We start from the raw sequence: 72,089 nt of genomic DNA, 5'->3' as shown, positions 1-72,089 counted from the left end.
CAATGCACGAAAGAGTTTAGTCTTAGATCGTAAAACTCGTTGGAATTCAACTTACTTAATGTTTTCTACTACATTGATTTATAAAGATGTTTTCCCGCGTTTGGCTAAACGTAAAACATCTTATACTTCTTTGCCACATGATTATGATTAGGAGTTAGCCATAGATATTTGTGGGAGGTTGGAGTTGTTTCATAGTGTGACTGAGTTTTTCTCTGGCCATAAGTACCCCACAAGTAATATGTATTTTACTTTGGTGTGTGAGTTGAAAATTGCATTGAATAAATGGAGTTTGTCTTCAAATGAGATGATAAGAACAATGGCAAAAAACATGCTTGCTAAATTCAATTCTTATTGGGCTAATGTTAGTGTTGTTATGGCTGTTGCTACTATCTTAGGTCCAAGATATAAGATGAAGTTATTGTAGTTTTATTATCCTAACATTTATGGTGATAATTCTGATTTGGAGATTTTAAAAATTAAGAATCTTTGTTATGATTTGCTTGATGAGTATGAAGATATAGATGAGTCCCCTACAAGTACTTCAAGCCCTACAACACAAATGAAGTTTAAATTGAGTAGGGGTAATGTCATCTTTTGATTTGTTTGTGAACAATAGTTCAAGTAGTTCAAAGAAACATGGGAGTGCTAAAATAGAATTTGATCATTTCATTGATGAGGGTGTGTTGAAGAGAAGTGAAGTTTTTGATATTTTGGGATGGTGCAAGAGATATTTTAGCCATTCTTATCACAACTGTTGCTTCAGAATCTGTCTTTAGCACTAATGGGAGACTTTTAAGTCCACACCTTAGTAGGCTACATCCCAAGACTATAGAGGCAATGATGTATGCTCAGAATTGGTTATGGAGTGAAATCAACGGTTAGCAATTGTCTAATTTCTATTTATAAAATCATAATTGTATTTTTATATTTGCTAGTTACAATTTGATGAAGTTTATTCTATTTTTTAATTCATTGTTGTTGTAGGTTCTTCAACTATTTCTAGAGATTGCACACTTCAAAGAATTCTTGATGATGAGGAGCCTAATGAAGAGGACGGGAGTTGTGTCACAGTTGTGGAGGATTAGACATTTTGTATTAATTTAGTAGCCTTTTTAATTTCTTAGACTTGTTGTATTAATTTGTTGGTTTGTAATTATTCTAAACTTGTGGGATTTATTTTGTAGCTTTTTAATTTCATGGACTTGTGATACTTATTTCTTGGACTTGTTGGATTTATTTTATTTTTATGTTTAGGTGGTGATTTTAGCTATGATTTTGTTGATTAATGATTAAATGGTTATCTTAGCTAGGTGATTTATTGATTTAAAATCTTGGTTATGATTTATTGATTTATAGACGTATAATTAACAGGTGATTTATTGTTTTATGATTAACCTATGATTTGGAATTTTTGATTGATTTGGCTGCCATATAACGTGGCCTAAATGCCAAATTTATGGCATTTGGGCCACGTTATATGGCTTGAATGGGCTTGAATGCCAAATTTTGGCATTTGGGCCACATTTTACCATTCTAGGCTTCAATTCTTTTTTTCTTTTTTTTTTTGGTTGGGCCACTATTTGGGCCGCCGCTTGGGCCCAAACTAAATGGGTCCTGCAGGGCCTGGCGTGGCAGGTCTGGGCCCTAGGAAAAAAATCTGTTTAATAATCGGGTCGGGTCCGGGTCATGGGTCCGGGCTTGGGATTGGGTCTGGGTATGCAAAAACTCGGCCCGAATCCGGCTCGTTACCATTCCTAGTGAAGTGTAGAGTAGAGCAAGAAAAATGAGACAAAAGATTTGGACTCATGAAAAGGTCCTTATTACTTACTTCCTTGATCCATGTTACAAGCATTATTAAGTGATTCTTGTTATGATTATTTTTTTTTAAATATTTTTTTTTTCATAAAATTAAAAATTAAAAAAAAAAACAACAACGACGATGATGACGACGACGACGATGGGATTCTAACCTTTAATAATAAAAAATTGAGAAAATAAGATTTTGTACTATGTTTCTTCTCATAAAAAAATTTTTAAAAAAAAACTAAAATTAAAAATTTTTTACTAAAAATACTATAGATAAAAGTAAAAGTTAATTGAAATAGTACAATGAAACCTATGAATAGTATCAAAAAGTGCAATGAGACCCATAAATAGTAACAAAAGTAAGTTAAATAGTAAAATAGGTTAACAAAAATAATTAATGTCAAAAGCACACTATGACACTGAAACTATTGAATTACGAGACTCAACAATCTTAATTGTAATCTTGGTTGTTGCTAACTAATAATGATAAGCTGTCTTTGTGAATTGAAAGAAACAATGGCTCTTCCATTTCATAGCTCATTGCTTGGGGAAAAAGAAGAAACCAACAAAATAAAAATAATTAGTTTGTCTTAATGGGTCCTCAGTTTCCGTCTTTACGCCTCATAACTCATGCTTGTAAGGGGAAGGGTTCAAATATATAAACTTCATTTTCTTTGTAAAGAATCTAAACGAATCGTGGTGTTTAGGGTTAGGACAAATGGTGATTTGTCGCTAGTACTGGTCACATTTTGTTGTTTCTAGTACATATGTTGAATGGTTCTCTAGTTCTCATTATTTTTGCAAAGCCGTTACATCTGACAAATTAAAGTTAAAAATGTGATTGGTTTGCATAGATGCATAATTGATCATCATGATGTCTGAAAATCATAAAGATACAAGATGTACGATTGATGTGGACAATACCTTTGTGGATGTGATAGCATCAACTCTGGGAAATCATTCAGATACGAAGTTTTGTGACACTCACAACTCTGGGTGTTTGATAGGGACCCGAATATGAAGTGGCATTGTCATTTTCATCAGTTTCCTTGTTCATCTGCATTGCTTTAGGCCATTGTGAAAGAGAAAGACTCCAAAATTTTATAGTTTCACATTATCACATTGGAGGCCGAAGAGGAATCTCTTTGGGCCAAAGGCAACTACAAACCACACATCCATGCTAATACACTCAGAGAATTTTGCATAATTAGCTGAGAGTTCTTTATTGGTATTTTGACACCTTTATAGCCAGAAAATCTGCCTCTAATATCAAAGGTTATAGCCTCTAAAGGTTCATCCTGTAATCTAATTTACTCTGCACAAGAATTAACAAAAAAACATGCAGGACCTTATTTCACACCATCTATGTTTGGATTGCCCAAATTCCAAAATCTCTCGAAAGATACCTCTTAGCTTTTTTAACTGAAAATTATATCAATCATTTTCTTTCTCTTTTTTTAATTCAATGGCCACAACAATATGGGAAGGGAGATATGTATTAACCACGAATCTCCTCGTAAAGGAAAGTAATACTACTTAATTACAACACTCTTTTAACGATAAATCCTTTACTATTGTAATTAATAAATTATCAATTATATTTTAAATAATCAATTACAGGCTATGAACTTATTTCAAAATTACCCTCATTTTTGGGAGGAGAAGATCTTGAGACAAGTGGGGTAAGTATTTTTCAACAATCGACATCTAAGAAGTTATTTAAAATATAAATAATGATAATAAAATTTTAAAAGTAGAAGGTATTTTTCACAGTCCAAATTGTGGGAAACAGCTTTAATAAAAGCCTTCCCACCTCAAAACAGCAAAGTGCTTTGTTACTGCAGTCAAATCAGAGTTGCTTGTTAACAAGATGCAGAATTCAAACCCAACAGGTAGGATCTTTGGTAATAAAAATGGCTAATGGCCCCATTTGGATATATAGGAATAGGAGTATATCCTCCTAGTGACCAAAACCTATCACAATCATATTCTAGTCAAAGTGTCTAACATGAGCTTTTGAAGGTGCCCCATGTATTTTGTAGGTGGACATTTTGACTATTTGATCCCATCACACTTTCAATTTCTATCCATAACAAGACCAAGCTATGCACAAGCCACGAGTCTTGATGTCATTTGTGTAAAGTTTACTTGTGGACAGTCCAGATTGATGAAATGGATCATACACTTATCAATCATTCTTTTCTTAGCCTTTCAAGTCGTATGAGATTGATTTGCAACTTGCAAATGCCACGCCTTTGAATTGGAATCAGTAGGCTGTTTCTTTCTTTCTTAGAAGAATCGGTTTGGATACAATAAATAAGAGCATTGGCGCTTCTCAATTTTTTAATTTTTTTAATTTTAAATTTCTGGACTTATAAGTCAAGGCAATCTACCTACTCTATCTATATCTTTTAAGAATTTTACTAATGTGTGCTCTAAAGCCACACAATAATATACCATTTTTGAAAAAAAATTATTAAGAATTAAAAAAAATTTACAGTTTTTTCAATTTTCAATAAAATGTTTCCAAAAATAGATGATTTAATGTGTGCCCTTAAGGCACGCATTAACCGAACTCATCTTTTTAAAAACCAATAATTGATTAACCTATATATCTGGAAGAAGAATTTTTTGGTAAAATATCACACCAACCTATCTTAAGATTTCATGAAATAACATTTTCCCCCAAACCATGTAGTATAATACTCTCCATTGAAAATTGTATAAATGAAGGATGAATATTTAAACCCACATCACATAATAAACAAGGTGGGAATAGGGTTTAACTAGACTTGGCAAATAAATTGAGTTAATCGGGATTACTAATTATATTTGGGTTTGGTAAAAAATGGGTCATCTTAAACAAGTTGCAAGTTGAGCCTTTTTGCCCAAGGACCCTCTCACTTGCTGAAAGTAGAAGGCTTTTAGAAGAACATGGAGTGGGTTTCTTTGAAGAGTAATTTGGTAATTTTTTTGGGGTTGATTTATGCACATGTTTATGTGTTGAGAATCTGTTTATTATGTTAGTGTGAAAGTTTCAGCTGTATTAGGACTTTGGGATTGTGAATTTGTGTTTGTGACAAATTTTGTTTATTTGTGTGAGGTTTGATTAAGTGTGATTGTAATTTACATCATTGATAATGGATCTTGGTTGGCATTTCCAGCGAATGTAGACATGGAGTTTATCAAACCATGTTAAATATTGTTATCTCGTTTACATGTTTATTTTTCTTATTCGTGTAAATGCAATTCACTAGCTCCAAATCACAACAATTGATATTAGAACTTCTTGTTGCATAAGATTATTATATTTAGTATAGTTTGAATAATTGTTTTTTAATATTTACTTTCTTATTTAATGATAAAAATATTTGTAAAATAAAATTATAGAAGTGTAAAAAAAAATTTATTCTTAAATCTTTCATGTTCTCAATGATTAAAGTCATCATATATATAAATCTTATAAAATTTTGTTATATAAATCTTATAAAATTAACGTGTCACTTGTAGAGATAGAGGACCCAGATATAGGTATTGGGTCGTGGACCATACCCGAGGACATCAGATAACCCAAGGACAAGTAAACACTAATGAAACCATATAGGTTAATGGACCATGGAAGAAGTCTAGTCATAAGGAGCTAAAAATGTTGTCTAAGGAGAAGTACCTCCTCGGCTAAACAGAGTAGAAGTCAAAGGTCCGACCTTTCATCATGAACAAGGCAACAGGCAATCGTGCTGGCAAGGATAAACATCAAATAGGGATAAGACAAAAGAGAGTTGGGAAATATCTGAGAAGAAAACTGCTACCACCGCATTGAATGCATTATAGCTAACCCCCTAGCCGCATTAATGTAGAGGTAATACCTGAATAGTAATATTCAACTTTACAGCTACCTACAAAGACTTCAGAAAGATGCTGATGGAACAAGTATCAAAGTCTACAATTTGATCTACACATGGAGGGCTAAGATGAGGGAAGGAAGGGGAATATAAAGGAGAAAAACCCCATTACATAGAGGAGGATGAGAAAATCTAAGAAAGGGAGGACTATAGACTCAAGAACTATAATTTTGTATAAGTTTAAGAGAAATATATAAGAACAAATCATCATCAGACTTAGCCGAGGAGAACTTTTCTTGCTCAAAACTGTTTGTTTTATTCTTTCTAACAATAATTAACTTATTGTGATTACTAACTACTTAACTCATTAACAGTTCATCTTTAAGCCCACTCTTTAACAAATTCATTATTTTAGGCTCTTTGGGCCATTGACCCTTCATTTGGGCTTCAGGAGCAAATCATGCCCTTACATCACTAATATCAAAATATTTATTTATTTTGTATTCAAATGACACTAACCACATTCAATACCATGTTCATAATATTTTGTAAAAAAAAATATTTTGCTTTTTCCTTTTAAGATATTTTCTACCTACATAACTTCTTCTTTTTATGAGAAACTTGTAACTTTATTAAGAAGAAGATAAATGCAGTACATCATGAGCAATAGCTGACTCAATTAGCGATGGATTTTTCTTTATCCATGTTACATAATTATCAATATTATCTATTTCTTTTGCAAACTTTGCTAGAAGATGTGTATGTTTATTACCTTGGTACTTCACATGAGACATTTAAACTGATCTAAAATCCTGAAGTTTGTATGCAATACTAATGAGAACATTTGAAACAACCATAAGGGGAGTATATAATCCCAGTGGAGAGTCAGCTACAATCTTGAAATCACTTTCAACTACCACATTCCTTATTCCGGTATCCCACGCAAATGACACTCCAATTTCATAGCTTTTGTCTCAATCTCGAGCAAACCCAAAGGTTGAAGACGTTTCTTACTTATTGCTGCTGCAACCCTTCCTTCACGATCACAGATCACTACCCCAACCCCAGACCTCCAAATATGACTAAAAACAACACCATCCGCATTTACCTTGTAATTTGGGGCCGTTGGTAATGTCCATGAATCATTCGTCTCCATCGTCAATGAAGCAATAACATGGTTTGCTCCTTGAAATTCAACAAGCAAAGTCCAAGCTTTCTGCACCACCACTGTTGCTGATTGACGAACACTCCCATATCGCACTGCATTCCTATTGAACCACATGCACCAAGCTATGATAAAAATCATCTCCAAAATGTCATCTCCGCATGTTGGACGAAAATCAAATACCATGCCAAGGCATTAACTTGTTATTGTTAATGTGTTGGAATGTGACTGACAAGGAAGCACTTATTATTTATATATTTTTCAATTTAAAATTGTGACAAAAAATCAAGTTTGTAAAAGTTTTATGATGCTATTGCTGTGATACATAGGTAGCGACATATTGGTATTTGGACGGACCCACAAAGACTATGACGTGTGAAGACAAAGGACAAGGCAGTAGTGTAGTAGTACTCGTACTGAGACCAGATTTATAATAATACAACAAATCCAATTTTAGAAGAAATTTCTTCGCAATCGAACAAGTTGTTAATTCTTGATAAATTTTTTTAAAAAATAATATATTATTGTGTGTCTTAAGATATTTATTTTTGAAAATATTTTTTTAAGAATTAAAAAAATTGTCAATATTTTTTTAATTCTAAAAAAATATTTTCAAAAATAATTAATTATTATGTGCCTCGGACATATATTAACAAAATCCTTCGTGTGTGTATATATATATATATATATTATTGGGGATTGTGGAGAGTGATCGAACACGGTTATTACATTGCACTGCATGCAGTAAAAGTAAGTAGTAATTGGGAGGGAGCGGGTGGCAATGGCAGGAGAGGAGCTACGAATTACGAAACCGTAGCAATAGCGTAGCTGATTTAAATTAGTAGGTGTACGAGCGTCGAGCGAGCGAGTGTATAAGCTTAAGCAATTGCACCAGTTTAGTTCAGTTCAGTTCAAGGCACTGCCCACTATGCAAATATGAAAGAAATTGCAAAATCAAATTGGCCTATCAATTCAAAATCCAATAAAGACGAAGCGCACCACAAGGCGCCGTAGATGGAGGGCGGCGGGGCTAATGCTGATGCTGATCTAATATTGTCGTCTCGCGCGATCCGCATTTGCAAACGCTATCTCTCTCGATTCACTCTCCTTTCTGTCTTTCCCCTTTGCTTTTTCGTTTTTCCCTTCTATTTTTTATGTGCGTACATATACATTACTAATTCTATTTAAAATAATAAAAGGTTTATTTATGGGGAAAATAAAAAAAGGAATATATATATATATATATATATAATAGAATAAAAGTTGTTTTTGAATTTATTTTTTGGGCTTTAAAGTCAACTGCTTCCTGGTTGCGTGCATTTACAAACTAGTTACAACTTTAGTTGGATTTAGGACTGAACCGCCCCGCTTCAACTGCTCCCTTCTGGACACTATTCATAAAATATTCCATTTTTAGTGATGCTACTGCATACTAATAATACAGTGGTCATTCTACAAATATCTACTTGTGAGGTGTGGGAGTAAAGTTAGAGATTCAAATTTTTAGTAGAAAACTTTATACATATATAAACTTATTAGATTATCATAAGCGGTTAGAGACAAGTCAAATCAATTGTATTGCGGATTAGGTTGGTTTTTTCACATTATTATTTTTTTTATTTGTATTTGTTACTTTGTAAGTTATGTAATCAATTTTCTTGTGTGAAATAAATTACTTTGAATTCACCACCCATATCAAGAAACACTTAATTTTACAAATTAATACTTGTTCTGTAATTATAAAATTATACAAATTTCAACATTGCTTAATCAAAATAAAATAACACAAACACAAAGGAGTCTAATCTATCATTTGAAAGTCTAATTAAAACAAATACACAAGTTTATTTTGGCAATAAATTGTTAAAAAATAGGTCAAAACATCCATAATTTCTGTCAGTTTCATATATATACTTTGACTTCACTCTATTCACACTTATGAGTACTTCTAATACATGTCTATCATTGAAATATATGTTTTTAACTCCACTGCAATCAGATTATCTTGACATATATTTTGTAATTTAATATCTAAAAATCTTTAGTTATCACGTTATTCAAGTTAAAAGAATGTTTTAATCATTTATTTTTCAATGCGTTTGAATGCAACTATATAAATGTCTCAATTGTTTTTTTGAGACTGTGATATTTGAATGACATTATACAAAAATGTCTTAAATATTTATGTTTTTTTTTAATAATAATTACGTGCATTATATTTGTTCATTGAGTTTGAGTTGTGCACTGTGAAGCCCACGACAAACAAAAAAACCAACTATGCCTTAATTTTATTATTTTTTACCCAAAAATGTATTTAAAGGTCGGGCCGGTTTGACCAACAAAAAAAGAGTCGAGTTAGGGGTCAACTCATTTTTGCATCAAGTCAAAAAGATTCGAGTTTTTTTTTTTTTTAGGAGGAAAAAAAAAAAGATTCGAGTTTAGACTAGGTATTTTCCTTCAGGTTCAGGTTGGGTCAATGAATTCCGACCTGTTCTGCCACTTCTGTGGTTTAATATTTAGTTAACATTTATTTATTTTTTTAGTTTTTTCTTATTTGCTAGATTTTTTTTTTTTTATAGACATCTTAAGGTAAAATTATGTTATTTGATTTCAAAAAAATATGTATGTATTTTTATTTTTACAAAACTTATTTTTAAAACAAAATAAAAATTAATCCAAAAACACCCTTAATTTTTTTTTTTTTTATATATAATTAGAGGAGAAAAAAGCTTCTTTCTATCGGTTACAAATATATGCTTCTTTTGTTTTTGGTAACCATCCATCCACTTGCTAATAGGACTAGCATTTTCCTGTTATATAAAAGTGAGTATATATATATATATATATATATATAACCGAAACCTCTGAAATTCTCACAATTTTTTACGTTAGCACAATATTTAAATAAAATTATCATTTTATTTAAATAAAATATTTTTTGTTTAATTATTTTTATTTAATCCAAACTTAATAAGAAGTGAAACTCTATTTCTCTAACAAGTCCAACTTAAACTCAAACTCATCATTTTTTAAACAAAATTATTTTTGTTTAGTGAAATTCTATCTCTTTGACAAGTCCAACTTAAACTCAAGCTCATCATTTTTTTAAATAAAATTATTTTTGTTTAATCCAAACTTAATAAAGAGTGAAACTCTATCTCTCTAATAAGTTCAACTTCAACTCAAACTCAAACTCAAACATTGATATTATTATTATTATTATCTCTCTATTTCACTAACGTGATTTTTTATGATAAAATGCAAACTTATAGTCATGAATTATTCTTTTGAATGTAAACTAATCTTTTTCTTATATTATTCTATTTCTTAGTCGTATATATTTTGTTTTGTTTTGTTTCAATAATTTCTAAACCATGAATCATTTGATTCTTTAATATTTTTTGGTCTTTCAGAAGTTTTAATATCTAAATTTTTAAGTTGTTTTTTTCAGTATCTGAAATTGTCTGACAAATTTTTTGTAAGCCATTTCACGTTCAAGCAATAACTCTTTATCAAATTGTAACACAAATTGAAGTCATACAAGAGCAAATCAAGTAATGGTGTAATTTCTTAATCAATTTAAGATTTTATAAAATTATTTTAGTCTATCTCACAAAAAGATAGGTTCCGGTGTATAGCACGGGATAGCGACTAGTAATAAATAAATAAATAAATAATCCTTAACATGATATGTTATCCAATTATCCGTATAACAATTATTAGCTATATATCATAAAATTTATCATTGTTGTTTATAATGCGGGTTTTTTTTTTTTTTTTTTTTCGAATTGGAGAAATCATTTGATTCTCAAACCAAAAAAAGAATTTGGAGAAATAATTTTTAATTATTCAAACTTTACACTCACGTTAATTAAGTTAAATTGTTGCCCTCCAAAGGTTTAAAGTTTTATAATAAATTAGTCGAAAACCCATGCAATGTACAAAAAAACTTTGCCTAAAAATATGTTGGTATCAAGTTTTGCATAAAAAATATAATTAAATTATATTGGTCTCAAATTGAAACAATAAATACTGTAAGTGCACAATTGCACCTGGACCCAAAGACAATCACGGGCTCAGGCCCAATGAGCCTTAAACAATAAGATTTGTAGAGTGTAGGCTTGAAACCTAGGTTAGAAATGCTGGGAGCTTGATAACAGGCTTTTATAAGCAAACACAAGTAAATAACGAACGATAATGACAAATGGATCTCCTCGGACTCGAGCCGAGGACTACTTCTTTATTATTTCTCTTTCTTCCTTCAAAATTACAAGTTCTTAATTTCTTTCTTAGTTTCCCCATCCCCTATTTCTTTGGCCTTTACCCCCCCTTTTATACTTCCTTCCCTAATACTTTTTGAACAGTGACTAGAAGTTTCCACCTCACTGTTCAGGGGTCACCTCCCCATTAATGCGGCCAGGGAGGTAGGTGCAGAGCCTTTAATGCGGAGGTGGCAGCCTTTATTCTTGATATTTTCTTTAATACTGGTGCATCTAGAAGATTCAGGATGTCCCCTTTTAACCACTGGTCTCTCCAGAGTTGTGCTTTGACCTTCATAATGAAATTTTGAATTCTCTAGGGCTTTTCCGAGGAGAAACTCGTCCTCGGCTGTATCCTTGGACCCTCGGCGTATGGGCCAACTCATAGAGTTTTAACCCTGGAGCAGGTCGGCCCTACATGTTACAGCCCAAAGGCCCATATGCCCACTTGGGTCCTTTTACCCCCCACAATAGCCCCTCAAAACTCTATTTTTCATCATCCGAGGAGAAAAAATAGGGTTTTGATCCAACGAACACCTCCTTCACACTTTCTGCAAATAACCACACGTGTGAAAACCGTTTCGCGTTCCGGAGGGTGACACTTGGCGGTTTTGATTTTCAAAAACGTGCGCATTTATTACCATAAGTTACGCCTTGTCCCCCACGTTCAACGGTGAGATGAAGATCCAACGATCCTTATCATTCCATGAAAATTTGGGCGGGACAAATATAATTTTGAGGCCGCTTCTCGCGCGTCGTGACGCTTCGGGAACCTGCGCCTTCATTTATTTCTCCAGAGACTAATCCCATCAAAACATCAGCAATCACCTTTTGTCAACACAACTCCGTGGAAACTCGCACAACTTCAAGTCTGTAAGTTCTTATTCCTTTTTTCTCTTAACCCTTTCTCCTCGGACCCTGTCCTCGGCTCTCCTTATAATCATTCCCCCTTTTAGAATTTAACCTTTCATTCACATTTGATGGGAAAGTTCAAGTGTCTAGTTGATACCGCCGCTGGAATGGAAGGCTTCAGAGCCAAGTATCACATTCCCGGCGATGTAGGTTTAAAATATTGCCCGGCAGAAGCCGTGGCTGGCTCTAGAAAGGAAGGAGAGGTTATCATCCCAATGGTAGCCTTTGTAGATGATGGGATGACCCTCCCAATGAAGCCTGTAACTAGGGAGTACCTTCGCAACCACCGGTTGTGTCCCGATCAGTGCCTCCCAAACGTTTTTAGAGTTTTGGGTAGCGTCGATGCTCTAAACGAGCAAATGGGTCTAAACCTCACCTGGCACGATGTCGTCTTTCTGTACGAGTCCCATAAACTTACCAATTTAGGTTACTACATTAAATCTCGCTCCAGTGTCGTTAGGCTAATCTCCTGTCTGCCCAAATCCAACAAAGGCATGAAGGACGACTACCTGATCGTCTCTGGGAACTGGCACGACGGCCTCCACTGCCCAGTTGAGTGGGGAGATCCAGGTGCGACACCTTAGGATTAAACTCCCCACCGCATAACTTCCTCTAACATTCACAAAAATGCGTATTCACATATATTCATATCTATTTAAGTTTATTATACATTGTGTGAATCTGACCAGGTTCGTTTGCTTTGATGTCTTTCTTTGCAAATAAGCAACACGTGCGCCCACGCTTGAGCCACTGCAACGTTGCAGATCTAAACCGGGTACTGTGCTCCGAGGTGTTTGTCAGCGAGGACCTACAACTCAGGGCTGCTCACTTGATTCTAGGGTACGACCCCGTATCCTCGGACTTCCAGGCAATAGAGAACGCCATTATTGCAGGTGACCGGCGGCGTAGGAAGATCAACGTAGCCAGACCTCGCTTCCTGGACGATCGCGACCTCCCTGACAGTCCTAACACCATACTGTATTTACAACCGATTGCTGCGGTCCCTCTAGCTACACACTCCCAGGCAACTATTGTCCCAAAGGAGCAAGTGTCTTCTTCAAACACGCTAGACGAGGAGATAGAACAGTTCCAACTTGAAGACACCGAAAGACCTCGAGGGAACCAGTTCGTTGTACTTTCTGACGAGGAAGAAGAAGCCACTGAGGCCTTTGGGATTGCAGGGTTAGTCGTTGCCCAACCAGAGGACGAATCCGAGGAGGACATGGACAGGATGAAGGGTCTCCTAACCACGAGGGCTACAAAGGTTGCTGAGAGAAAGACGGGGGGGTCCCAAGCTCTTTCGTCTTTGCCACCTCCCCCTCCTCTAGCTGAGCCAAAACTTCCAGCCGAGGATCCCAAAAAGAAAAGAAAGGGGGAGGCCGAGGAGACAGGCAGCAAGGAACCAAAGAAATCGCGACAACAACCGCCACCCGTTCAGCAGCAGAAGCTAGATAAAGGCAAAGGCAGGGCCCGCTCAGTTGAAAGCGGGGAGATCAGGAACGTGGCCGAAGTGCGCCGAGCACCGGTCATCTGGTCCCCTGATTTAAGACTGGACGGCGCACCTATCTCCTGCCAGTCCAGTATCAGGGCGGCCCAGCAAGGTCATGCCCATCACTTGGCAGAAGTGTTGGAACGCCCTCTTCTGCTGCCGAAAGATATGGAGACCTTGAAGAGGATGAGCCAACCTCAATTATTCCTGTCTCTAAAAAGGGATCTAGCCCTGGTAAGTTTAACTTTTTAGGAAGATTACATTTTTAACAACATTGGATTATTCATGAGTGTCCTGCTATACCTAATTTCCTCATACTTTATTGCAGGCCGTTCAGGAAGTCTTCATGGCTGAGAAGTTTATAGAAGATACTAGGAAAAAGGCCAGAACAGAGCTTGAAATTCGGATGGAGACTGACAAGTCCTTAGGCACGGCCATTGCTGAAAATGAGAAGCTTATCTCTGAGGTGGCTGAGCTAAAAAGAGAGAGAAATGGGGCCGAGGCAAGCCTGAAGACCATGAAGACCCAGATAGAAGGGCAGCGCAAGCTCCTTCATGAAAAAGATGATGAGCTCTCCCGAGTCCAAAGGGAACGCTCGGATTTGGAAAAGGAACTTGCGCTGATGAAGAAAGAAGCCGGCGCATTTCAACGCTCTTTAGAAGCTACCAAGCAGGCGAGTTACGAGGAAGGGGTAGCTGCCACCGAGGAGCAGCTGACAGAGGCTTTCGCGGCCTTGTGCCGGGAATGCGTCGAGAAAGTACGGGGAAGCTCTAAACATAGCAGGAGTTCCTCTAGCCTCGGAGCTGAGGAAAGCCGAGAATGTTTGGCTTCCCCTGGAGATACAGGAGATTGAAGAGGCTCCTGTTGCTGTTCCTTCCCCTGAAACAACTCTTCCTGCTCTTCCTCCTATGGTCCCAAAGCTAATTCCAGATCCTACAGAACCTTCAGGTTCCAATAAAGAAAAGGAAGGAGGCGGGGGTGCCGAGAAGGGCCTGAGCCAAACCATAGAATCCAATGTCCCTCCAACGAAGGCAGCAGACAAAGGAAAGCAAGTTCTGTCTCCTTTTGAGTTGGAGCTGAAAGAGACCGAGGCAACCAGCACTTCTCAGCAAGATCCTCCTCCAAAAGCTTAGGACCTAGCTTAGGACTTCTCTTTCTCTATACTCAGACTTAATATGTAATTTATATCTAAATGATTAATGAAGAACAATTTTGTTTAATTTTCCTTCGTGTTGTATCTGTTTTTACTTTATTCTTTTTGTACTTGTCGCAAAAGTTTCCCATTAGTACATAGCTAAAAAAAAAAAAAGTCAGAGTAAACAAATCTAACTCCAAGGATTGCACAATCATAACCTCCACGCAGTCATGCGCATGTTTTAGTATTAAAAACTTTACAGCAGATGACATGGTTGAGATATTTTAAACAATGCCTTGGTTAAAAAAGAGAAGACCTCATATAACGATTAAACCCTTATAATGTGTGGTATTGTTTTCAGTAGGATGTAAGATCCGAGGACCATTCCTTATATAAATTTGCTTAACGCTTAAAGATATAGAACTTAAGATCCGAGTTAATGACCAGTAAGGCACTGATTTCCAGACGCAATAAGAAATTAACTTTAATCAAGTTTGTGGTCCGAGGACAAGACTTAACCAATTTCCTATTTGATTCTTAAGATCAGTAACTTTAAATGTTAATTTTCCCAAAGTAGGAGGTCCGAGGACCCGGCATAACTAAGGTTCTGTTTAACAAATGAAAAGATATCAATTTTCACAAGGTTTGTGGCCCGAGGACGACACTTAACCAAGTTTCTGTTTGATTCTTAAGATCAGCAGTTTCAAATGTTAATTTCCCCAAAGTAGGAGGTCCGAGGACCCGGCATAACTAAGGTTCTGTTTAACAAATGACAAGACATCAATTTCCACAAGGTTTGTGGTCCGAGGACGACACTTAACCAAGTTTATGTTTGATTCTTAAGATCAGTAACTTTAAATGTTAATTTTCCCAAAGTAGGAGGTCCGAGGACCCGGCATAACTAAGGTTCTGTTTAACAAATGAAAAGATATCAATTTCCACAAGGTTTGTGGTCCGAGGACGACACTTAACCAAGTTTCTGTTTGATTCTTAAGATCAGCAACTTCAAATGTTAATTTTCCCAAAGTAGGAGGTCCGAGGACCCGGCATAACTAAGGTTCTGTTTAACAAATGAAAAGATATCAATTTCCACAAGGTTTGTGGTCCGAGGACGACACTTAACCAAGTTTCTGTTTGATTCTTAAGATCAGCAACTTCAAATGTTAATTTTCCCAAAGTAGGAGGTCCGAGGACCCGGCATAACTAAGGTTCTGTTTAACAAATGAAAAGATATCAATTTCCACAAGGTTTGTGGTCCGAGGACGACACTTAACCAAGTTTCTGTTTGATTCTTAAGATCAGTAACTTTAAATGTTAATTTTCCCAAAGTAGGAGGTCCGAGGACCCGGCATAACTAAGGTTCTGTTTAACAAATGAAAAGATATCAATTTCCACAAGGTTTGTGGTCCGAGGACGACACTTAACCAAGTTTCTGTTTGATTCTTAAGATCAGCAGTTTCAAATGTTAATTTCCCCAAAGTAGGAGGTCCGAGGACCCGGCATAACTAAGGTTCTGTTTAACAAATGACAAGACATCAATTTCCACAAGGTTTGTGGTCCAAGGACGACACTCAACCAAGTTTCTGTTTGATTCTTAAGATCAGTAACTTTAAATGTTAATTTTTCCAAAGTAGGAGGTCCGAGAACCCGGCATAACTAAGGTTCTATTTAACAAATGAAAAGATATCAATTTTCACAAGGTTTGTGGTCCGAGGACGACACTTAACCAAGTTTCTGTTTGATTCTTAAGATCAGCAACTTCAAATGTTAATTTTCCCAAAGTAGGAGGTCCGAGGACCCGGCATAACTAAGGTTCTGTTTAACAAATGACAAGACATCAATTTCCACAAGGTTTGTGGTCCGAGGACTACACTTAACCAAGTTTCTGTTTGATTCTTAAGAACAGTAGCCTCAAATGTTAATTTCCCCAAAGTAGGAGGTCCGAGGACCCGGCATAACTAAGGTTCTGTTTAACAAATGACAAGACATCAATTTTCACACGGTTTGTGGTCCGAGGACTACACTTAACCAAGTTTCTGTTTGATTCTTAAGAACAGTAGCTGCAGGTGTCAGAGGTACTCATAACTTTGAAATATTAACTGACAAAAACCCATTTTATTAATAATAATACCTTCTAAGATTATTTACATTCCACGGACGTGGTACAATTCTTTCGTCTAGGTCAGCTAGCCGATATGACCCTATGCCTGCTACTGAAACAATGCGATAGGGGCCTTCCCAGTTGGGTCCCAGCTTACCCCAAGCTGGGTTCTTAGAAGTGCCTATACCTTTCCTTAGTACAAGATCACCAGGTGCAAGTGGTCTTAGCTTCACGTGGGCGTCATATCCCCGTTTTAGCTTCTGTTGATAATAAGCCATTTGGATCATAGCTGCCTCGCGTCGTTCCTCAAGTAAATCAAGACCTTTCTCCAAGAGTCCATTGTTATTCTCCGGGCTAAAGGAGCTCGTCTTTAGGGTGGAAAAACCAGATTCCAGAGGTATCACCGCCTCGGCTCCATAAGTCATAGAGAATGGCGTTTCTCCCGTGGACCTGCGCGGTGTGGTCCGATACGTCCATAGAACATGAGGGAGCTCTTCTACCCATCTGCCCTTCGCATCGTCCAACCTTTTCTTAAGCCCACTGACTATGACCTTGTTAACGGCCTCGGCTTGCCCATTTCCCTGAGGATAAGCTGGGGTGGAGTATCTGTTTATGATACCCATGTCACCACAATATTGCCTAAAGGCCTTGCTGTCAAATTGAACGCCATTGTCGGAGATAAGTGTGTGTGGTATACCGAATCTAGTGACAATATTTTTCCAGACAAACTTCTTGGAATCAATATCTCTGATATTTGCTAAGGGCTCGGCCTCAACCCATTTGGTGAAATAGTCTGTTCCCACAAGAAGCCATCTTTTATTTCCTGCTGCTCTCGAAAATGGCCCCACTATGTCCAATCCCCATTGCGCAAAAGGCCAAGAACTGGAGAGAGGGTTAAGAACCCCACCAGGTTGATGAATATTAGGGGCGAACCTCTAGCATTGATCACATTTTCTGGCATAGTCCTGGGCCTCTCTCTGCATGTTGGGCCACCAATAACCCTGAGTTAGAGCTCTATGGGCTAAGGACCTTCCCCCAGTGTGGCTCCCACAAATTCCCTCATGCAGTTCCTCCAGTAACGCTTCCGTTGATTCAGGGTGCACACACAACAAGTACGATCCTGAAAAGGATCGTTTATACAGCTTCTGATCTTCGGATAGCCAAAAACGTGGCACCTTTCGACGCACCTTCTCTGCTTCAGACTTGTCCTCAGGGAGGATGTCGTTCTTAAGAAAAGATACGACTGGGTCCATCCAACTAGGTCCAAACCTTATTAGATGGACGCGAGCCGCCCTGGCGGGGATAAGAGTTGGCTCTAGCAGGTCCTCCACAAGGATAATCCTTGGCAAGTCCTGAGCCGAGGACGTTGCTAACGTAGCCAAGGAATCGGCATGAGTGTTCCCACTCCTAGAGATGTGAGCTAAGACAAAGGAGTCAAACTCTGCTTGCTGACGCTTGACCTGGGCCAGATATTCTTGCATTCTTGTGTCCCTGGCCTCCATGGTCCCCATGACCTGGCCGACCACTAACTGAGAGTCCGAGAATGCATGGACTTCCTTTCCACCCATCTTATGTAACATGTTCATGCCTACCAGAACTGCTTTGTATTCGGCTTCATTATTAGTAGCCGAGAATGATAACCTTAGAGATTTTTCAAAGATAATTCCCTCCGGGGATATCAGAATAAGTCCCACACCAGACCCTCTTTGATTAGCTGCCCCATCCACATACATTTTCCAAGGCGAAGGCCCTGCGGCCGTGATCACACCAACTGATTTTCCATCCATGCGTGCTTCTTTTAGAGTCTCTTCTGGCAATGGTTCAGTAAACTCTGCCACCAAGTCAGCGAGGACCTGGCCCTTCACCGAGGTGCGAGGTTTGTATTTAACATCAAAAGCTCCTAATATGGTTCCCCACTTTGCTACCCTACCAGTGTAGTCGGCGCTGCGTAACACTGCCTTGAGAGGCAATTGGGTCAGAACCACCACAGTATGAGACTGAAAATAATGAGGGAGCTTCCGCGTGGCATGAACTATGGCCAGAAGCGCTTTCTCCAAGAGCAAGTAGCGCACCTCGGCCTCATTTAAAGACTTACTAACGTAGTAGACCGATCTTTGCATCCCATTTTCATTCCTGATAAGGACCAGGCTGACCGCGTGTACGGCCACTGCCAGATAAGCAAACAAGACCTCGTCCGCCTCGGTGCGAGACAAAATGGGTGGCCGAGAAAGATATTGTTTAAGCTGCTGGAAAGCTAACACGCAGTCCTCGGTCCATTGAAACCCTTTCCACTTATTCAACAATTGGAAGAAGGGACGGCATCGGTCAGCTGACCGAGAGATAAACCTATTCAATGCGGCAATCATCCCGGTCAATTTCTGGATTTCCTTTGGGTTGCGAGGAGGCTGCAAGTCCTGAATAGCCTTCACCTGTGCTGAGTTTACCTCTATGCCTCTATGAGTGATCATGTACCCCAAAAACTTTCCAGACCCAACGCCGAAAGAGCATTTTGAGGCATTAAGGCGCAGCTTGTACTTTCTTAACACCTGAAAGGTGTCAGCCAGGTCTCTCACGTGTGAAGGTATCATTTTGCTCTTTACCACTATATCGTCTACATTCTTTGGTAAGTAGCCCCAGCATTTTTCAAACCAAATGGCATGACCTTATAATGATAATTCCCCGTCGGAGTAATGAAGGCAGTCTTCTCTTGGTCCTCCAATGCCAAGGGAATCTGGTGGTAACCTTGGAAAGCGTCCAAAAAACTCATCCGAGGATGTCCGACAGTGGCATCCACCAGTTGGTCAATACGCAACATTGGGAATGAATCTTTGGGACAGGCCTTGTTCAGATCAGTAAAGTCCACACATACCCTCCACGTTCCATTCTTCTTTTTAACAACAACTGTATGGGCCAACCACTCGGGGTAGAAAACTTCTTTGATAGCCCCAGCCCTCTTGAGTTTAAGCACCTCTTCCTTCACAGCCTCGGAATGTTCTCTGGAAGAACGCCGAGGTGGCTGCCTTCTCGAAACAACAGCTGGGTTGACATTTAAATGATGACAAATGAAGCTCGGATCGACGCCTGGAGCTTCGTAAGGATCCCACGCAAAAACATCAATATTGTCCTTCAGAAATTCTAACAATTCGATCTTCTCTTGGTGTGGCAAAAGTATGCCGACTTTGAAGAACCTCTCTGAGCCATTGGCTACTGGAAATTTCTCTAACTCCTCACAATGTGTCTCCTCTCCTGTCACCATTCCAGATGAATCAGGAGCTATTAACTGCTATAAGTCTTTGGTGATTAAAGCCGAAGACTCGGCTTCTGTCTGATGCAATACTGCAGCCGATATGCACTGCCTGGCTACCGATTGGCTGCCGAGGATTTCCTCAACACATTCCCCCGAGGGGAATTTAACTTTAACATGTAAGGTAGAGGAGACGGCTCCAAGCATGTGCAGCCAAGGCCTGGCAAGGATGGCTGTATATGGAGAGTACGCGTCAACCACAATGAAATCCACCTCAACCGTTTCTGAGCCGGATTGAACGGGCAAACGGATCTGTCCCTTCGGCACAACGGCTCTCCCTTCAAAGCTTATAAGCGGCGAATCATAAGGAAAAAGATCTTCCAACTTCGACCTTAACCCCTTAAATAGATCAGGGTACATGATATCTGCACCGCTGCCCTGATCTATCATCACCCTCCTCACATCATAATTCCCTATCCTAAGCGTAGCTACAAGGGCATCATCATGGGGCTGGATAGTCCCTACCTTATTCTCGTCGGAGAATCCTAAAACGGGCAAAGTGCCCTTCAACCTCTTCGGCCTGCTGCCCGCATCCTCGGCCTAAGAATGGGAAACCGCCATTACCCTAGTGGGACCTGAGCCGATCCTACCAGGTGCAGCGAAGATAACATTGATTGTTCCCAATGCCGGCCGAGACGAATTATTCCTCTGATTGTTTGAGCCGGACTGGCTGCCCTGCCCAGTAGGTTGACACAAGTGCTGCTTCAGTTTTCCTTCACTGACAAGCTGCTCCAAATGGTTCCAAAGGGTCCGACAGTTCTCGGTAGTGTGGCCCACATCCTGATGGTACTGACAAAAGAGGTTCTGATTCCTCTTCGCAGGGTCCCCTGACATCTTACCAGGCCATTTGAAGAAGGGTTCCTTACGAACTTTCTCCAGCAGCTGATGTACTGGTTCTCGGAATACAGTGTTCACGGCCTGAGGTGCCGCCGAGGCAGGCTGTCCAACGTAATCCTTCCTCGGCCTGTTATTGTGGTATCTGTCCGACCTGAAATCCCTTCTCTCCTGCGGGATAACCTTTTCCTTACCCTTTCCTTGCTGTTGGTCTTCCTCCACTCTCTTATACTCGTCAATACAGTCCATGAGGCGACGTACACTGCGGACAGGCTTTTTAGTCAAAGACTTTCTCAGGTCGTGATCAGTAGGAAGGCCTACCTTAAAGGTATTAAGCGCCACCTCATCAAAGTCGCCATCTATTTCATTAAACATCTCCCAATAACGGTCGGAGTATGCTTTCAACGTCTCCCCCTCCCTCATAGTCATGGATAACAGCGAGTCCAATGGCCGAGGGACTCTGCTACACGTAATGAATCGCGAGGTGAATGCTCTAGTAAGCTCCCCAAACGAACCTATAGACCCCGACTTAAGGCCGTTGAACCACCTCATAGCAACAGGTCCCAGGCTAGAGGGGAAAACTTTACACATCAGGGTCTCGTTGTGAGAGTGCACCGCCATCCTCTGGTTAAAGTGACTCACATGCTCCACCGGATCAGTCCGGCCATTATAGATGGTGAAAGTGGGCTGGGTAAACCTTCTGGGAAGCCTTCCTTTCTCAATCCTCCGTGTAAATGGAGATTTGGAGAGTTGGTGCAACGCCCTACTCATAGCATCGTTGCCTAAGCCCCTAGAATGAAGCTTCTTACGTCTGCGAGTTGGCTGGTCGTCCTCCTCACCGGAGGATGTTGCACTGGTGGGAGAGCGTGACCTTGAGCTGTAGCCACCTCCCCTATCCTCCTCTGAGGAAGAATTAGACGAGGACGGTGAAAACCTACGCTTAGCACGGCGTAACCTTCTCTTCAAACGATTGATTTCCTTCTGCATGGATTTAGAACCCTCATCGTGGGTGGTGCTACCCCCCTCATGAATATGGCTAGCGCCTGGGTATTCTGTATGAACACTTCCCTCACGATCCCTTCGACGTTCAAGACGTTCGAAATGATCTTCCGGCTGTGATCCCTGTGACTCTGCATGGTGAGCACCTAAGCCTGCCATAGTATCCCTACCTCTTCTAGACTAGATTTCCCACAGACGGCGCCAATTGTAAGTGCACAATTGCACCTGGACCCAAAGACAATCACGGGCTCAGGCCCAATGAGCCTTAAACAATAAGATTTGTAGAGTGTGGGTTTGAAACCTAGGTTAGAAATGCTGGGAGCTTGATAACAGGCTTTTATAAGCAAACACAAGTAAATAACGAACGATAATGACAAATGGATCTCCTCGGACTCGAGCCGAAGACTACTTCTTTATTATTTCTCTTTCTTCCTTCAAAATTACAAGTTCTTAATTTCTTTCTTAGTTTCCCCATCCCCTATTTCTTTGGCCTTTACCCTCCTTTTATACTTCCTTCCCTAATACTTTTTGAACAGTGACTAGAAGTTTCCACCTCACTGTTCAGGGGTCACCTCCCCATTAATGCGGCCAGGGAGGTAGGTGCAGAGCCTTTAATGCGGAGGTAGCAGCCTTTATTCTTGATATTTTCTTTAATATTGGTGCATCTAGAAGATTCAGGATGTCCCCTTTTAACCACTGGTCTCTCCAGAGTTGTGCTTTGACCTTCATAATGAAATTTTGAATTCTCTAGGGCTTTTCCGAGGAGAAACTCGTCCTCGGCTGTATCCTCGGACCCTCGGCGTATGGGCTAACTTATAGAGTTTTAACCCTGGAGCAGGTTGGCCCTCCATGTTACAGCCCAAAGGCCCATATGCCCACTTGGGTCCTTTTACCCCCCACAAATACCACAAAAAAAACTATAAAAAAAAAAAAAAAAAAAAAAAGTATACATCTAACAAAGAGTTTTTATAGTCCTCTCTGGTTTCTACCTTATGGGATACCAAAATTATTTTTGCATCATAAATTATATGCCAGATATTTGTGGCTAGAATCCGATAAAAATTGTCTAGATTTTAAGAACAAACAATTGCTTTCAGAATCTATGATCGCAGTATCTCAATTGTTTATCAATATCTGAACTTATGATCATCTTTATGCTAAAAACGAATCTAGTACCATAACATCGCAGACAACTCAAAACTTAATATTAATATAGTTAAATGCAATATGACTATTGGTGACTATGCCATATAGCATATCATTTGACATTTTCTTTAACGCAATAAGAGAGACACCTTATTATTTTAGAAGACAATCCTTCCAATGTGTAATCCATTGGTAAGATTGAATATTGTCTTCGATTTGGAGAATCCTAATGTACCACTCGAAATGAGAGAGAGAGAGAAAGAGAGTAGAATGGTAGGATTATTGAGGTTAGACAGTACATTTTTTTTAATAAATGTTTTAGAATGATTGTATATTTTCCTTGACCGTACATCTCCATTAGTTTACACAGAAGGACTAAATTAAATTTGAAAAATGAGTAGAAACGTTGGTTTGGTCAGATGGAATCATTGAATTTGGATTGCAAACCATTATTTACAAAAAAGTTGAAGAATGTGTGTAATCTGAAGGGAAGCTTGTATGGAGGAAGATATACAATCATTCTAAAATTCATAAACCTCATATGAGACTTTTTTTAACTAACCAAAATAAATTGCAAATTAAAGATCATAATAATTTTACGAACCAAAATTCATAAACCTCTCATAAATTGATCTCTTATCCTTATTCTTGATACAATAAATTTAACAGCTATTAATTTATAACGAAAAAATATGATCTTTTCAGCAAGTTTGTGAAAATAATATTATTGAATTTTGTTTTGTACAATTATTCTAAATTTCCTTAATTTGATGCATCATTTGGTTTTGAATCAATCAATTTTCAATACAAATATGTTGACAAAATTAATAAGTTAACATGATTTACAAATTAGTTGACAAATTGAATAAGTTAACAAGATTGGGCCCAGATATAGAATTAGTCTTTCTTAGAATTTTTATTCTTTCATGGTTTCGCCTTGGTCTCACAGAAGAAATCACTAATTGAAGGTAGACTTTGTGATCTTAAAAAATAAATAAATAAATAAAATTGGGAATGCAGAGGGTCAGTGGCCCAGCAGTGGGTGACATACATACATGACTCATATAGGCTATAGCATTGCCTACCAAAGAAATAGGAAGTTGGTAAAATAATTATCAAATAAAAATAATAATAAAAAGCAGAGGAAAGAAGAAACCTTGACCCTTAGGCCTTAGGGGTGCAGAAAACATATGGGACTAATGTTAGGTTGTGGTACATTAAGGAAAAAAATAAAAGTTTTTATTATTAGGCCCTGGTAGTGGTACATCATGTAGCATAACAAATATAGGTAAAAAAAATCACAAGCTAAGAAGAAGAAGTAGGAAGAAGCCCACAAAGCTAAATAAACAGAGAGGTAACCGAAACAGGAGAAGATCGTGGGGGGGATTTTTTGGCTTATTTGGGTAACTACTGTTAGGAAAAGAGAAGAGATGAAATGGGGGCCACAAAGAAAAAGAATTCCAATCAGAGGGAGGAGCTTGCGGAGATCGAAGAAAAAATAATATATTATATACATATATATGATTTGATGTAAAGCCTGAGTGTGGAGCTGTGTTCTCAAAATCCGAGCATGATGTGTCAAAATCTCATTGCATCAATCCCTCTTAACTCCACTCATTGATTGTGATGGATGGAATAGATTGGATTGGATGGATGGGATTGCTGAATAGAAACATGCATGCTTCTTTTTTCTTTTTTTATTAATCATTTCCTCACTTGAAACCGCACTGATCTGATACACCCTCACATTTGGAAAAATCATAATCATAATGATTTGAAGTTGCTCTGAGTTAGAAAAATTCTCACCTATTTCATGCGTCACTTTGGATGTAAAATCAACAAATCAATATCAGAGTACTACTCTCACTGAGCCTTCCCCAGCTTTCCTCCTCTTCTCTTTTTATTACCAGACTTTTGATTGGAATAGCCCATTTCCATTTTCCCATAGCACATACTTTCTCAAGAAACAAAAATACATTTTCCCATAACACGTACTTTCTCAAGAAATAAAAAATATGGAGAAATTATGGGCTATTTGGTAAAATACATGTTTTCTGTTTTTAAACAAGGGTCTGGTTAATGTGCGCCTTAAAGCACACATTAACTTATCTATTTTTAAAAAAAGTTGTCAAAATTTTTTCAATTCTCGAGAAATTTTTTTTAAAAATGATAAATTATTGTGTGCCCTAAGGGCACACATTAGCAAAAGCCTTTAAACAATATTACCTATATTTTTTCCTATATCTTTCTCATTTGTAATTTGGCCAATTTATTTTTATTTGTGATTTAAAATTTGATATTTTATCCACCTAAAATTAGCTCAGTTAGATTTATTTAACCCACCTTTATTTAAAACATAACTAAATATATAATTTTACTCTACTTTTATGTCTCTTTCCTCCAAAAACACCAAAAACATAAAAATACAAAATCAAATAAGATAAAAAAAATAATCCAACGAAACACTTATATCATGAGATTTCAAATCATACGTAAAAAACTTATATTTCAGTCAAATTTCATGTGGGTCAAATCACAGATGGGTAGGCTGTAATTTGCCCTAAAAATAAAAATTCGGCTCACATTTTTTGTTTTTTTGGTTAAATTCCACTAACATACTTGCATACCTTGAGGTTTGGTTTAATGTCAACCAGGTCCAAGATTTTTCAAAACTAGCCAATTTAGTCTTTAAAGCCAACTTAGTCCCCAAATAGTTAGTTATTTTTTTCAACTGTTTTAGAAACTAAATTGACTTTAGAGAACAAATTAATTAGTTTTGAAAAGTTTTGGACCTAATTGGAATTAGTGTAAACCTCAAGGAGTGTGAATGAAATTTACCATTTTTTTTAATCTTTTGAAGTTTTACAACGCAAATCTTAAATCCTAATCAATTTCATGGGTGATGGTCATTAAAAAATCTCATTCATTTATTTTGTTCAAAAATAGATATGATGTAAGAGTATGATCAATTTCATGGGTGATGGTCATTAAAAATCCTCATTCATTTATTTTGTTCAAAAATAGATACGATGTAAGTATGATTACACTTCAAAAAGTAAAGTTTCAAATTTTTCTTAATAATTCAATAGAAGTAGAAAAATTTGAACTATAGATATCTTTATTAAAAACACCATGAAGTGTTACTGAGCATCAAAATTCTTGACAATAAATTATTAACATTTTCAAATTCAAAAAAATAGATTTTGGTGAATTTTGTATGAGCGGGTTTAGGAGTTGTTGAGGGCCTCAAGGGTGGTAAATAAAATAACACTAATATGATCACATTGTCTTTATCTTCCTTCAAAAAAAAAAAAAAAAACTCAAAAAAATTCAAAAAAAAAATCAAGTAATACATAAATTATTAAGTTTACTTAATCCATAGTACACTAATGATATCATCACCATAAACAAAGAAAAACAAAACTAAATCTCATAGACTATAAATTGTTTTTAAATACAGTATATCATCTCCGTAAATACTAATGTTGTGGAACAATGCTAAAAGACGATTTTAAAAGCAACTATTGTTACAGAAATGCTTAATAGATCAAGTGCCGTTTAAAGAAAGTTCAAAAAACCGATTATAATTGTCTTTCTACCAAGAGAGAACAGAGCATGTTGGATTTTTGTTTATTAAGATTTTAAAAGATGAGAGCATGTTTTGTCAACAACCATGAGATGCAATGAGGTGAATTTTAGTCTGAGTTGTATGTGTGTGTGTGTGTTTATTTGCAAAGAAAGCCACAGAGGAAATGAAAGGTGAAAAACATGAAGAAAAAAAATCTCAAATAGATAACCAAAAAAATTAAAAATATGATATAAATTGTTAGTTTTTTTAGATACTAATGTGGACAAAATGACATCATTCAAAACACATTAAACTTATGTCGATTTGAGCTAATTTGGCATTTGGCGACCATCTCATTAACGAATGTGGATGGAATGAAGAAAATCCAAACAATATCATCAAAGGAATGGATTTTTTAATTTTAGGGATGTAATTTGTAATTTGTAATTTCATCTTAAAATTTTGTTTGGGTAGAGATTAATGGAGTAGGAATATATATTTGTGTGTGTGAATGTTTTGATAATATTTCAAGATTAAGGTTTACGTTGTAATGAGGGTTCCAGTTAGCTCAACTGGTAAAGTCTCTGATGATTGTATAAAATATCTGGGGTTCAATCCCCGTCTACACAAAAAACTGATTGATGTCTTGATTTGATGATAGAGAGTCATCATTAGAAGCGGACGTCATAAGTTGAAACTCTCTCAAAAAAATAAAAAAAAGGTTTCCGTTGTAATGATTACGCGATCCAACTCAAGATTATATTCAAGCTGCCTTTTAAAGCAAAATTTTCCACCCTGTTTGTCCAAGCAAAAAAAGGCACAATTCTCCACTTTGATTGTCCAAGCAAAGATTCTAAAAATATTATACTCAATACACAAAACTTTCATTTTTGTAGAATTTATGAGAGTTTATCTCAATAGCCTTATCCTCAAATTTTTTTTGGATAGATTAATTCCTGAACTAAAACTCACAATCTACTACTTTTCATGAAAGACACTTATCATTGCACAAAGACTTAACCTCTATAATAGAATGAGGGAATTTAGACCAAGTGTTAAAAGTCACCTTAGGTGCCAAATTCATGGTGATGACTCATATGGGAGAGGTGTAACAACCCATGGAAAACACTTGCCACACGTGTTACATCCTAAAAGAACTAATCTAATTATAATTAAGACTCATTTAAGTTGTTAATAAATCCAGGATAAACCTAGTATATGCTTAATGTGAGACTCTAAACACACCCATATAACACACACACTCAATCAATATTTAATCAATATGCATCAAAATCTCCCTCACTTAAATCATTGACGTCTTCTTCACAGCGTATTTTGTGGGGTTGTGTCTCCTAATCCACACGGGGTTAACAGGTTGGCTTTGATGCCATTTGTAATAACCCAAGAAAAAGTGCTAGCCACAATTGCACTATACCTCAGAATGACTAGTTACAATTGAGATTCTTTGTTAATAAAGCTCAAATCAACCTAGTGTATGCCTAATGTGAGACCCAACACACACCCAAACAACATGCTCTCAATTAATGTCTAATCAATCTAAAGTCAAACCCAAACTTGAATCTGTGACATATTGCTTTTGATTCATAGGGTTTAATCAAGGTATCCTCTTAGGGCTTCTCTTGTATGGAATATCATTTACTTTATAATCCCTTAATACCAAATCAGTCATCCCTTCAAGGGCCATGCTTTGTGTTTAGGTATCTTGATCCTTGCCCAAGAGGCTAGGAACCACATGCATGGATATGGGTATAGATATGGTACGCCGCCATGGCAATTTTTTAAAAAGTAGGACATAAGTGCTGCGAGTATATATATATAAATTAATTATTAATTAAATATATTTTATATAGAGTTAAACATTTAGGTTCTTTTTGGTAATGTTGTTCTAGTAACGTTGTTTAAGAATTGTGGAAATACACGTGAGTGAAAAAGTATTGTGGAAATACGTGTTGTCATTTCTATATATTATTAATCATTTTTTTTTTATCAAATTATGAGTAATAATGGATAATAAAACAAATTCATTACTATTAAAGGATATTTAGAAATCAAAATACAAATCAATGATAAATATATTTATTAATTTTAAAATGCAAAATTATTATTCAAAGAATGAATATTCTTTTTGTTTTGTGAAATGGTATTTGATTCCTTTTGTTTTCATGTCCTAGTTATGTCTTGCATTTTTAATTTTTTCTTTATTAAAAAGACACAGCTAGAACATCTATGCAGAAGTATTTGAGGAGTGTCAAGTGTCTGACAGGGATACGATACCACAAATGAAGTATCTGTGTTTCCTAGCCAAGAGGTTAGATTGGCATGCAACATCTTTGTTAGAGGCTTAGAGCCATTATAAGTTGTCAAGGTCATCCAATGCCTCCCTAGTTTAACCCATTCGTCTTCAACAAGCAAAGTCTCACATGGTGAATGGTGGTAGCAAGCAAGATAACCGCTTCTTTTCCCATTCGTTTGTGGGGACACTATTAGACATGGCAAAATGGGAGGGTCGAGTTGGATTTGGGTCCGGTCAATTGACTTGCGAGTCAGATTGACCCGTATTTTCACATGATTTATATATATATATATATATATATATATATATATATATATATATATATATATATATATATAAAGAAAATCTGTATTTGCCATTTGGAAAGTCATGCAAAACCTGTTACAGTAAGACAGGCGAATACACGTATGGGTTCCGGTAAAGGATCTCTCGAATATTGGGTAGCTATCGTTAAATCGGGTAGAATACTTTATGAAATAGGTGGAGTAGTAGAAAATGTAGCCAGAAAGGCTATTTCAATTGCGGCATCCAAAATGCCTATACGAATGCAATTCATTATTTCGGGATAAGAATGTATAACCAAAGAAAAGAAATCTTTTGAATGAAAAAAAAAAATCAAAATTATAGGTTTCTTTTTTCTTTTTTTTTTGGACAAACAATATTTCTTTTTTTTCAACATTGCTAACTAAAAAAAAATAACACAAAGATAAGTAAAACAAATACACAAGTTTTATTTCTACACAATATCAACATCCCAAAATATAAAACAAAATTACAAATGACTTATTGGATAACTCATTTGACAAAGAATAAAAACATATAATAAATTTACAATCTTGAAAATTAATTTAATAATCTATTATCTATTGTGATTGTCACTCTATTTCAATTTGAGAATATACATTAAAGTTTGATTGTTTACTTATTTATACATGGTTTCTTTTCTGAATATCATTTCATTGTTAAGCAACACACACTCTATGAAATATCATAATTTATTTTGAAAAATCATTTATTTTGGACATAAATTGTTAAAAAATAGGTTTAAGCATTCATAATTTATGTTAATTTGATACTTTGACTTCACTATTTTCACACTTATGAATATTTCTCACATATGTCTACAATTTTAAATCTATATTTTTAACTCTATTATAATCAGATTATCTTAGCATGTACTTTGCTATTTGATATCTAAAAATCTTTACTCATTAAAGAATGCTCAACCATTCATCTTTCAATTCATTTGCACGCAATTATATCTCAGTTATTTCCTTAAAACTCACAACAAACAATTAAACTAATATTGTCTTAATTTTATTAATAAAAAACGCGGATCGGGTCGGGTTGGGTTATCCCACAAAAAATACGGGTTGGCTCACGAGTCAATCCACTTTGCCTTGGGTCAAAAAATCAAGTTGAATCGGGTATTTTTCGGATCGAGCTAGGTCAAAAAATTCAATTCCGTTTTGGCATGCCAGGTCCCATCTCATGGCCGGATAGTTAAACTTATACTTAAATAAATATTATTATAATTGAGATGACCAAACACACACACACACACACACACACATATATAGTTGCTTTTGACTTTTTATTTGAAAACGATGGCTAAGAGCATCCACATCAGTTGGTGGATAATCATGTATAATGCAAAAATTTCTCAATTTTACACATTTTGAGCAAAAAATCCCCTACATCAGTGGAGCTAAAACTAGGTAAAATCGTGTAAAACCATCCACGAGCTACAGTACCGTGTATATTTACACGGCTACTGTAGCTCGTTTATACAATATTTTATCATTTCTCCTTCGCTCATTTTTTTCTCTCTCTGATCCGTGCTCAACAGACTCCATTCTCTCATCTTTTTCTCAACACAGAATATACAGAGATATACTTTGCTATAAAAAAAAAAAACACAGACATACACAAACAAACACAGATCGGTGCTTGACTGGTCGGAGCTCGTGGGTCTTGCCGTGGATCGGAGCTCGCGGACGCGGATCGAAGCTCGCGAACGCTGGATCGGAGCTAGCGGATCGCCGATCGGAGCTCGCAGATCGTGATCGGACTCGCGGATGGTGATCTGAGCTCGTGATCGGAGAGGGAGTTGATCGAGAGGGAGAGGGAGAGTTGATTGAGAGGCAGAGGGAGTTGATCGAGAGGGAGAGGGAGAAGGAGAGTTGATTGAGTGGCAGAGGGAGAGGGAGAGTCTGAGAGATGGGTATAGAGAGAGAGAGCAAAAGTCAGAAATGAGTTGGGAGAGAGAGAGCGCGGTAATTGAAGAGGTAGTTGGGAAAATAATAAAATATTAAAGAAAATTGATTATTTAATTAAAAAGGGTGGTAGGATAGATGAACTGATGTGGGTGTTTTGTAAAATTGGATATGTAAAATAGAAAAAGTGGGTTTTTAGTGTAAAAGTGGATATGTAAAATGAAGGAGCTGATATGGATGCTCTAATGGGTATAGACACCCCCACTTTACAATCCCTTATTTTTATTTTTTTACTTTTATATCACTAAGGGTACAATAGTAATTTTGCATATGTGAAATTTTCATTAATAACCCAAACCTTAAGATCCACGTTCTGAAATGGTCATAGTGAATTGGTCTTTTTGTGAGTTAAAAACAGTGTCAAGATCATTATTTTAAAAAAACTTAAATCTGATCGGTGGATCCATGATCTTACCACGCCTATGATTGTCCTATATTAATTTTAATTTTTCAATAAAAATATTAGTTAAAATTTAATTACAAGATTAAATCTTATTGGTTGAAAATTTTAAATATGGTAGAAATGCACACACTAAATAAGTTCAAGTGGAAAATACTATTTTTTAAAATTAAATTTAAAATAATTATAATCTTGTTAAATAATTTTTTTATAATTTTATTGAATTAATTAGAGGTTGAATCATTGAAGAACATTATTAAAGATAGAGTCGAAATGTACTAGAAAATCTGAATTATTTCTAAGAAAATGCGATAAATAAAGGGCAAAATTTAGTTACAAAATTGGTTGTAGCCTAAGGTTACAAACTTACTCAATATCTTTTGATTGAAAGTGAATTTTGAGAAATCTACTTTTGGATTACATCTTTTTTATATATCCTCCATGTTTACAAAATTTCTAAAAAATTAAAGAACAATAACTATGTCATCAATAAATTTTTTGAATTGCAAGTTTTTGTAATTTAAAATTATGCATAATATATAAGCTTATAGATCGTATAGTAAATAATATCCGATTAATACAAAATTTAGCATGTGTAATAAGAGCATGTAGAACATGTAAATCAATTGTTAGATTTTTAACATATATAGTAAAATTTATTTTATTGAGTAAAGTTGTAGTCTTAGACTACAACAAGTTTTGTAACTAACAGAAAGTGAGCTCTATAGAACCCATTGGCACTTCACTCATTGACCTAAGTTCATATTTGGAGGCCTCGTCACATGGGTTCTTGGCTTCGAAACTTGTTTTTGTTGCAATTTTACTCTTATTTCTCTCTACCTTTCCCCCTAATTTTTGTTGGATATAAACATGCTGTTATACCACTAACTGCACAACTTTTTAACCTAAAAACAAGGTATATACCATTCTCTTCTCTATAAATAGGAGGGGTGTAGCGACGAAAGAGGACCAGATTTGTCACATAGATAGACTAAATTTTTTTTATAGTTAGCCTTTTACTTTCTGCCCGCATAGCTACAATTTTGACTGACTTTTATATAAATATATATATATATATATATATATATATATTTTTTTTTTTTTTTTTGTGACCATTTGTTCACCACATCACACACATAAGTCACCATAGTTTTCAAAGGATTCATCCACTCGATATATATAGTTCTTTGCATTAATCATCTTCAATTGTGACTTGTGAGTGAAAATTTGTTCACAAGCATTGACTTATACGGAGAAATCATAGTGGAGAGAACTAACAACGTTAACCCACCACCCCTTGGCCATCGCCTAACTGCATGCCGATATTTCTGTTGATTTTCTTTGTTTTCGTGTTAATTGAAAATCCAACAATATGTTTTAATGTGGATTTTCTTTATCATGTTTTTGTTTTCATCATGCAAATTTCAGATTTGTGAATTACATGCTAACCCCTATAATCATGCATTTACATGTTTATATGATTTCATCTATAGCAAGCAGATTTTATGGTTTGAACATGTTTTCATATAATTAGTGCATCAACATGTAGATTAGTTGTAGATCATCCACATGATTTAGATATGTTGTAGTTAGGGTTTTGTGGATCTAAAAACATGTTCATGCCTTATTAACTAAAACTCCAGCTTGTTTTAATATTTTTGCATCATTTAAAATATGAAAAACTAAAAAATAAATTATGTTTAGTGGTTTTTAGAATCATTAAAATGCCATTTGGGATAATTCATGTTTCTAATTACACATGTTCATATGCTATATAGTTTGCATTAGAAGTGTCTTATTCCTCTCCATTGGCATGAGTCATCATGTTCTCTAGTTTTTATATTATCCAGTTTTTTTTTCCCCCTCATATCTAACATGGTGAGTGTCTTATTTGTGAGTTGATTTACGTGCATTGCGAGTTATGAACATTGCAGTCATTCTCTTTTTTTCTTTTTTTAAAAGAAGAGGTTATTTTGATATGTTTTACCTATTTAACTTGTTTATATTGGCCATTGTACCTTAAGAAGTAAATTTACGCTATGTTTGCTTCAACAATAATGTTTTCTAGAAAATGAGTCATTTTCCAAAAATCTTTATCTATAAAACTATCTCATTTTTTAAATGTTTGGTAGTAACTTTAAATGAATTGAAAAACAACCTCCTAACTTCCCTTATTTAGTTTGTTATGAGATAGAGTTGTTTTCCAAAAAAATTTAGTGGAAAACAATCTATAAAAATAAGCATACTTTTTATGTTGACCAAAGATAGTTTTCCTTTGACTTATCATTTTTTTTTTTTTATACTACCAAACACTAGAAAATACTAAAAATTATCTTTACACAAGGTTTTCAATTGAAACAAATGAAGTGTTAGGTTGGGTGGGGGTGGGGGTGGGGGTGGGGTAATGAACATCTTCCCACTTGGTAACTTATCCCCTAATCTAACCTTTGGGACGTATTAGGTCTTTCTATGTAAATGTTTTCTCTTAATTTCTTTTTAGATTGTAAGTAAGAAGCATAACCTTGTAATTTTCTCTTTTTATTAGATTGTATATAGGACTATAGCCTTGTAATTTGATGATGCTAAAAACTGTTCGTAGGTCTATCGCCTATACCTGCAGTCTTTAGTAAAAGGTGAAGAGTAGTGAACCTTCAAAAATGGAAATACCTTCAGAGAGCACTGGTGTGGTGCCTGCCTAAGACTCATCAAAGGTTAAGTCAAAAACTCACAACGAACTCTTAAAAAGGAGTTTCCGAATAGTATTTTTTGCGTACCTCAAGATTGGAGTGTCTTGGTGTTTATATAGGGGTTCGTAGATAATCACCTTAGATGAATTGTAGGGACATGGGGTTATCCCTTAGCCTTAGCTGACTTGTAGGATATGGGAGTTATCCCTTTGTAGGAGGTTGTGTAAATGTAGGAGAGTCTTAGCTGATGCAAGCATTGTAATGTAGGCTTAGTACGTCCATCTTTACCCATCCATCGATGGGGGTGATGGATGGGTGTCAACGTCAAGCTTGCAAGTGCTTACCCGTCCGCTTCCTTTCATGACGAGCATTTGGTTGGAGTAGTCGTGATAATTTGCAATTGTTACATTGAGTCTTCCAATTCTGATTAGTAGGTAATTTCGAAAGACTAGCCTATCTATGTAGACACCGCACTTTGTACCCCTTATGACTCGGGCCCTTGTTCCCCAATGATACTGAATTCTAAGACCCAAAGTTGATTTAGGGCCCAATTAGATATTAAATTGACTTGAGAAATGTTAAAATGAAAAATATAAATTTTAAATTAGAAAATAAATCTATTTTAGGAAAAATAAGGTCAAGGAAACCCGTGCTATGTGCACACAAGAATCAGCCTATGCACGTAGCTTTCTACTTGCGTATGTAGGCTCGATCTTGCGCACGCATAACGAATTCTAGATAGTAAATAGGATAAGTTTTCTGCATTAATGTTGAGGTTTGGAATGAATCCCACATTGTTTGGGAGTCGTTGCAAACCATTTTTTCACACTATAAGTAGCCTTAAATGGTATATTTTCAAAGACACACAAAAATCCCACGGAAAAACATTAAGATTCACTAGAAATAGTGAATCAAAGAAGGCATTTTCACAAAACATCCTCAAGTCAATTTTCTTTTTATTATGGCCTTTTCTAGCCTTAATCTTTGGGTTTAAGATTACTAATCACTCTTTTTATTAATTGTGAATAGATTTGACTGAGGGGAACGGTCAAAAATCAATCTTGAAGAGCATTTCTTTGAGGTATTAGTCTAAACTTTTCTTTTTCCTTTTCTTTTTCTTTTTATGATTTAAATTCTATTGTTTGCTTTATTTTCTTGTCATAATATGCTCTAATATGTTTATCTAGCTTAGGTTTACATTTTTTTTAATGTTTAAAATGCATATTAGGATGTTAGATTTAGTGTTTTAAGTATCTGCTGTGTTTCTATGGTTTTTGGGTAGGAACCTACGTACGCATAATCTTGCCTGTGCACGTAGGCTTGATTGTACGCACGTAGTGAAGTTCATGCGTGCACATGAACTTGCCCAGAAACCCTAATTTTGTTTTTCTACTTTTTGCTTCTGCTTTCATGTATATGTCTCTGTATAGCCTCTTTTCTGTATTTTTCATGCTTTCAGAGCCTTTGTTTCATATGTTGGTTTGCTTGTTTGCCTTCATATGTTAGATTAGGGTTTACCTTTTGTTTCCTTTGTTTTGATGTCATGAACATGCATTCACATGCTTATGAATGATGCCATAAGTGCTGAGTTGCAGCAAAGTAAGGAAAAGGTAAGTCATGCATTCATATGTACATGCATGTGTTTATTTTATAAGGTTTACTCTTCTTTGATGAATATGTGTATGAAATGCTTTTAATGATGACATGATGTGCTTGCTGCCTATATCCCTGCCTTGATTTGATGATACATGTTGCTGCCTTGTTTGAGATGATATGTTTTGCATGATTAAATGTATGGTAGGTTTTGTATGATCAGTATGATAGATGTATGATTAGGTCTTTTGGGATGATTGATGTCATGATTGATTGTTAGATGTATGTTAGTGTGTGTGTGTGTGAGAGAGAGAGTTAGATACAAGTATTGAGTGTGCCTTTAATAGGGTTAAGACATAATACACAATGATGGAAAGCCAACCTTAGGGTTGGGCGGTTTTGGGTGCCTAACACCTTCCTAAAACCGTACCTTAATTTCGAGAGGACGATATATATATGATTCTTAGGCCAATGCAAAAACTAGCTGATGACTCCCCCTTGTGTCCACAATCTCGGAAGACTAGCTCATTTCATAAGACTAGATATGGAGTTAGCTAAAAAGTTCTCCATCATAATTTATTCAAGCAATTTGTGATATTTTTATTTATCAATAAAGATGTACTTTTTGTAAGGCTTTATTAATTTCCTTTGTAATTAATTAAGTGGCAATTCTGTTATGACTTCCCTAGCTTAAGGGGAATTCATTGTTGATAATTGAATCACACCTTCAAATTCACAATTGTAATAGTGGTAGGGGGTTAGGGGCTTTATCCCTAACCAAAACCAACATCGAATTTAATGTCACGGTTCTCACAATAGGCATTTGATGTTGTTTCTTATATTACGAATTTAGAGATTTTTTTATTAGTAGCATAATATGGTCAACAATTAAATAAATTAATATGATACATAAAATTATTTTGGAATCACACTGTAGACACCCTATCTCGAACTTTCATTTAACCTCATCCAAGGGGCAAAGGACAATTTCACATTTCAAAGGTAACATTATAATCTTAATTGTTCAGTTTTCAATCACCTCACATAAAACAACTTGAAATCATAATAGTTGATGCATTTGCATGATTGAGTCTAATAATGTGTGATTATGAAAAATTAATTTTAATTGGTCACAAGTTATTAAATTTATAATCAATGACATGTCAATATCCTATTGGTGTGGACTGAAAATGAAAGGTAGGATTGCAAACACTTGATTAATCTAATGGCCAAACATTAATATTTCCTTAATTTTTGTTGTAATTATTCTTAATTATGACAAAATTGATAAAAAGGGCAATGTAATGTTTGATTAAGTTAGGTGGGGGGTTGCAAATTGGGGTAAAAAAAAAATCAAAGCAATTAAGTGTAAATCAAGCAAAAAAAAAAATGAAAAGTCTCAAATGGAATTGGGCCCGATATGCTTATTGGCAAATAAAGTGGGGGAATCTAATTGCCGATTGACACTTGGACCATCAAGTGTCAATTTCCTTCCTTTTTGAGTTTTGCATACTCTCTACACATTCAACTCCGAATTCATTTACCTACCTCCCTCGAAAACTTTCTCCTCCCACTTTGAAAAGGGATTATTCTAAAGCACCCAACTTCCTAAAATGCCAGAGGCAATAAAAAGTGCCTGTAATATGCTAGTCCTCCAAAGATTTGAGATATTGAGAGTGAGTACCTCTATAACTCTCCTTTAGGAATCTAGAGTAATTCCCATTAATAAAGAAAAGAAATATTGTCGTGAATATGGTTCTTTCTGAGTCTTAGAGTGCAACTTTATTTCAATGCCACCATTCTAATATTTTGGAGGAATCATCCCTCTCTTTTTCTTTGCCATTGTTAGATTTTTATTTAGGTTAGTTTTATTATAATTTTGCATAAGAAATGTGTTTGTTTATGTTGTTGTGATGGAAATTGGGATATGAGCATGCCAGTTGTTGCTATGTCCTTCTCATGTTCTTCATATATTCATGCACACCACTAGATTTTGATCTTAATTTTCTGTTTAAATTTTCATATTAGTTTTCAATTCTCTCCACCATGTTAAATGATAGATTTGGGATTATCACCAAGCACAAACAATCACCATGTTTATTGTGAACACTCCATGACATGATCACATGTTGGATCTAAGCTTAATTAACTCCAAGCACACAATCATCTGCTTTTGTTTTCAATTGCTTTTTTTGTTCTATTTGAAGTAATGATGGCATGCTATTGAATGTTATGACATGTTTGAATGGATGATGTGACTTTATCATTGGTCATCATAGTTTAGAAGATCGATTTTACAGGGCAAGGTAGGTGCCTAATATCTTCGCACCTTTAACTTAGCTTTCGAACTTAGATCAATGGTTCATAGATTGATGTATTTCCAATGTAATCGTATTATGTACACGAAATGTAATTAGGATGAAGGCAAACTGACTTTTCTGTGAAATTATATCTAGGACCAAGGCCATGTAACTTTCTACCTAATGTAAGATTGTTTAATTACTTTCTACTTGATTGGTTTTATTGGATTTCTTTTTTTTTCTCACGTAAATAAAATAAGTGGCCAGTTCATGTAAAGCCCTCGATGTAGGGGGAATAAAACCATTCAAAGTGTCGTTTTAAGGGGCTCCATCACATTAATCATGGGTACATGATAGAAGGTGTATGTTGGTTGTTCAAGATGGATGGAAACACAACAAGGATTTCTAATTACACCAAACATGGTTGAATTCGTGAACAATGAGTCGAAGCTTTGTTAAGAAAGAGATCTAAGTGGGTTAAAAATGGGTTCAGGTCAATCGGGTTGTGGGTCGGGTCAAGTTGACCCGTATTTTCACATGAATTTTTTTTTTTTTTTGCAAAGAAAACAACATGTATTTGCCAATTGGAAAGTTATGCAACAAATTAGTTGATGTAAAATGCATTATTTTGAATTCACCACTTATATAAAAAATGAACCCAGTTAAACTTATTAATACTTATTCAATAATTTTAAAATTATACAAATCTTAACATTGCTATCTAAAACAAATAACACAAAGATAAGTGAAACAAATACACAAGTTTTATTTCTACACAATATCAACATTCCAAAATATAAAACAAAATTACAAATGATTTATTGAATAACTCATTTGATAAAGAATAAAAACATATAAGAAATTTACAATCTTGAAAATTAATTTTATAATTTATTATCAATTGTGGTTGGCACTCTATTTCAATTTGAGATATACATTAAAGTTTGATGGCTAACTTATTTATACATTGTCTCTTTTATGAATATCATATCATTGTTAAGCAACACACACTCTAAAAAATATCATAATTTATTTTGAAAAGCCGTTTATTTTGGACATAAATTGTTAAAAAATAGGTCTAAGCATTCATAATTTATGCCAATTTGATACTTTGGCTTCACTATTTTCACACTTGTGAATGTTTCTCACACATGTCTACAATTTTAAATCTATGTTTTAACTCTACTGTAACCAGATTATCTTGGCATGTACTTTACTATTTGATATCTAAAAATCTTTACTCATTACAAAATGCTCAACCATTTATCTTTCAATTAATTTGCATGGAGTAGTGTAAACGTATCAGTTGTCTCTTTAAAGCTCACAATAAACAATTAAACCAATATTGTCTTAATTTTACTATTTTTTTTACCAAAAAAATTTTTTTTTAAATGGTTTTGGTCAGGTTGATCCGCAAAAAACACGGGTCAACCTGTTTTTCTTCAAGTCAAAAAAATCGAGTTCGGGTCAGAAAATTTTGACCCGTTCTGCCATGTCTACTTATAGCATTCCTAACACATTTGTTAACTTAATTAGAGTTCTATTTTTTCTCTCAGTCACACTTAGAAGCAAGTGAATATGGTGCAGTAGTTTCATAGATAATTCTCAAAAACTAAACAATTGAGTTGAATGCACTTGATTTATACTAATGACCTCTATCACTTTTTATTCTTTTTATTTTTATACCTAATTGATTTTCAACTTCTTTTAAAAATCTTGAAATTTTTCAAAACTATCACTTTTATTTTTTAACAAATAAATAGTTGTATATTTTGAGAAATCATCAATAAAAGTGATGATATTTATTTCCTCCATGAGTTAAAATTGCCTCAAATTCACATAAATCATAGTAAATTAACTCATATTTCTTACGACACTTTTATGAGACTTTTTTGTAATTTTAACTTGGCTACAAGTTTCACATTTTTCAAAATCTTTTGAGAGTCATGGAATTAATCCTAAACTACTCATGCTTTCTGCATATCTACTATTTATATGACACAAACAGCATATAAACTAAACTGGTATATACTTTATTATTCTCAACATTTAACTTAAACATTCCATCTCAAGCACAACTCTCGCCCACAAATAATCCCTTTTTAGTGACTACATAATTAACAGATTCCATAGTCTGCTTGAAGCCAGCCTTGTTAAGCAAAAAGCTTGACATCAAATTCTTTCTCATGGATGGAGTGCAAAACACATCTTTCAATGTTAGCACATGTCCAAAAGTGAATTTGAAATCGATCTCATCACTCCCACGAACCTTGGTTTTGCTAGAGTCACCAAGCATAGTGTACAACTTGAACTAATCTTTGTCATAGCAAACATGCCTATTAGCACTAGAATCTACCCACCACCCTTCAACGTATTGTACCACATTGATGTATGTAATCATAGCCACTAAAGGCTCTTCGATTACGTTAGCCTGCGGAACAGATTCACATTTCCGAAATTTACAAAATCGAATAATATGTTCACTCTTGCCACAGACAAAACAAGATCTATTAAATTGATCTTATGAAGGGGGTCCTTGGTTCTTATTGTAATTTTTATTCGGCTTTCCCTTTCCTTAAAGTCTATTATTTATTTTTGAAAGCTCTCTTTTTAGGTTTAAATTGACCATTTCTAGGAAAATAATTTTTGGGCATATTATTATTGGCAGAAATAAGATTTACCTTTGTGGTGGAATTACCATTACTCTCTTGTGTCATGAGTACATCTTGTCCTCTAGCTTCTTCCTCCACACAGATGCGTGTAATCAAAATCTCCAAGGATGTCTCATTTTGTTTGTGCCACATCCTTCCAAGATTGTGGTAGTTTATCAACTATGCCAGCTACCACCAAATGATCTCTAATCTTTATGCTTTCAGATCTCAATTTTGCCATGATCATTTGGAAGTCTTGTGCTTGATCCACCACCGATTTTCCATCCACCATTTGGTAGTAGAAAAATCTACTAGCAGCATTCTTCTTTGCACTCCTCCTCGGTATCATACTTGCTTAGTAAAGCTTTCCATATTTTCTTGGCAGAATTATAAGTTGTATCATCATAATTGTAGAAATGATTGATAAGGCAATTCAAAATATAAGAGTGACAATCATATTTATCTTTTGTATACTTATCTATTTTTTCATGATGGAGACAAAATTCTTCCTCACTTAGCTCATTCGTAGAAACCTTTGAAGGATTCTTGTCAGTAAGGATGTAAGCGACTTTGAGAAGATTCAAATAGAAGAAGATTTTTCCTTTCCACCTCTTGAAGTGGGCTCCCTTAAAGTGAAAGGGCTTGTTGAGATCTCCAATAGTCTCAGTTGGTATCTCTTGTGTAGGCTCCATGTGTTGAGTCTCTTTAAAATTGTTAGTGCAAACACAATAATAATAGAAATAATACAAAGAGAAACTGAATAATACTTTTTAATATTATTAATTTAAAAATAAGAAATGTACAACACTATTTAGACTAAAGCGTGACACTCACTTTCTTTAAGGAGATTCAAGCATTTGCTTGGTTAAACTTTGTAACCGGTATATATCTTCTCTAACTTGTCTCCCCCATGATACAATAGTCCAACACATGTCATATGGCTAGAACAACCTTTGAACAAAGTGTTTAAGCCCGAAGCTCTACCAGAAAGATCACCCTTCCTTGCCTAAAATCTCTCTATTTTTTAGTGTGTAGAATGCTTATAATTGCTGTATTTTTTTGGTGTACTTTGGAATGAGTCTGAATGAGCCTATTTAATGGCTTAATGGGTCTCGCAAAATTATTACACAAATTAATCTAATTGATTAGGTCCATAATTTTGATATAGTAGTTGTTACAAGATTAAATATTAGACATAAATCTGATGGATTGGAGTTACACAATTAAATGAATGAGATAAGGAGTTTTTGAATAAATAAATAGACTCAACAACTAATCCATTAAGTAGGTGAATAGCTCTTCATTTTCCATAACAAAAATGGAGTATCAATACAGGTCATTTACTCATCAACAAATAAGGAAATTATATTATGAATGTATCTAGCCCAATATTTGCTCAATAAATATCAAGCCATTAATCATCACAATTAAAGAGTCTCTCTCATTTTTAATGTGGGATTAAACATTTTCACTAACTCCTTATTTTCTATATTAACTCCTACATCTATATATTTATATTGTAATATAAATATATTTTAATAAATTAATACTAGAATACTCCAACAACATGCAATACCACGCTCACCATACCCTAAAAGATTTATATTGAAGGACTCTAATTAATGTTAACACAAGCATGCCAAGGGCTATGGAACTTCAAGAAACAATATTGGGATTAGGATTTCTTCCTCAATTGTGTATAGTGTTTATCTAGTACAACAGTACAACTTATTTTTTCATATATTTGAATATGGACTATTTGAAAAAGAAATGCCTAAACAATGAAGTTTAAAAAAACATCTTTATTTAAAAAAAGTGTGATTATAAAACAAACATATAACAGAGTTTATGTCATGTAACTTACCTACATGTTAGGGTTTTGAACATTGTTATATTCATGAAGTGTCTGTTTGGCAAAAATTATTTTTGTCAACTTATTTTACTATTTAACTTATTTTTGCTACTATTTATGGGTTCCACTGCACTTTTTGGTACTATCCATGGGTTCTACTATACTATTTCAGCTAATTTTTACCTTTATCTATAGTACTTTCAGTAAAATATTTTTAATTTTAGTAAAATAAGCAAATCTCAAATAGAATCGAAGTTTAGTGTGTGATCGGATTAGTTTTTTTTTGAAATTTAAAGTTTCGCTTTTCAATGTACAGCTATAATTTTATCAATGTTCAACAGATAAATAAAAAGTTAATCCAAAAACATGGTTTGATTTGTTGGCCTGTTTCTCATTTACTTTCAAAATATCTTAGAAGGCTACAAAAACCATACAATACGAGGGTCGGGTAAACTTTTGTTTCCACATTGCTTTTTTGGTATTCGCTCGAGGGAACTTTTGTTGTCTTATGTGTCAAGTTGTGGCTGTACCTCATTAGCATAAAAAGGTCATCTACCTAGAGAAAAAAGAATAATAATAAAAAGGTTATTTCTATTATAAATATTAATAAAAAGGCCATTACAAACTAGCAAAAGTAACTCTTGGAAGTTGGAACAGTGATATCAAAAGTGAAATCATATCATTAGATAGGTTGCAGCGACCATACTCTCTTTTTAACTTTGGCATTAAGGACACCAACATCAAAACAAATGAACAAATACCCGAAAACAGAGATGATCATCAGTGAATCTCAAAGAGAAACAGTACCCAAAACCAAAAGAAAATAAATATATATACATACATTGGCAGAGATGAAAGTACCCAAATGAAAAGATTGGGAAAAAACAGGGGTGTAGTAGTAGGAGAAAAGAGGATAGCGTGTAAGAACCAAATGGCTTGGGCTGGGCTCTTCTGTGTCTATTTGATTATTAAATACGTGTACTGTGCTGACAGAGGAGATATGAAACAGCTTTATTGATATATAGATGGTGAAAATCTCTCTCATATTATCTTTCTCTCACACACAAAAAAGCCCCCTCTCTCATAAAACTACTTTCTGTTCCTTCCCTTTCATTTCTTCACTGACAAGAGGAATACCTGCACACTTTCTCACGCACGCACGCATACTGAAAACAGAACCCCAACAGAGCCCACTCCTTCAGAAACATACATCACACACACACACTCACTCTCTCTCTCTCTCTAGCTATGTGGATATGATAAGAGCCTCTTGGCAGAGCTGCAGAGAGAGAGAGTGGTCAGGGAGAACCAGAAGAGGACAGAGCAGAGAAAACACAGATTTTTCCAGCCATATCATACCTTATTATTTCGCCTTTCCTTCTCTGCCATTCGATTCATCAAATCCTTAAGAAACCCATATAACTCTCACTTTCTCAACCAAACCCCCACACCTAACCCACCAACTATTACACCCCATAAACCTCTTCTTCTCTCCCTTCATATAATAGGAGTTATGTTTTTGAGAGTTCACTAACTTTGGAGGCTTTAATTTCTTGAGAAGTCTCACAGAATTCGTCAAACACTTTTTTCTTGAACTTGTTTCTTTCAACTGTGTTTGTTTTCCATGGAGTCCTACAACTATTTTGATAACAATGATGCCCATTTGCCTCCAGGCTTTCGCTTCCACCCTACTGATGAAGAACTTATCACCTACTACCTCTTGAAGAAGGTCTTGGACAGTAACTTCACAGGTAGAGCCATTGCTGAAGTTGATCTCAACAAGTGTGAACCTTGGGAGCTACCTGGTAATTAACTTTCTCACTAATCATTTAATCAAAGTTGATCTCAAATTTGACGAAGTTTGTGACTTTATGAATCGATTTTGGCAGATAAAGCGAAGATGGGAGAGAAAGAGTGGTACTTCTTCAGCTTGCGTGACCGCAAGTACCCAACTGGGCTTAGGACTAACAGGGCTACTGAGGCTGGGTACTGGAAAGCCACTGGGAAAGATAGGGAGATCTATAGCTCAAAGACTTGTTCTCTGGTTGGGATGAAGAAGACGTTGGTGTTCTACAGAGGGAGAGCCCCTAAGGGAGAGAAGAGCAACTGGGTCATGCATGAGTATCGCCTTGAAGGCAAATTTGCTTACCATTACCTCTCTAGGAGCTCCAAGGTTCTCTCTCTCTCTCTCTCGCTCTCTGGTCCTTAGTCCTTTTGTGTTGAGAGTGAGACTACTGGTTTCACTTTCTAGCGCAAATGTCTGTCTGAATTCTTGTAGCAGCCCAGGTTTCTTATACAACATCGTGTCTAATACTAGGGTTCTATAAGCACTGTTGGATAAGATTAGGTTTTTCAGTTAATTTGGCCGTTGATGAGCATTGTTCCTCATAGTGGTAGATGGTATAATAGTATAGTATTGCTCCTTCAACTTCTTTAACTTCAACATAAAGCTTAGTCGTAATACTGTAGAGTAGTTAGCAGTACTACTAAGGCATTCAGGTAAGTTAATGGTAGTTATGTATGTCATCCATTAATGTCAAGTACTCTACTTTTTCAGAGGGCTGAAATTAAGTATTAAATTATTGAAATGCATTATGTTTGTGGAGGGGAAATATTAAAAGCATCGGCGTCTACATTGATGTTTCGAATTTGGAACACATCAGACATTATTTCGATGCTAGTAATGCTTGCGCCAGAAACATTATAAATGCATGCAAATAATGTTAGCTACATGTTCCGTCCCGTTGCAGCACTTATTAACAATCTCCAGTTGATATGTAGTCTAGCACTTCCTTTACATGTCTATTTCCTCGGCTAAACTTTGTTAATGTGTGACCCAACATGCAATTATGATTTTTCTGCAGGATCTAACGTAAAATGTACAATAGACTCGAGCAATTAGTATTAAAAAAATAAAAAAAAAAAGAAGAAGAAAGAAGCGAAGTCCTTTGTTCACTTATTCTTTTAAATATTAGTTTTTGCTAAGTGGAAAGTTTTGAATGCGGAAATAATAACATGATTGACTTATTCAATGCAAACTTAAAATTTGAAACTTCCTTACACATTAGGGAAAATTAAAACATGAAAGCAGCTAAACCCATATCCTCCTATTGCATGTCATTTCCTCATAATGCACGCATGCACTAATTTCTTTTGTCCACTACATTATTCGATGCATATTCTACATTTTTACTAACATACATTAATATCTTTTTCCTTCACATTATTAAAGGATGAATGGGTCATATCGAGAGTCTTCCAGAAGAGCGGCTCCGGTACTGGCGGCACCGCCACCAGTGGGGCATGTGGAGGAAGTGGCTCAAAGAAAACAAGGCTTAGCTCTGGTATCAGCCTTTACCAAGAACCAAGCTCACCCTCCTCAGTCTCTCTCTCACTCCCACCGCTCCTTGACTCTTCGCCCTACCCCAGCGCCACCGCCCGTGACGGTTGCTCGTACGACAGCCCAATTGCCAAGGAGCACGTGTCCTGTTTCTCCACCATTGCAGCCACAACCACCGCTGCCACAACCAACAACAACTTCAGCCCCAGCTTCGAAAACCTCGCTCCTCAGATTCCAAACGTGGACCCATTTGCATGCTTTCCAAGAAGCCTCGGAGTTTCAGCTTTTCCGAGCCTCAGATCATTGCAAGAGAATCTTCAGCTGCCTTTCTTTTTCACTCAGCAGACTATGGCTTCGCCGCCGCAGCCACCTCAGCTTCATGGTGGCTCAGCCGCCGAGCTGGGTCTGGCTGGTGGGACATGGCCTATGCAGGAGGATAACTCAAAGGTTGAGAATGGTGGCGGTGGTTGTGTTAGGATGGGCATGGGTCCCACTGAGCTTGACTGCATGTGGACCTACTGAGACTTTAGTATTTCAGTTTTATGATAATGACGGTTATGTACTAAGCGTTATTATTAGGGTAGGTCTGGAATTATCTTTGTTTTTCGCTATCAGAGTCAGAACTAAGATCAGAAGGGTTTAGCTTCAGCTAATATTCGACGTTATTGCTTAGAAAGTGACTCATTTGTTGTATGTATGAAGTATGAACCAGCACTTATTATGTATTTTGCTTATGTTTCTATGATATCTTTAGCTTGTTTTTAGTAATTGAGTGCGTATTTCTATGGCAGTGACAGGTATTTATTTGGAGTAAAGGGAGAGTTGTGTGACTGATCCAACTGGTTATAGTCTGCTTCATACGTCGATAAATGGATATCAAGAGGGTTTTTAGGACAGTGTGTTGGTTTTAAATCGGAAGTTCATGTATTTAGCTGTTCTTTTTTAGAAGGTGAAATGGCACTTGTCCTGTTTCATTTCCATGTGATGTTTACTTAAACCAATTGCCAGAATGAACCATGAACATATTTCGGCCATTAATGGGAGTTTTTTTGGAAAACTCGTATCATGGATTCAGATTGGTATAAAGGTGGCAACCGCATTGATTTTCTGTGTCTATAACTGCGTGGACGAATCTATAGCCACAGGTGTAGCAATATATATATATCAACTACTGTCGTAGTGAAGGGTAGAAATGGTTTTTGCGATGTTTTTATGGTTTTATTTGTGTCTTGAAAATGAAAAATTGAATACTATTTTGGACTTAATAAAGATCTCTGAAAGAGAAAAAATAGCAAAAATTAAGAGATTATGAAGTGTTTATACTTTCACTAATGATCCATATATCACCCTAGCCACCGACAGCCAACACCAAACCTAGCACTAATGATCCACCCAGCCACAACGACATCCTCTAAAAGACTAAAACCATAACGTCCCAAATTTGAGAGGTGTGGCCTAAAAAAAAGAGGAAGAGGAGGGAGGGTGCAAGAATGGTCACGATGACCAACCCCACCAACACCAATTCCAAAGATGACAACAATCTGTGAGAGAGAGAGAGAGAGAGAGATGAAAAAATACAATATATAGTTTTTTTTTTTTTTTTTGTTAATGTAGCATTGTGTATTGTTTTCTATAGTGATGTATGTGCGGATGTAGGTGAGTTTTTGGTGTTTTATTAACTACACTATCCAAAATGAACTTTTGCATTACTTAATGAGAACGATCTAACGTAGATTTTACGTGGACTACGCATATAATGAATGGTTCTTTTCATCACACAGTGTAGTAACTAGTAACTACCATTGCAAATGGTAGGATCGAATTTACATTCAAAATATCGAATACCTATACATTTCTACATTTTATATAGTCCTGTTACCCTTAAGTCTTAACCTTCCCTTATCTTCAATGGACTTGCAGACCCATCCAATTCTTTACAAATCCGGCCTTGTTTTTTTATGAAGATTAGTTTGTGCATTGGAATTCTTTAATTTTGGTGAAACATAATTGAACTATAAATGGCTTTCAACATTCCAAACAAAGGACCGAATTCCTGATTCGTGGGGCTTCCAATTAATTCCAAACACACTCGGTAAGGAGGGCTGTGACATGTTGGAATGTTATTTGGGATTGTTTGATTGTATTACCAGCTTACCGCTCTAGGGGATTGTTGCCGAGAATCACAATCTTTTATCACTCGATTGTTTCACAACTATCTTACTAAGTTACTATCAGATTCTAGGATCATAATCTTTACCATACCATTTTTTCACAGCTATCTTATATATTAGATTTTTAACATAAACGCATAATTTATTTTTCCACTCCTCATATTCTGCTACATCAAAATTATAGAAAAACAAAATTGTGGTCCAAGATATTTGTTTTTGCCCTTTACCGATTATGAATTACCATACATTTTTCCACAGCATTTAATGGGCGGTTGAAAGAGATTGAAGGAGGGTCCGCAGCACAGTTGGGTTTCCACATGGGGTATGCAGGTAAGAGCTTTTGAGAGGACTATGGCTATCCTCCCTACTTGCGGAAGGGACAAATTTAATGCTCTTCCAGTGACATTATCTGTTTTTCTTGTGTGAGCGCAACATGTACTAGCAAATAGGGGATGGACCAGCTATGCAAACAACAAGGAACACCTTGCAAGCAAGAAATTATAATTCACACTGTGTACCGTATTGTGTCCCTAAAAAGAATGATATGAATAATTTTCTGAAAAAAATGACAAAACTCATATTTACTTACTTAGGCACTGTACTTTAAAATTTTTGAAGCATTATCCAATTAAAAAAAAAAAACTAAATAATATTATATTTCTTAAAAACAATTATATTTAACCATGGAATTTGTTAAAAGTGCAATCACACCTTTAAATTTAAAATGGTTCAATAATCACAAATTATTCAACAATTTATTTACCACAATACATCAAACTGTAAGCAGTTAACTATCATTTACACATGGATTCACTATTTTTTTTTTCATTGATCACACTTTGCCACGTCACAATTATGGCAAAAAGTTGTGAAAAATTTTGTGGTCCTAGACTTTTTCTTAAATTTAATTAGGAAACATAAGATGAACACCTAAATTTAGTCCTTAAAAAACTATGCGTTTTCACTCTTGCATCAGTGTTTTTACAACAGAAAATGTATCACAGTTTAACCAATCAAGTCCAAAATTCATACATATTAGTCTATAATTGCATAAAAGTATATAGTTGCTACAGTAACCATGTAAGTTTACACTAGCATTATTCATTTTGTATGTAGTTTTTTATTCTTTCTTTTCGTATCTAGAGGACAAAGAAAGAGAGAGGATGGTAGTTATTGTGTTTGAAGAAAGAAAAAAAAAAAAAAAAAGCTTTACCACTCTAAACTATACCCATAATTACATATTACACCATAAACTTTTCGAATGCATGTTTTGTACCCTAAATTATAATCTTTGTTACACTTTGCACCCTGACATCATGTTTGTTGTTAACTTAGATAGAAAAATATTGATTAGTAATGTATTATAAACCCGGTTTAAAACACTAGTGTTACTATTTTCGTATGTGTTCTAATAAATATTACTATTAACTAAAGAAAAAAAAAAGATAGAAAAATATAACACCACATAAAAAGACTAATTGTCCCTCTTCTTAATGCTTTAAAACAAAAGATAAATTAAACATTACCACCCTAAATTGTAGCCTAATTTCACTTTGCACATTAAACTTTGAACTTCCATCCAAATTAACATCAAACTTAACGACAAAGCGTAGTGTAACAATGGTCATTGTTTAGAGTGTAAAACATACATTTGAAAAGTTTAGGACGCAAAATGTAATATGATATATAATTTAGGGTGGTAAAGTGTATTTTTCCCTTTAAAAAATCAAGAAAAATTTATATTTTAATGAAATGTAATGTAAAATAAATAATTTGATGTGGAGTGTTTTAAAATGTGAGTATATAAAATAGAAAAAATAAGTATGGTAAAATAGAAAAGAATTTTTGCATGAGCTTAATACAAATGCTCTAATGCTATGTTTGGAAGTTTGGAGGGAGAGGAGAGTAGAAGGGAGTAAAGGGGAGGAGAGTAGTGGGGAGGAGAGTAGAGGGGAATGGTTATCCTCCACATTGTTTGGATGTTTTAAAATTAAGTAAGGGGAAGGGGAGAGTAGAGGAGAACATAGTTCGTAATTTTGTTAATATGGTAAAGGTAAATTGGGTAATTCATTTGGTCAAGCACTTTTATACTTTACTCTTCCTTTAAATCTCTCCAATTTTGAGGAATTAAAAATGAGAGGTTAGAAGTAGTTAGAACCCCTCTAAATCCCTCCCCCTCCTCCTTTAAAAACCATCCACATAAGGTAATTTAATTTACTTTTCCTCCCTCTACTCTACTTCCCATTCATCCAAACAGGCTACAAGTCTCCTGATCCGTGCACTTTCTCATTCCCCATTTACATAGTTATTAAGAGTCAAAGTTTTTATGATAAACTATGCTAGTACGAATAATCATGTCAACCAATGATGGTTTGTAGTAAGTAATCATCCTTTTTTTTTTGTAGCATTTTCTATGCTAAAATCAAGGCTGTGATCACAAAGATGATCTTAAAATGTGCAAATGTGCATGCACGCATGAGATTAAATTTGGTTAATTTTGTTGGTACTGAAAAGACTATTTAAAAATCAACTAAATACTTAATTTTAATTTGTTTAAATAGAAAATAATTGTGAACATGCAAATATGAGAAAATCCTAGAAGATAATGTGGCATTTCTAGATTATTAAATAATAATTTAATTTTGAAAATATATAGAAAAGATCATCATAATGACATAATCTAAAAACCTTGATTTTTTCTCTTAAAAAAAAATCAATCAATTAGATAAAAATACAAAAAATTGAGACACATGTATTGTAGGTTGGTCCCCCAAGAGAAGTTGTAGGGTGTAGCTCCCCCCTGCCCTGCAATACAACCCTCAAATTTGGCGCACATATTGCACCGTGGGGGAAGCAACTTCTATTGCTATTTGCTAATAATAAAGATGAGCAATGATTGTGAGATGGAAGGTAGTCAACAGAGTTTGGTACACATGATGAAGGTTTAAATTGGAGGGGGGGCATAAACTAAATCATAATAATTACCAGTTTTCCAAGACCAACACTATGCTACCATTTATATGATGCATAGAATAGAATAGAATAGATAGGACCACCACTTGGGTTTGGGACTGGGTAGGGTCCAGCTGGTTCATGGATATGGCACAGCACGCGGCTGTACCACCATATTGGTGTCATTTTTGGACTTACCTAGTACCTAAAGATGAAAATTGATAATGAACCATACCTTTTTTTCTTTTTTCTGACAAGAAAAATAGCTGTGAGTCTGTGAGATAAGGTTAAAGAGGAACCCAACATCTAAACACCAAAAGCAAGAGATTGGAGTTTATGTACTTGAACAACCCTTTGGTGTTTTCCACATGTCCATTGCTCCAATTATTGTTGCAGTCTAGTTTTGTGATCTTACCTTCGATCAGTTTTTCAATCTTTTATCCTTTATTTTATTTTGGGTTGGAGGTGTTTCATGTTAATTTAGCACTGAGCGGCCCAACCTGTTACTTTTACAATTGGATTGGTCCAACATATGGACATCACGGCCCAGAGTTGTTCTCAGTATTGGCGCACCCGAATTCCTTCCTGGACCAGAGTAGATATAGTTCACTGTTATGCTTTCTAGCTATTCCAGCCTATTGTTCAGGTACATTTGTTCTATTTAAATTTGGTAAAGTCCTATTGACCCCAAAAAATTAGATGGGTGGGCCGGATGGCCATGGATCGGGCCGGGTATACCCATACTTAATCCAATTATTTTATCCATAGATACATAATTATCTTTTTCGATAGCACTCGTATCTGATTGTTACTCGGATCATGTATTCATGGATATCCAAACTCAACCCGAATCCATTTTTGGGGGTTTTTTTATTATTTATTTCTTAAATTTAATTTCAAGTTTTAAAATTTTGGGATTTTTGATTAGCTTCTACTACTGGAACCTAAATTTAAATGTTAATTTTCATGGGTACCTGCTATATATATGCTGTATACATACATACATACATACAGACTTAACTCATGTACACAGGTGATGAAAAATCACCAACAAAAAGTAAAGTGTACCAAATCCAAGACAAAAAAAAAAAAATGGGGGTGATAAAGAACCCATTATAAGTAAAAAAAAAATGTTAATGAATGCCCATAGCGCATTGTTTAATAATCAATTTAATGAAAATTTTTATGAGAAAATAAAGAAAAAATAATTAATGTTTTGACAGCTTTTTTTATTTCCTATAAAAATAATGTCAAAACTTTCTTAAAATGAATTATTAACCAATGCCTAAGAGTACTTGTTAGCATAACCCATAAGTAAATACAATTTGATAATACGAAAGCTAGAACTGGGCCACAAAACTAATAAGTTAATATAGGGCCTGTTTGGATAAGCTGTTTCAAAAGGCGCGTTTTAAAAACTAGCGTTTTTAAAACGTGCGTTTTGAAAACTCCATTTTAAAAACCACAGATAAGTGTTTGGTAAAAATGTGAAAATATGCGTTTTCTATTTTTAAAGTCATATTCAGCGTTTGGATAAGCTGTTATAAAAATAGCTGTTTTGAGTGTAAATTCCCAAAAAGGACTTAACTATTTTTTGAAGGTTATATTGTCATTTTTTCTGTGATCAGTGTTTTTTTAATTATTGAAAATATGTAATTAAGCTTAACAATTACATTAATAATAACAACAATAATGATGTTTTTGTTGTTGAAATTCATGAAGAGAAGTTTATCAAATTTAAAATATTAAAAATAATTCATCAAGAAAAAGATATTAAAATGATTAGGAAAATAATTATATTAAAATGTTAATTGCCAACAATATCAATACTAGACAATCCATTATAATAATAAAAAAGTTCTTATCCAAAAAATCAAACACCAAAACAGAAATAATAAAAATATTGTTCACAACCCACAAATGGATCGAGCTATTTTGTCACGAACAAATTTCATCTCCTCATCTTGTATATTTTCAACGTTTGCCTGTTTGCTACTACCTTCTTCACTACTATTGCTTCTTGGTTTGTCCAAGTCATGTTCATCCCAATTGAATCCCTCATCTTCTCTATCATGTTTTCTAATAAAATTATGCAAAACACAAGTAGCAACTATAATGTTTCTTTGATGCTTAATGTCATAAGGTGGCATTTGCTTCAAAATTTTCCATTTATTCTTCCACACTCCAAAAGTTCGCTCAATTGCACTTCTAAGTGATGAGTGAACATAATTAAACCTCTCTTCTATGTGATTCCCTCGACCAGCTCGTCGAAAATCTGAAAGATGATACCTCTGTCCCTTATAAGGTGGCAAATATCCTTTCCTTAAAGGGTATCCAGCATCAACTAAATAATATTTTCCTAGTAAAAGAAAAAAAAAATGTAAGATGTACATAAATAATATCCTTCATACATATTTAATGTATAAAAATTTTATATACCTGGTGGTGGTTTTGGAAAGTTGACAGATTGTCGACGGATAGCATCTAAGAAAATACGTGTATCATGTGCTGCACCCTCCCACCCAGCCATAACAAATGTGAAAAGTAAATCAAAATCGCATGCTGCCATCACATTAAAAGATGTCACGCCCTTTCTATTATAATATGAAGCTTTTTTGTCGTCTCCAACAACAACTTGGATATGTGTACCGTCAATGGCACCAATGCAGTCCTAAAATAGAATAAAATTTTAGATACTTGGGAAATAATACTAACAAATATTAGAAACAAATTAGAATGTATGAAATGAATACCTGAAAGTGTGGCATGTACAATGGATTTTTCTGTATATGTCTTGGAATTATACTAAATGTAGGGTCAGAAGGCTTGAGGATATCCATTGACATTATGTTAAGGCGTTTTAAAACTCTATGAAAATGTCTGTGTATAGTCTCACCAGAATGTTGGAATCTTTCTTGAACCATCCTATAACAAGCTCCTTGTCCAAGTATCATTAAACATATACCTACTGACTCTTCAAGCCTAATATGCCTTGTGTGCTGAAGTCCATATGTATGTTGTAAAACATTACACAATTGAAGGAAAACATGTGGCTTCATTCTAAACATTTCGTAACATTTCGTTTCATTACCCGTCAAACAATCCATCAACCACATATAGCCAGTTTGTTCAGAATCTCTACAAGGTTGTTTATCCATATATTTCATATAATATGTCACTGCAATATGACATCCAGCCATAGCAAGATCGTATAATTCCTCATCATCATATTCATCGGTTTCCACATCAGAAGAATGATCTTCATCACTATTATCAATATAATCATTGTAATCCATAGGAATAACACCTAAAATATTATAGCAATAAATTAGATAAATCACAATAAAGAAAATGATTAATCATTTAAAAAATAATAACTAGATAAATCAAAATAAGTATCTATCACACAACAAAAGCCCACAAAAGTATCTTAGATTGATACTACCTATGGAAAACCATAGGTAGTATCAATCTAAGATTAAGTGAAAAAACTACTTCATAACTTCATCTATGTTAATAACTAGCACCCTAACCTTTTTACAAAACTACTCAATCTCAGATTAACATGTGGGTCTCGCATTAGTAATGTAAAATCATTTTCCTTTACAAATGGTCTCAAAAAACTATTTGGATAAAAAAATTTATTTTTATGTATATATATATATATGTATGTATGTATATATTATATATTTTTAATGAGGGAGAATGATTACTCTCTTTGGAAAAAAAAAAGAAAAAAAAAAGAGATCTAAATATGATTCTAGCACATTAAATTTTAATAAGTTTTAATAATTAAATTTGTTTGCACTAGTAATGTAAAATTATTTTCCTTTACAAATGGTCTCAAAAAACTATTTGGATAAAAAAAATTTATTTTTATGTGTGTGTGTGTATATATATATATGTATGTATATATTATATATTTTTAATGAGGGAGAATGATTACTCTCTTTGGAAAAAAAAAAGAAAAAGAAAAAAAAAAGAGATCTAAATATGATTCTAGCACATTAAATTTTAATAAGTTTTAATAATTAAATTTGTTTGCATTAGTAATGTAAAATTATTTTCCTTTACAAATGGTCTCAAAAAACTATTTGGATAAAAAAATTTATTTTTATGTGTGTGTGTATATATATATATATATATGTATGTATGTATGTATATATTATATATTTTTAATGAGGGAGAATGATTACTCTCTTTGGAAAAAGAAAAAAAAAAAAAAAAGAGATCTAAATATGATTCTAGCACATTAAATTTTAATAAGTTTTAATAATTAAATTTGTTTGCAGATGTAAAAATATATGATTAAGAATGTGGGTCCCAATGTGAAGTTGTTGTGATGCCAAGCTACGGTTGCTATATGGTGCTGGAGCAATAAAGCAGTACTAAAGTCATAATTATAGCCTGGAGTAGTGTAGTATAAGTGGAGCAATGCCGCAGTGCAGAAGAGTTAGTGCAGCAGTGTGCAGATTTGCTAATAACACATAAGCATGTGACTAACTAGTGAGTTGTTAGTGAGCTGTCAAAAAGCTAGGAGCTTGTTACTAATCAATTGAAATTTATTATTATTATTATTTTTTTTTGGTGTGGATAATTCAGAAAACTTTGATTGACACAAAGTTACAACTTACAGATGTATCAGCAAACCCCAACAAGCAGAACAACAGTAACATGAAATTGCAAATTCAGGTCAAATTGGCAAAATAACATTCAGAAAGATGGACTGACTAGTACATACAAGAAACTTATTGGCTTAGAACTACAAGGTTTCTAAGTTAACCAAATTCCAATATTCTGGAGGGACTGTTCCAGAAAATTAATTTGCTTCAAGATTCTTAAAAAAAATTTCCATTCAAATTGCTAGCAAGTTCATTTTAAAGTACACAAACTTACACATTTGCACAGACTCTTTTGTTCCATGAAAATAAATTCAACAATGATGTGGGAATAAATATTTCCAGCTTTAGAGTTCCAACTTCCAAAGAGGAACCAATTACAGTTTAAGTGACAGAACAAAATAGGGAAAGTAGATAAGTCATAACAAACACTGATCCAATTGCCCATACTTTCTGCTGCATTATACAACAGGTCAACTAATAGTCTAAAATCAGGCCTCAATTTCATGTACTAAAATTTCCATTACAATCCTTATGTAACAGAGGAATCAAGCAAAAACAGGTCTCTTACATTTTTCTTGTTTATCTTTCTAACTCCCTGGTCTTTCTCTAAAACCATATCAATTAGTGCAAGATCCAAACACAAGATAATCAAGCAATTGTCAGCCCAATGGTTGAGTCTTTTGAGCTATTAACAGCCAAAACATGACTGTTTTTGTAGCATTCTTTCTTATTGCTACATTGTTCCAGTACTAGAATCATCAACTAGTGTTGGTTTTTTGTAATTCTCATTCTCTGTCAAAGTTGCATGCAAACCAAACCAGAAAGTACGATTACTGATGAGAAAGACTTTCTGATCTCTCTCTCTCTCCAAAACCATATCAGTTAATCAAGCTATTGTCAGCCAATGGTGGAGCTTTTTTTTTTTAGCTAATCAACAGCCAAAACATGACTTTTTTTTTTTTTTTTTTTGCATTCTTCCTTGTTGCTACATTGTTCTAGTACTAGAATCAACCAACTAGTGTTGGGTTTTTGTAATTCTCATTCTTTATCAAAGTTGCATGCAAAAAATAAACTAGAGTAGTACTATTACTAATGAGAAAGGCTTATTATTTGTCATCAAGTTTTGATTTCTAAAAAGCTCCTTGTCCAAGTTTGGATTAGTACATGTTTGGTGTGTATTATTTCTCAGCTTGTCAATTAACTGTTGACTTTAGCTTGCACACTAAAACTAAAGAAAACAATACTTCTAGGCATCATTTCAGGTATTTGAGAGAGCTCAAGCATGATTACATCTACCTCAGGAATTGAAATGGAAGGTGCATCTTGTGCTCCAACCAGCACACTCATATCTAGGAATGGTGTTGTAACTTTATCAGAGCTCAGGCATGATTACTTGCAGCAGTAACATGCTTCCTTGCAACAGTAATGCAGCAAGCTCTTCTACTACAACAGCCACTGCACTACTCAGTCAGTCCACAAAGATCTAACACTTTGATACAATATGTTGCCACTACACTACTCAATCAGTACACAATATGATCCTAACACAGCACTGATTTAAGTTTTTTATCACAAAACCTAACAAACTCAACATTGGTGAAAAAATAAAGTTGATTTATTGGCAGAAAATTGTGAGAACAATGAAAAGAGGTCCCAACTCTTGATTTATTAATACCTTTCTGTTCAAAGATACAGCCAAGCTTCTGTCTTTGTAATTCAAACACCCTAACAGCCCAACAAGTTAAAACACCCTAATAGCCACATTATTCAAAGGATAAAACAATAAAACATTAAACATCTCTCTCCCATAAAACATTATTCATAGGATAAAACATAAAACACCCTAAGTGCCAAAGTAGTGCCCTCCTAACAATCTTGCCTCCTCTTGCAGAAACTTAAGTTGTAAATATGGTTCTTCCATCACGACAAACATCTCTCTCTTCTCTCGTTTTTGAAAAATACGTGCTGCCATGAGGTAGAGTTCGGAACCCTTCTCAATGCCATCTAAGGTGCACACGCGTTCCATGACATTACGAATAGTACTACTTGGCTCCACTGAAAAAGCTGAGTTCCTTAACTCCACAACATCACAAATACGACTAAGCTGTTGTGTCAACTGTAATGCAGTTCCTCCTTTCTTCCCTTTGTTCTGTGTGGATGATGGTAAAACTCGCTTCTTTCCTTTCTTTTGTGTTGGGTTAGGTGGTTGTGTGAGGTTAGGAGTCTCATCTTCATGAACGTCATCATCATCATTTGGAGAAGATGAGTCAGCAGAAGTATCACCTAATCCCTCCTTAGGCGTCTCAAGATCATCAGGTAACACACCTGAAGTGGGCGCCCATGCTAAATCTCCTGTGGCTGCAATGTCCTTAAACATGATATCTAATAAGTCAACATTCTCCAAACCTTTCTCTCGAAATTTTGCAGCTTCAGGAACCTCCTACAATTTTGAATATTCTCATTAATAACTCAAATAGCATGGTTTATCTACTAATACAAAATATGTACAATGGGTTATACAAAACATACCATTAGTTTCCTCTCCCACCACTCATCAGTTGCAGCTATTGTTCCTTTGGCTGCATCCCATCCCAATCCAGTTTCACTTCCCTTCAACTTATTCCAAAGTACCCAATCTTTCTTCAAACTATCCCATTTATGCTTATACTTCGCCCTAGGATATTCCTTTCCAGTTTTCTTTTCAAAAGTTGCTATAATATTTGTCCAACCCTTTTTACTAAAGTGGGTATTAGGTCGATTACCCTTAAATACCTCATCCACACAAGCTTCGCAAAAGATAGTTGTTACTCTTGATGGCCATTGAGCTCTAACATTTGAGTTATTTTGGGATGGCTTACCCATCTAAAAAAAACATGAGTTTGTTAATATTAATGTTCAACCAAATACAGCAAGTTCTACAACCAAACCCATGAGAAAATCACAAAGAATCAAACAGGAATTCCTAGGTAAGTTCTACAACCACAAAGAATCACACAATTTCAACCAAAGAATCAAACAAGAATTCCTAGGCTATTGCTGCAAAAGCTTCAATCCAACCAAACATTATTTCACAAAATAGATGTTCTTTAAGAGAGACATATCACTACGGCCACATAATGAAGGAAGGACAAACAAAATGCAAGGCCATTATCCCATGCGTTTCAAAAAGGATGAAAACTTATGGCAGAAATTCCATGGCATCAAAGTTACTTAACAGAGACATTATTTCACATTGTACAGCAACAAAACCATGGAGGATCTGTGAGACAGAGAGAGCACTTACTAGCAACAACAACAACAAAAAATCTCTAATTTCTAATATTTTGAGTTCAAGTAGTGTAAACCAACATGCCGAAAGCCCAAATCTATATCAGAAATTCAATATATGGGTAAGGGAGAATAGTTACCTGGAATTGCGATGAAGAACGATGATGAACAAAGCAGAGCAAAAAACAACGAAGAGCCAATCCTTATGAAATTGATGAGTTTAGAGGCAGAGGACTGAGTATATATATATATGGTGAAGGGAGCGGACTGAGGTTAAGCATGGAAACAGAGGGCATTTCTGGTTTTCAGCCCAAAAAAAATAGCGGTATCACGATTTGCAAATCGCGCGATTTCGAAATCGCAACCGGAAATTACCTTTCCTGAAACGTGAAAATCTGCCGATTGAAAAACGCAATCCCACAAATTTTGCCCAGCCAAACATATCTTGATCTCGTATCTGATTGTTACTCGGATCATGTATTCATGGATATCCAAACTCAACCCGAATCCATTTTTGGGGGTTTTTTTATTATTTATTTCTTAAATTTAATTTCAAGTTTTAAAATTTTGGGATTTTTGATTAGCTTCTACTACTGGAACCTAAATTTAAATGTTAATTTTCATGGGTACCTGCTATATATATGCTGTATACATACATACATACATACAGACTTAACTCATGTACACAGGTGATGAAAAATCACCAACAAAAAGTAAAGTGTACCAAATCCAAGACAAAAAAAAAAAAATGGGGGTGATAAAGAACCCATTATAAGTAAAAAAAAAATGTTAATGAATGCCCATAGCGCATTGTTTAATAATCAATTTAATGAAAATTTTTATGAGAAAATAAAGAAAAAATAATTAATGTTTTGACAGCTTTTTTTATTTCCTATAAAAATAATGTCAAAACTTTCTTAAAATGAATTATTAACCAATGCCTAAGAGTACTTGTTAGCATAACCCATAAGTAAATACAATTTGATAATACGAAAGCTAGAACTGGGCCACAAAACTAATAAGTTAATATAGTATCTATCACAGCCAAAAACACGTGGCACATCCCAAGGCTTGTAAAGCTATAGAAGTCGAAATTGTAAATGAATAGTACCAGAGATACATTTAAAATGCTGATTTGTTTGCAAATATATACATCGAGATAAGTCAAATATGGCGTGCTTAAGCACCTCTAGTTGTGGTTCTGAAAAACAGACAGTCAATGAGAATCATAAAGATTAGGAGTTTAGGACATTCTCTTATTTTCATCAATATCAATTGCAGTCACATGTTTGCACCTGAAAATTAACAGATAATGGCAAACATAAATAATCAAATATATAACGCAAGAACATATTGGGAAAAAGAACCATGAATTTCCACTTGATCCCTACATATGTATCATGAATAAAAACGAATAGGGAAGATGAAACTTAAATTGATTGAGGTACTTACAATTAGTTTATGTGGGTAAACACACCAAACACAAATAGTTTCACAATGTTCAAACAAGAACACTTGGGGTAACAAAAACAAGAAGTATAAACGGCACCCACCAAACCAGAATAATTAAAAAAAAAAAGCATGATGACAACATGAAAGCATCAAACAGAAGTTGACTCATATATTATATAATTTATGTTTGACAATTTTTTTTGCTGAATAATTTATATTTGACAATTGTTAGAAATCAAAAGCACAGATAAATACATTTGCAATTTACATTAAGAAAGCTATTGCAATTTACAAGTGGGAAGGCTGTAATATGATATCCGAGTCCTTATCCACCTGGTGGATAAGTTGCTAATGTCTCATTGCCACGGAACAAAAGATTATTGAATCTTATCCACTTGATACGAGCGCCGCCGGCTTGGGATTGTTGTGAAACTGGTTGGGCTGTTAGGTATGGACCTAGGAGTATGCTACAAGCCTCATGGACCACGTAGAGAAAAGAGTTGTCACTCAATTTTATATGAGTCAGAACCACTTTAAACTCCAAATGCAAATGTATAATTAGCCTAAACCAAGTCCAACTTTATCTTCTCAAAAAAAAAAAAAAAAAAAAAAAGTCCAACTTTAGGTACAAGCTTGAGAAAGTGTTAGAAACTCATCAAACCCGCTTAGTCGCACTTATGTTATTAGGCCATATTGAAAATACTTACCAAATAAACCCTAACCTAGTTACAAATTACTAACCCTAATAGATACCCTATTTATTGTTTTTTCAAAAAAGAGAAACAAAAATTCAAAAAATGAATAAGGAATGCAAATCACCCAAACATTTTATATACATGAATTGCTAAATTACATACTACACCCCTAAAATTTGAGAATATTTGAATTTTACACTCAGAAGTTTTAAAATTTGGATTTTACCCCCCGAAGTTTCAAAATTTGGATTTTAGGGAGGTAAAATCCAAACACTCCCAAATTTTAGGAGATAAAATCTAAATTTTGAAAAGTTAGGGCGTAAAATCCTAATACTCCCAAACTTCAGAAGGTAAAATCCAAATTCTAAAATTTCAAGATATAAAATCCAAACACTCTCAAACTTTAGGAGGTAAAATCCAAATTCTGAAATTTTAAAAATATAAAATCCAAACACCCCCAACTTTAAGGGTGTAGTTTGCAATTCACCCTACATAAATTATAAACAAACCATCATGTAATGATGTAAGTCATTAAGGGGCTGTTTGGTACCCCCTTTTAAACAACAATTTTTAGTGTTTAAACAACAATTACACTTCTAATACATATTTTTATAACACTTAAACACATATTTCTACAACACTGAAAACTGAACAACAATACTTAAACACTACTACATCCGAACATATGATTATCTTTCCATACAAAAGCAAGTCAACCGAGTATTTAACATGTGATCAAAGTCAATCGACATTTACCATATGGAAATCTTTATTTTTGATTATTTTCCCATTTGGTTTCTAATTCAAATTTTGATTTAAGTTTTGACTATTTGCCAAATTAAGTATCCATTTGGGAACAATTTAAAGTGTGTTGAAAGTGTGCTAAAATATACTTTTATCTTCAAAAAATTTTAAAAAAGTGAGAAAAAATAAAAAAAGTAAGATTTAAAAAAGTTGTACATAAAAATTAAAAGCTAAGAGTTGATGCCAAACTCACCCTAAATCATTTATGATTGATTGTCTCTTTTAAGACTTAATCTTGTCAAATTAATTAAACAAATTCAAATTCAAATTTAAACGCAAGTTTTGCCCTTGAAGACTTAGGCCTTGTTTGGATTTTGCATAACTGAGTTAACAAAACTGAGTTTTGTTAACTCATCATCCAAAATCCGTGGGACCCACATAAAGGAACATTGTTTGGCCAATTTTTTTTTTGTTCACTCATTGCCTGTTTGGATACAGCTTTTATGGCTGCGTTTGCGTTTTGCTTCCCTTTTTTTTTTTTTTTTTTTTTTTTCAAACCCAGCCGCAAGGTTTTACTATTCAGCCATGAACAGTGCACAAATACACTGTTCATAAGTCCCACAAATTTCACTTTTTAACAACTTTTTCATTAAAAATAGGTCCCACGGTACTATTTACACATTTAAAAATTATTTTGCTACAGTGTTTTCAGTTTTTAATTTCAACAAAATAAATTATATCCAAACGGACTCTCAGTTAACAAAACCGAGTTTTTTCAGCTTTGAGTTATCAATTTTGGAAACACCGGAGGCTTGTTTCCAAGTTATGAGTTTATTATCTCAGTGACATTTTTTGTAATTTTCTGCCTTACCGGGTCCCGCATTATTGTGTGGTTACATCACTGCAGAACTACAGAGAGAGCAACTGATATTTTGGCTTAAATTTCCCCAACTACCCAAGCTCCTTTCTTCATCTCACTTTTCCTTTTCTTCTCCCAAACCCACAACAACTGAAGCAGAGCTCCATTGCGCCAACTAGAACCTTCAGCCCAAGACAAGCATTCATAGCTTTGTTCACTATTTTTTGTTTTCGATGAGACCCAAATTAAGATTCAAGTTAAAAAAAGAACTGGAAAATCTTCTCTCTTTGTGACATTCATCTGGTTTGTAGATCTCAGAATACTCTTTGTTACAAGCTTTCTGCCTCATTATCAAAGCTCCAGTGTCGTCGTTCACCGAAAACCCCAGAAAATCAGCAGAAAAAAAGCAATAATGCGCAAGCAACAGAGACAAAGAAAGGGGCATGAACAGCACCAGAAAAAACAGAGCACAACCAATAAAAAAAAGCGAAAGGGAGAGTCAGAGAAAAAAACAAAGCACAACCATCGGCGCCGCAAGTCCAGACCATGATTTTCGTCGCTGGGTTCGTGGAGGGGTTTGGGAGAATAACAGGGGAAAAACAAAGAGAAAATCACAGAAAAATGAAGGGAGACAAACAATGGAAAAACGTAGAGAAAATCACAGAAAAATGAAGGAAGAAAAACAGGGGAAAAACAAAGAGAAACTCACAGGAAAACGAAGGGGAGAGGCAGAGAAAGACGAGAGAGTAAGGGGAAAAAGGAAAGAGGAAAGTCTTATGCCATGAGTCAGTGCGTGGGTCCCATTTTTTTTTTTATTTTAGATTTTTTGGTTGAAACCATAACTGAGTTATATGTGCCCAGCGAGTAGGGGTAGAAAATTGGGGTATTTTAAGTGATGGGTGATAAGTGACGAAAATTGAGTGAAGAGTGATGAGTGATGAAAAAAAAAAAAAACCAAACAGGGCCTTAGCTTTTGGAAAAAAATCTTGTAATTAGTGACTTGTTAAAGACTCCCCTATTTCATTCTTCCCAAATCAATTTGCTAATTCGATTTAGACAAATATGCTCTTTTTTCTTTTTATCTTTTTGAGAAACAAACACATACACGCAGGGGAGAGGAAAAAGAATTCTAATATGAAGGCACACCACAACTCCATTCATAAGTTATAGTAACTTTTTGATAAATATTCTTTCAATCAAGCAATATCACATGCCACATTTATTTTCAAGCTATAACATGCAATTAATTGATGACATTTTGTTTATGTGGATGATGTGACATGATTATTGGACACCATAGCGTAGAAGACTAGTTTCATTAGGTAAAGTAGTTGTCTAACCCCTTTTCACCTAACTTAGCCTTCGAACTTAGATCAAGTATTTATAAACTAGTGAAAATCTGGACACATTTTCAGCTGTAAAACCTTCCGTATTTAATGAAAGAGATATTTTCCTTATTTTTAGGGCAAAATGTTATGAAATTAGTGATAATATTATTTATTTATTCATCCCAAATAGTAGAGTAAAATTTGGATAAAATAATTTTGTATAGATCTAGGATTCGAGTGTTGATCGGCACAAAGATTGTCAAAATTAGAACTTTAGCTTCTAACAGGGGTGCCAATTGGCTCAATGGGTTTTCCTTTTTTCATGATTTTGTTACTATTTTTACTTTATTTTAGAAATAATTCAAACTTTACCATCGCGCACTCTTGGCGCGATGGTCACTTCACAAATATAAGTGCTTGCGGAGTGTGGGGGAAGAGGTAAGGGCTTGGATTCAAATCTCTAGGAGGAAGTTTCACATACATATACACTTAGATTATATTATAGTAGAATTTCTATATTGTATTAAAAAATAAAAAAAAATAATTCAAACTTTAGGACATAGTAGAAGTCTTTATTATTATTATTATTATTATTATTATATTTTTAGATAATTGGGGATAGAAAATTTGAAATTTAAATGTCTCTTGAGATATAAGGCATTTAGCGATTTGGAGGTTTTTTTTGGGTGCAAAAGTTGAAGTCACGTAGAAGTACTATTTTTGAAAACTTCAAAAAAGAAATTATAATTTGCAATTAAAAAAAAAAAAAACTAAAAAAAGAAAGTACCGTCTGAGATCCAACCCGATCACCGACTATTTATTGGGATCCAAACCCGACCCACACTTAAAATGGACACGTTACCAAAAGCATTTGCCACAACCCACGGGTAGCTTTTAATCTTCTAAAATTGGGCGTCTGTGTCTTTTGCCTCAATCTAATCGATTCTCTGTCCCACTTCCACTCCCACTCCCACTCCCACACACACTGAAACTTGTTGAGAAAGCAAGCAAGCAATTCAGCCATGGAGGAAGAGTACTCGGTAGACGATCCAACTCATCTACTCCAAGAAGCTTCAGATTTCGCATTGTATCCTGGTACCCATTACCCATTACCCATTATTCTATTCTTCTTTCTTTGCCTTTCGATTCTTATTAACTATATATATTTATAATTTTCAGGTGCTCAAAACGATGCTTCAGCGAAGGACTTCCTTGACCGCTTCCCTCTTCCGGTCATAATAAAGTAACATTCATTCCACTTCAAATTTCTCCTCATATTTATTTGTATGTTTTTGTTGAATTAAAGTTGGCTATTCACTACTTCTGTTCTGTATATATATGTCTTTATGTATTATTGGGGGGGTTACATTACATCTCTCTCTGTGCTTAATTAATATACTCTCACTCGGATGTTGTTTACCAATCAATTCACAAACTCATGGTTCTTTTTAATATGTTTTCAAATTATTAAAACCTAGAACTTGAGCATATATATTATGAATGAATTTATTTTTAACGGCTTGAGCAAATATATATGAATATATAGACACATGAACACGCCCATGTATCCTGTTAATAATTTGGTAATGTAATATATAATTTTGAGTTCCAATTAGCTTAATTGGTGAAGTCTAAAACCAATCGGACCAATCTGTGTCTTGGCCTGATAATCGTATGGCTTGCAAATATATGTAATGCAGCGATATTTTTGTTTGGTAATTACAAAATCTATGAGGCATCTAGTTCGTTATTTTGTTCACTTGCCCCAATGATTTTGTTGTTTTTGTAAATCATTGTAATCCAATTCTAATATTGTAGTTTTTTGCTTCCTCAGAAATCTGTTTTATGGTTTCTTCTATAGTATGGTAGTACCTGTTGGCTGTTATGTTGTTGTAGTTGTTTTTATTTAACGAGGAAATGTTTATTAAAGTTGTCTTGTCTATGTTATAGTTTTCTTTTGACATTATTTTAGGATTTTAAAAAAGAAAAATATTTTAGAGTAGTTTGTTTTTTTCTTCATTTTGGTTTCATGTATTTCCCATGCAGTGCATTACAAACCAAAGGGGATGTGCCTGGTCTAGAGAATACTTTAGTTGCGTGTCTGGAAAGGATATTCAATACAAAATATGGTGCCTCTTTCATCCCCCAGTATATGGTACGTAATACACATTTTAAAAGTAGAATAACTGTGTTTCTGTCACTCATAATATAACTTGCTTCTTTAGACAGCACATTATGTTGAATAATCATATAGGGTGATTAGTTTGAGTTTGATTAGCGTTAACTGCTCTTTTGCTCTTTCTTCAGCTTTTTGTACAAGTTGGTCTGAAGGCTGATTCTCAAATAGTGAGGTCTTTAGCGTGTAAAACGGTATGTACTTGCACTATATATGCATCTCTGATTAACTCTCTTTGAAATTGCTGAAGAATATGCAATGTTTGAAACTTATGGCTTTAAATTTGCTATTTGTGTTGGTGGGAGTAGTTCAGTTTCTTTTGTTTTTTCGAAACATGTTTTTATCATTCACTGCATAAGTAACTACTTTAAAATCAAATATTCACCTTAAGTTTTATGCTACCAAGGGCAATATCTCTTCCCTCCTTTTGCTCTGTAATTATATCAATTGTCAGCGTTTTGTTCTTTTATTTGATTGTTTAATGAGCTCATTTGGCCTAGGCCATATGTGAGGCTGTGAAGCTGCTTGCAGTTTGAGTTGCCTAACTGAAGTGAAAGAGCCTCACGGACTTCTTTTGCTATCTTCTAAAAGGTGCCAAGATGATTAGGAACACTGTATGCCAATGGCAGAATAAGCATAGACAATTAAACACCCCCACCCCCCCCCCCCCTCCCACACACACACACACTTTTTCTTCTTCTTTTTTTCCTTAAAGAAGAAAGACAAGGGGTGCACCACATCAAACAAGAAGGGACAGCCATCTAGGTAATATTGTTGTGATGATGACCAAACTTTCCTTGCCAACATGCTAGAATGTCAACCACAGACTTTGGCAATACCTAGTAGAGACCAAACAACTTGAACACCATTGACCAAAGCTGGAATGCAATAGGACAATGCAATAAAAGATGATCTATTGATTCCCCACTGCCTTTACACATGTAAAACCAATCTAGAATCCATAGTTTTCTCTTGCGTAAGTTATCAATTGTCAATATTTTTCCCTAATGTAGCTGTTCAAACAAAGAATGCTACTAACATTTGGCTTCCAAATGCTCCTCCAAGGGAAGAACTGACCACTAACACCCATCAATGCCCAATAACAGCTACTCACCTCAAAACCCCTAGTCTTGGCATCTTTTGATTCATTGTATGGAGGCTTGTCATCTGTGATGTTTTGTTTTTAAATCTTTTGGTGTTTCTTTGGTCTTACTGGAAAATGTGAGAGATGTTTTGTTTGGGTGGGAGGAATTGGTTTGGAAAACACTCGTCTGATATTTGGAATTTGGTTCCACTATGTTTGGCGAGAGAGGAATAGGAGAGCATTTGCGGATATAGAATAACAAGGGACTTACGACCAGAAATTCTATTCCTTTGCTTATTGAATCTCTATCTTTTTGTATATAAATTTCTGTATTTTGTAATTCTTTAGGCTACTTCAAGTCTTTTTGTTCATGTTGGTAAGGTGCAATTTATAATGTGGAAGGTGTTGTCTCCTTTTAATTCAATATGCAATTTATATGATGTGTGTGTATTCACACACACACTTAATGGCCAGTTTGGATGGAGGGGGAGTAGAGAAGAGTTAGCCAGAAATTAGGCTAATTTCCAGCCAACTCTAATCTACTCCCCTCTTAAATTCCATCCAACTCTACTCTATTCCCCCTCTATCCAAATTGGCTATAAATGTGTGGTATACCATTGCTAATTGAGGTTATTGTGGTGTGTACTTGTGATCCCAAGAGCACTTGCTGCTTAGAAGAGATGTAACAACTTTAAAGAAAAAGAAAAAGAAAAAGAAGAGATGTAACAACTTTTTTATTTTGTTTTTTATTTATTTAAAGAAGAGATGTTACAACAATTAATAATTTTAAGTCTGTGAAGAAATTTTTGAGAGGTAATTTAGGATTTTGTATGAACTAGGAGGTTTATTTTTGATAGGTAGATAGTGGGAGAGGTGGGAGGTGGGGCTTGATCCACAGACATGGGACACCACAAAGAATCCCATTATCGTTGGGCTATCACTTGAACCCCTGGACTAGGAGGTTTATAAACATTATAGGAAGGCGAATCTGATTAGGAAGGCAAATCTGATTAATACCTTAAATTAATTACACATTTTCTGAGGGGTTCTTGGATAGAATAAACACTATATGTACAAAATAATTGCAACAATGTAGCTGGAAAGAAGAAAAATAAATCTGTACATTGAGATCTGTTTGTATTGAAAGAATTGAGATTATGCTAGAGTAGAACAAAAGGTTAACATGAGCATGGGCTGAAGGTGGGCAGGGATAAGATAGCCCATAATTTAATAGAAATTTTGTTGCACTTGAAGAAAATGGTAAAAGAAGTTTGTGAACTGTAACTTATTCGAAACAGTTAAAACCCTCTGTTGAGAGGATCTGGCTTAATACTCGTCCATTATAGATCGTCTTCTTTGTTCACACCTCTATGCCAGCTTTCCAGTTCCTGTCCATGCTTGAGCTGTGTTTGCACATTTTTGAGATTGCTAAATACTAGCGTTGAAGTTTTGTAAACATTAATGTACCTACTTATGCAAAGTTATTAAGTAATGCAAGTGGAAAAAACTTTTATGCAGGTTACATGCCTTTTGGAGCATTTTAATGACAATACTATTTCTCCTGCACGGCTAATAGTTGACCATGATGTATATCCTCTTTTGCTTGATTGCCTCCTAAATGGGTAGGAAATACTGCCTTTTACAATTGTGGTGCACACTAATTGTTATATATGCTTGAAATACTTGTTCAATTGCACTGTCTATGGGTAAGATATATAGCTTTTTGCAATTAAGGTGCACATTCAGTATTGAATATTCTTTCCCATTTGTATTTATCTTTAATTATTTCTTGTTTGAATTTATGTTAGTGTTGGTCCTCGTTGAGGTTGTTATTTACATGTCATTACATTTTCTCTTTGTTCTTGCCCTCTCTCTCTCTCTCTCTCTCACACACACACACACACACATACACATGTGGTTGACCCTTACTATCTATTGAGGATCATAGCAGACCCCATTTGGAATTAAGGCTTCTTGTTGTAACTATTGTGGTGCACACTAATTATTATATATACTTGAAATACTTGTTCAATTGCACTGTCTATGGGTAAGATATATAGCTTTTTGCAATTAAGGTGCACATTCAGTATTGAATATTCTTTCCCGTTTGTATTTATCTTTAATTATTTCTTGTTTGAATTTATGTTAGTGTTGGTCCTCGTTGAGGTTGTTATTTACATGTCATTACATTTTCTCTTTGTTCTTGCCCTCTCTCTCTCTCTCTCACACACACACACACACACACACACACACACACATGTGGTTGACCCTAACTATCTATTGAGGATCATAGCAGACCCCAAAAATTTGGAATTAAGGCTTCTTGTTGTAAGAGTCTAAAATAGATTAGTGGAAATACAAGGAGAGTCGAAAGATGTGATTCCAAATGAATTAGCTTAAGGGGGTGACCGCTATTGATGAAAAGATGAGGGAGAGTTGCTTGAGATGGTTTGGTCATGTTTAGAGGAGAGCAATTAATGTACCAATGAGAAAGAGTGAGTTGATTCAAGTTGGAGGAATGAAAAAGGTAGCAGAAGACAAAAAATAACAATAATAGAATTAGTAAAAAATTACATGTTAATTAAGGAAGTAATAGAGAGTATGATTTTGAATAGAATAGAGTGGCAGAAAAGAATACATGTGATTGGCCATGACTAGTCTGTTGAGGATGTATAGGCGTTTCCAAAATTTTGGAACTAAGTGCTGGTTTGGATAGCACGTTCACATCTACGTCTGTGACATTTTCGTGTTTTCATTTTTTTTTTTTAAAGACCAGCGCCTGGTGCACTGTTCATGGGACATGAACAGTGCACCAAGGCATATGAACAATAAAAAAGAGTGAACAGTAATTTTTTACACATTTAAAAATTATTTTGCTACAGTGTTTTTTAGTAAGATGAGATATGATTGAGATAGGAAAGGTAATGTAAAAGACAAAATCAAGGAAGATAATTCCTATGAGGAAGGAGAAGACCACCAGAATTGAAGCAACGAAATTTTCCTAGAACACAAAAATGAAGCATACTAAGATTCATGACATCCATATCAAAGTTTCCAACAGCCCTAAGAGTCTTCCTCTAAGTCGGCCTATCCAAGTATCTACTTGAATGAGTTAAATAAAATTGAACAAGTCTTTCAAGAATTTTGAGCTACTCAAGCTCCTATCCTTTTCCCCCATGTTCTACCTCATTTACTTGTGTTACCATTACCTGTGATACCTTGGATTGTGTGAATCAATTGGATTGGATTGTATGGGTATATGTTGTGTGGTGTATGTTGAGTCCCAAATTGGATGTGTACTAGGTAGATCTATGCTATATAAGCAGCTATGAAGAGCTCTAATTGTAACTTGACTAGTTCTTTTGTGGGGTGTAGTGCAGATGTGGTTAGTACTTTTCTTGGGTCATGACATTGCTAGCTTCAATATATGTTAAAAGTTCCAGTTTAATGCCTCCTTCAATCCCACTAATAACATTACTAACTTCAGTTTTAATGTCTATAGTGTAGACAAAAACCTAGTAGAATGGAGAAAATAATTTGGCCATTCTGGAATGTCAAAATATTCCCACAACCAATAGACCTAGATTGCTAGTATTGCAACATTAAAGGTTTCTTCAACTGAATTAGTTATGGTAAGTACACCTTGTGTGTGTTAAATTTTTTTATTGCAATTCAACCTATCCAGAGGCCCGTAGTCCCATTTATTGCACCTGGTAATTGAGAGTTGATGACAAGATTTAGCTCCAACATAAATATAGGCAAAAGCCCCCCCTTGATAGAAGACAATCATTTCTATCTAACAAGATTTATTTTTTGATTAGTAAAAAAATCTATCTTAACAAGATTTATTGCACCCAAACTTGCATGTTAATGTCCTAACACCCTCCAATAATGAACACATCACTTGCACAATTTGAAGGGAAATCATTGTGAATGTGATGTGTTTGTTGCTAGAGGGTATTATGGTCATCATTTTTCATGTGATGTGCTTGTTATTGAAGGGTATTACAGTCATTAACGTATGGGTTAGGACACATTTTTTCCAAAAAAAAGAAGATTTTTTTGTTAATTAGACAGAAAATACTATTTGGGGGGGGGGTTATAGTGCTTATTACGAAGACTTAAGGGTGGTCATTGCTACAGGGCAACATTGCAACTGCCCAATACTTAGGGGGGGAAAGTGCAATTTACCCATTAATATATTTTTGGAGCTACTTTTGTAGGGGGCATAAGATAAACCATCTCTTCTCAAAAGACTCCTTCACTTTCTATTTTTTATTAGGTATGGTCTGTCTGCATGCAATTGTCTGCTTTGCCCTTAAAAGTTATATATTGTATATAAACAAATTTGACAGTGGTTTATTTGATGTAGCAATGAACAAGTGGCGGCTGCATCAATGGATGCAATCAAGAAGTTAGCTGGCTTTCCTGAAGGGATGGTAGGGAAAAAAAGCTATGAAGCCAAATTTCATTGTATGGCATTACTTTAATAATCTGCCAAAATCTTCATCGCCATTTGTTACCTGAAATTTATGTAGGATATCATCTTCCCAGCTAATAACAATGAAGCTACGCATCTTGGAAATGTGGCAGCCCGATGTTCATCACTGGTATGGTACTTTTTTGAGTTTAAGTATAGTCATGGGACTCTAGCCTCTAACTAGCAGACAATGGCTAACTCTCTCTCTCTCTCCTTTTTTTTTTGGGGGGGGGGGGGGGTTGAAATTATGCAATTAACAAGTGTGTGAGGTAGGAACATGCTGCCA

At 35.0% G+C, this 72,089-nt stretch overlaps 3 protein-coding genes across 5 annotated transcripts in view; 2 read left to right on the top strand and 1 right to left on the bottom strand.

Annotated features, from left to right (window-relative positions):
• Positions 1–43,637: 43,637 nt before the first annotated feature.
• Positions 43,638–46,741, top strand: LOC142638819 (protein CUP-SHAPED COTYLEDON 2). The gene is made up of 3 exons (XM_075812883.1): positions 43,638–44,438; positions 44,523–44,806; positions 45,866–46,741. The coding sequence occupies exons 1-3, from the start codon at positions 44,258–44,260 to the stop codon at positions 46,493–46,495; spliced, it is 1,095 nt and encodes a 364-aa protein (XP_075668998.1). The 5' UTR covers positions 43,638–44,257; the 3' UTR covers positions 46,496–46,741.
• A 6,126-nt stretch (positions 46,742–52,867) lies between these two features.
• LOC142638047 (L10-interacting MYB domain-containing protein-like) lies at positions 52,868–59,567 on the bottom strand. Of its 2 annotated transcripts, XM_075812037.1 has the most exons (4): positions 59,126–59,345; positions 53,850–54,403; positions 53,536–53,767; positions 52,868–53,455 (listed from the first exon to the last, which is right to left on the bottom strand). In XM_075812037.1, exons 2-4 carry the CDS (start codon positions 54,390–54,392, stop codon positions 53,004–53,006), a joined length of 1,227 nt encoding a protein of 408 aa, XP_075668152.1. In that variant the 5' UTR covers positions 54,393–54,403; positions 59,126–59,345; the 3' UTR covers positions 52,868–53,003. The 2 variants fall into 2 exon arrangements, with proteins under 2 accessions (XP_075668152.1, XP_075668153.1); XM_075812038.1 differs by lacking the exons at positions 52,868–53,455; positions 53,536–53,767; positions 53,850–54,403 and adding exons at positions 57,350–58,158; positions 58,248–58,580 and having other exon boundaries at positions 59,126–59,567.
• A 5,420-nt stretch (positions 59,568–64,987) lies between these two features.
• The window catches only part of LOC142640464 (uncharacterized), a 23,231-nt gene continuing 16,129 nt past the window's right edge, over positions 64,988–72,089 (top strand). The window contains exons 1-7 of one of the 2 annotated variants that reach the window (XM_075814578.1): positions 64,988–65,158; positions 65,243–65,306; positions 66,110–66,218; positions 66,371–66,433; positions 68,842–68,945; positions 71,696–71,762; positions 71,862–71,933. In XM_075814578.1, the coding sequence (XP_075670693.1) occupies positions 65,086–65,158; positions 65,243–65,306; positions 66,110–66,218; positions 66,371–66,433; positions 68,842–68,945; positions 71,696–71,762; positions 71,862–71,933 (552 nt within the window). In that variant the 5' untranslated portion in view covers positions 64,988–65,085. The remainder of the gene's footprint in view (positions 65,159–65,242; positions 65,307–66,109; positions 66,219–66,370; positions 66,434–68,841; positions 68,946–71,695; positions 71,763–71,861; positions 71,934–72,089) is intronic. The other variant, XM_075814580.1, reaches the window with a different exon arrangement.

Source organism: Castanea sativa, chromosome 6 (genome assembly GCF_040712315.1).
Source record: "Castanea sativa cultivar Marrone di Chiusa Pesio chromosome 6, ASM4071231v1".
In the NCBI taxonomy this organism is placed as follows: domain Eukaryota; kingdom Viridiplantae; phylum Streptophyta; class Magnoliopsida; order Fagales; family Fagaceae; genus Castanea; species Castanea sativa.
Note: the sequence above shows the minus strand (reverse complement) of the source record. Positions and strands in the feature narration are given on the sequence as shown.

What these genes read in the sequence shown, in the direction of transcription:
- LOC142638047 (XM_075812037.1), bottom strand. Translation starts at nt 54,392, where the DNA reads ATGGATTACAATGATTATATTGATAATAGTGATGAAGATCATTCTTCT. An exon ending in TGTACATGCCACACTTTCAG is followed by an intron (nt 53,768 to 53,849) that starts GTATTCATTTCA and finishes ATTCTATTTTAG; the next exon opens with GACTGCATTGGTGCCATTGA. An exon ending in CTTTCCAAAACCACCACCAG is followed by an intron (nt 53,456 to 53,535) that starts GTATATAAAATT and finishes TTCTTTTACTAG; the next exon opens with GAAAATATTATTTAGTTGAT.
- LOC142638819 (XM_075812883.1), top strand. Translation starts at nt 44,258, where the DNA reads ATGGAGTCCTACAACTATTTTGATAACAATGATGCCCATTTGCCTCCA. An exon ending in TGAACCTTGGGAGCTACCTG is followed by an intron (nt 44,439 to 44,522) that starts GTAATTAACTTT and finishes CGATTTTGGCAG; the next exon opens with ATAAAGCGAAGATGGGAGAG. An exon ending in ACCTCTCTAGGAGCTCCAAG is followed by an intron (nt 44,807 to 45,865) that starts GTTCTCTCTCTC and finishes ACATTATTAAAG; the next exon opens with GATGAATGGGTCATATCGAG.